The sequence below is a fragment of the Chiloscyllium plagiosum genome, unplaced genomic scaffold, assembly GCF_037043375.1.
Source record: "Chiloscyllium plagiosum isolate Xiang-an unplaced genomic scaffold, Cpla_swu_hap1 HiC_scaffold_1, whole genome shotgun sequence".
Classification (NCBI taxonomy): Eukaryota; Metazoa; Chordata; class Chondrichthyes; order Orectolobiformes; family Hemiscylliidae; genus Chiloscyllium; species Chiloscyllium plagiosum.
This window is the reverse complement of record NW_028270139.1, coordinates 169,079,568-169,137,077: the sequence shown is the minus strand read 5'-3', so window position 1 is coordinate 169,137,077 and position 57,510 is coordinate 169,079,568. Positions and strand designations below refer to the sequence as shown.

General features: G+C 46.5%; 2 protein-coding genes and 2 non-coding genes across 4 annotated transcripts; 3 read left to right on the top strand and 1 right to left on the bottom strand.

Moving 5' to 3' along the window:
* Nucleotides 1-17,316: 17,316 nt before the first annotated feature.
* On the top strand, nt 17,317-33,310 carry nop56 (NOP56 ribonucleoprotein homolog). The gene is made up of 11 exons (XM_043685786.2): nt 17,317-17,430; nt 19,052-19,166; nt 22,599-22,766; nt 23,010-23,208; nt 23,738-23,925; nt 25,330-25,481; nt 26,051-26,151; nt 27,840-27,988; nt 28,500-28,621; nt 32,370-32,534; nt 32,610-33,310. The coding sequence occupies exons 1-11, from the start codon at nt 17,326-17,328 to the stop codon at nt 32,817-32,819; spliced, it is 1,674 nt and encodes a 557-aa protein (XP_043541721.2). The 5' UTR covers nt 17,317-17,325; the 3' UTR covers nt 32,820-33,310.
* LOC122556057 (small nucleolar RNA SNORA51) lies at nt 23,450-23,590 on the top strand. Its single transcript, XR_006313452.1, has one exon. It is a non-coding gene; the product is annotated as a small nucleolar RNA SNORA51 (small nucleolar RNA).
* On the top strand, nt 28,881-28,955 carry LOC122556041 (small nucleolar RNA SNORD57). Its single transcript, XR_006313444.2, has one exon. It is a non-coding gene; the product is annotated as a small nucleolar RNA SNORD57 (small nucleolar RNA).
* Nucleotides 33,311-33,591: 281 nt separating the features above from the next.
* Nucleotides 33,592-57,140, bottom strand: idh3b (isocitrate dehydrogenase (NAD(+)) 3 non-catalytic subunit beta). Its single transcript, XM_087992252.1, has 8 exons — nt 57,079-57,140; nt 52,672-52,804; nt 52,414-52,547; nt 50,853-50,955; nt 50,161-50,307; nt 49,848-49,942; nt 49,162-49,222; nt 33,592-34,982 (listed from the first exon to the last, which is right to left on the bottom strand). The coding sequence occupies exons 1-8, from the start codon at nt 57,120-57,122 to the stop codon at nt 34,899-34,901; spliced, it is 801 nt and encodes a 266-aa protein (XP_087848378.1). The 5' UTR covers nt 57,123-57,140; the 3' UTR covers nt 33,592-34,898.
* Between the last annotated feature and the right edge of the window lie 370 nt (nt 57,141-57,510).

The window sequence follows — 57,510 nt, the reverse complement described above, 5'->3', positions numbered from 1 at the left end:
CGAATGGCTTACTCCTGTCCCAACAACACTTTTCACTGAATTTTGTAATACACATACACATGACAATAAATAAATAAATAAAGTCAAACATCCTTCATTCCTTGATTTTTGATGTTTGACAATTTTCAGCACACACTCTTATTCCTCTGTGATATTCTCTCCTGATTCCCACACCCCTGCCGAGTTTGTTGAATGTTACCCTGTTTAGCACCTGCTCAGCAATAATCTGCTCAGTGACACTCAGTTTGTATTCTGCCAGGGCCACTCAGCTCCTGAACTAAGCATTGGTCAAAACATAGTGCAGGGAAGTTCACATGTTAATTTAGTTATGATCAAGTAACCTAATATTGTGTTATCCTGTTTAATTATAAACAATGTACAATACCAATGTTATATTAGATTAGATTACTTACTGTGTGGAAACAGGCCCTTCGGCCCAACTAGTCCACACCGACCCTCTGAAAAGCAACCCACCCAGACCCATTCCCCTACACCTAACACCACGGGCAATTTAGCATGGCCAATTCACCTAACCTGCACATTTTTGGACTGTGGGAGGAAACCAGAGCACCCGGAGGAAACCCACGCAGACACAGGGAGAATGTGCAAACTCCACACAGACAGTTGCCTGAGGCGGGAACTGAACCCGGGTCTCTGGCGCTGTAAGGCACTGTGCTATTGTGCCACCCATAAACTGACTCTTTGACTGTATTTGCTAAGTAAAGCACAGTGCTTTAATTTAAGGGTTTGATTACAGAGCAAATGTTGTGAACCTGCTAGAGTTTAATAATCAGTAGCATCATACTCCCTTAAATCATGAAAAACATAGCAAAATGCAAAGTGGAAAATCTATCTTGGCCTCCTGTGGAGGTCACTAGTGTCACAGATGCCAATCTTCAGCCAATTTGATTCTCCACATGTAGTATCAGGCTGGAGGCATCGCATACTGCAAAGAAGAGTGCTAAAGGAACGAGCAATGCATGTGCAATATTGAATGAATTAATTTTGAACTTTGCTTTGGAATTATTTCACAGCTTTACTTTTCACTTTGTGGTTAAGTAGATATAGCAATGATTAGAAACAGAGATGAGGTAAGGTACGGAATTGTTGGCTGGTAGTGGCTGAGCGGTCTAAGGCGCTGGATCCAGGTTCCAGCCTTGAAAGAGGCGTGGGTTTGAATCCCCCCTGCGGCCAAGTGTGGCCAACCGGCCCTAATGCTGCAGCATGTTAAAATGGTGTGTTAAGCACCGTTGTATTTATGTTCAGAACAAAAAATTGGGTTTGCTCCCTGGAGAATTAACTGTGGCGTGAGACAGTGCAGAATTTCTCAAAGGGATCAGTATGGCGGCTTGGTGGCACAGTGGTTAGCAGTGCTGCCTCACAGCGCCAGAGACCTGGGTTCATTTCCTGCCTCAGGCAACTGTCTGTGTGGAGTTTGCACATTCTCTCTGTGTCTGCGTGGGTTTCCTCCCACAGTCCAAAAATGTGCAGATTAGGTCAATTGGCCATACTAAATTGTCCGTAGTGTTACATGTAGGGGAATGGATCTGGGTGGGTTGCTCTTCAGAGGGTTGGTGTGGACTTGTTGGGCTGAAGGGCCTGTTTCCACACTGTAAGTAATTAATCAAATTGTATCTACTGTCACATTCAGAGGAACTCTTCATAGATAGATTGACCAGAAAGTGCCTGTCTGGATTGTCTCTTCCTCTTTGTGTTATCCATACAGCTGAAGTGATAGCTATATTCAAATGGGTCATAGAGAGATCATTAAGCCCGTTGAGTGTATGCCACGTGTCTGCAGAGCAACTGAGTCAATCTCATTCCCTCGCTTTATCCCCTAAGTACTCTACATCAATTCTTCCAAGTGCCCATCCAATTTGAAACCTTTATCATTTTTCTTTCCACGAGCCTAGGAGGCAGTGGGTTCCATATTGGTCCCAATTGTTGTATTTATTTTAAACAAGCAGACTGCTTAACACCACCCGCTAACTCAGTAGAATACTGTGCATAACATAACCTTCCACTGACCAATCAGGATACCATTCATCTTTACAATCCCGCTACATTGCTTTACAATTTTCAATTTGTGCACAATAAACTAGTGGGAGCAGTTTTGCTGTCCTCTACCCAATTTCTAAACTTTTCAATCATTTATTTTAATCAACGTGGGCCCTCTTGAAGCCTCCACTGTTAACTTGCTGAATGAAGAACTCATTCACACCAGTTATTCTACCCATTTCACATACCCATCTATTAATGTTCACTCAGAGAAACCATCTGATCATAAATCAACAAACTGAATGAACTGGCCCAGATGTCAGGAGCTCCATGCCCCTCACTGTGATTTCAGGATCTGTGAAAATTATTCTTTAACTTCTGCAAAGTTTGTGCAAAGATTTGTAGCTCGGGTGCATGTTGTTGTGGTTGTGTTCGCCGAGCTGGGAATTTGTGTTGCAGACGTTTCGTCCCCTGTCTAGGTGACATCCTCAGTGCTCAGGAGCCTCCTGTGAAGCGCTTCTGTGATCTTTCCTCCGGCATTTGTAGTGGTTTGAATCTGCCGCTTCTGGTTGTCAGTTCCAGCTGTCCACTGCAGTGGTCGGTATATTGGGTCCAGGTCGATGTGCTTATTGATTGAATCTGTGGATGAGTGCCATGTCTCTAGGAATTCCCTGGCTGTTCTCTGTTTGGCTTGTCCTATAATAGTAGTGTTGTCCCAGTCGAATTCATGTTGTTTGTCATCTGCGTGGATAGCTGGTCATGTCGTTTCGTGGCTAGTTGGTGTTCATGGATGCGGATCGTTAGCTGTCTTCCTGTTTGTCCTATGTAGTGTTTTTTGCTTGGGATTTTATACACTACATTGGTTTTGCTCATGCTGGGTATCGGGTCCTTCGTTCTGGTGAGTTGTTGTCTGAGAGTGGCTGTTGGTTTGTGTACTGTTATGAGTCCTAGTGGTCGTAGTAGTCTGGCTGTCAGTTCGGAAATGCTCTTGATGTATGGTAGTGTGGCTAGTCCTTTGGGTTGTGGCATGTCCTCGTTCCGTTGTCTTTCCCTTAGGCATCTGTTGATGAAATTGCGCAGGTATCCATTTTTGGCGAATACATTGTATAGGTGTTCTTCTTCCTCTTTTTGCAGTTCTGGTGTGCTGCAGTGTGTTGTGGCCCTTTTGAATAGTGTCTTGATGCAACTTCTTTTGTGTGTGTTGGGGTGGTTGCTTTCGTAGTTCTGCAGGTCTGTGGGCCCCTGTTTGAATACATGTACCAACAGATTCAAAAACAGCTTCTTCCCTGCTGAATGGACCTCTCTAATATCAAACCTAATGGTAACCTTACTTTTGTGCACCTCCTGTGCAGTGTAGCCTTTATACCTCGCTCTGAATAAGCACCCTATGATCTCTATGTCCTTGTCCGCTATGATCTGCCTGTACTGCTCACAAAACGTATGTATATGTGACAACAATAAAACAAATCAAATCAAAGTCAGCAAAGGTGACTTTATTGTTCATTCAACAACCTGCTATCCCTGAGATTGTTCATAAAAATAACACCTTGTTATGGTGGAACTGCTCTTTATTTGTATGATATGGGAGCACATTGTCCTAATTATGGATAGCAGTCTCCGGGTTCTTTAATGTGTCCTGCTGGCAACCAGCATAAGGAGAAACAATTTATCCTACTGTTACAAAAAGGTCTGTGAGCCACACCTGATAGTGCAAAAACTTGATTTTATTTGTTGAGAGTGTTTTCAGCTCTGTAACTCTGTGTGAAGCACTGGTGCTGGCAGGTCTGTTACTGGAATAGGATATAATTGAAGTAATGAAGGAAAGTCACATAACAAGGTTCTGAATTCAGGTTGAATACAATGCTGACGGTGTGTTATGCCACTCTATTGTGTGCAGTTTTGGTCGCCATACTATAGGAAGGATGTGGAGGCACTGGAACGGGTGCAGAGGAGGTTTACCAGGATGTTGCCTGGTATGGAAGGAAGATCGTATGAGGAAAGACTGAGACACTTGGGGCTGTTTTCATTAGAGAAAAGAAGGTTTAGGGGTGACTTGATTGAGGTGTACAAGATGATTAGGGGGTTAGATAGGGTTGACAGTGTGAACCTTTTCCCGCGTATGGAGTCGGGTATTACAAGGGGGCATAGCTTTAAATTAAGGGGGGGTAGATATAGGACTGAAGTTAGGGGTAGGTTCTTCACTCAGCGAGTCGTAAGTTCATGGAATGCCCTGCCAGTAGCAGTGGTGGACTCTCCCTCTTTATGGGCATTTAAGCGGGCATTGGATAGGTATATGGAGGATAGTGGGTTAGTATAGGTTAGGTGGGCTTGGATCGGCGCAACATCGAGGGCCAAAGGGCCTGTACTGCGCTGTATTCTTCTATGTTCTATGTTCTAGTGAGAAGGTAAACCAAGATTTCCATTCACTTGCAGATGCTAAAGATAAAAGTAAATTGGTTGGGTACTTGAGTGAAAGAGCACAGCAGGTCAGGCAGCAACCAGCTTTTGCCCGAAATGTCGATTCTCCTGCTCCTCGGATGCTGCCTGACCTGCTGTGCTTATCCAGCACCGCTCTACTCTTGACTCTGATCTCCAGCATCTGCAGTACCCACTTTGGCCTACTTGAGTGAAAGGAACTTACAAGCCTACAATGATACAACGAGGGAACAGGTCTGACTGGATAGCTCAACAAAGAGTTAGTAGAGACTCAATGAACTGAACAGCCTCCTTATGAGCTGCAATGAATCTAACATTTCTTATCTGCATCAAATGTCCTCTCAATTTCCTTTGGTCCAAACAGAACAATAGCTTCTCTAACATAACCTGTACCTTTTTGATGTTCATTTCTGGGGCATAGGCATTACTGGCTGGCCAGCATTTATTGCCTATGCTTAGTTGTCCTTGAGAATGTAGTGGTGAGCAGCCTTCTTGAATGGCTGCAGTCCCACGTGCAATTGACAAACAATGCTGCAAGAAAGGGCATTGCAGAATTTTGACCCAGCAACACTGAAGGAACGGTAATGTATTTCCAAGTCAGGATGGTGAGTGGCTTGGAAGGGAACTTGCAGGTAGTGGTATTCCCTTGTATCTGCTGCCTTTGTCCTTCAAGAAGAAAGTGGTTGTGGGTTTGAAAGTTGCTATTTCAGGAGCTTGGTGAATTTCTGCAGTGCATCTTGTAGATAGAACAAACCGCTGCTATTGAGCATCAGTGGTGGAGAGAGTGGCCGTTTGTGGATATTTTTAGATTAGATTACTTACAGTGTGGAAACAGGCCCTTCGGCCCAACAAGTCCACACCGCCCCGCCGAAGCGCAACCCACCCATACCCCTACATTTACCCCTTACCTAACACTACGGGCAATTTAGCATGGCCAATTCACCTGACCTGCAAATCTTTGGACTGTAGGAGGAAACCAGAGCACCCGGAGGAAATCCACGCAGACACGGGGAGAACGTGCAAACTCCACACAGTCAGTCGCCTGAGGCGGGAATTGAACCCGGGTCTCTGGCGCTGTGAGGCAGCAGTGCTAACCACTGTGCCACCGTGCCACCCACAGTGATGTCAATCAAGCAGGCTTTGTCCTGGAATAGCATCAAGCTTCTTGAGTGTTGTCGGAGCTCCACTCCAAGGCAAATGGGGAGTATTCCATCACATTCCTGACTTGTGCCTTGTAGATGGTGAATAAGGTTTTGAGAGAGAGGAGGTTAGTTATTTGTTAGAAAAATCCATACACAGGATGTTGCCATTGAGCCACAAAGATGTTTTGCCTATCACACAAATCTGTTAGTTATTGTGTATGGTTAGAAACAATTGAGAAACTTTAAGATTCATTGAATGTTTTAATTTCACTGTGTTGAAAATACAGTGATAATGATGCTGATTTGGTTTGGCTTGCTATCCTTGTGCCATAACAAGCTTTTTTGTCATTTATGCAGAAGGACCCCCAAACCCTTCAGTTCTGCAGCTTTCTGCAGCTTTCTTATTCCATTTAAATGATATTCAACTTCCTGCCAAACTGCATAACCTCGTACAATCCTTTATCCGAATCCCTTGGGACCAGCTAGTTTTCAGAAGTTGGAATTTTTTGGATTTTGGAATAAGTGACCATTTAACAGTGAAATTAATAAAATCTTACCGAACAGCAGACAAACCCTGAGGTACTACAAGCCCTGAGACAGAATTGACGCCTGCCAGTGCTGGGTCATGCACCCACATCACATCTGAGTGATGTGGGTCGCATGGGTGTGGAGTTGGGTTGACTGTTTGCATGATAAACAACTTCATTAAGGAGAAAAATACTCCACGAGGAAACTTCAGATTTCAGAGCTTTTCGGATTTCGGATAAAGGATTGTGTACTTGCATTTTCCCATATTATATTCTATCTGCCAAGTCTTTTGCCTACCCACTTAACCTTCTCTATATCTCTCTGTAGACTCTTTATGTCATCCTCACCACTTACCTTCCCACACAGGACAGGTACAGAGAGCACATGGAAAGGCAATACTGAGCAAGTACTGCAGTGTCATTGATGCACCTTATTCTTGGCAAAGAAACCAAAACACACAGGTAATGGAACAAACTGAACAGCTTTCCCAAAAGCTGAAACAGCCAGAACAGATTGAACAGCTGGCTCCTAGACAGCAAATAGGTAAAACCAATGACTGCAGATGCTGGAAACCAGATTCTGGATTAGAGTGGTACTGGAAAAGCACAGCAGTTCAGGCAGCATCTGAGGAGCAGGAAAATCGACGTTTCGGGCAAAAGCCCTTCATCAGGAAAGCCTTCATCAGAAAACTGCTGTGCTTTTCCAGCACCACTCTAATCCAGATCCTAGATAGCAAATGCCTACGATTATAAGCAAAGTAAGTAATCAGGCTATTTTAAAGAGAGGGGAGTCTCCAATTCTGGCAGTCATCTCATCCTGGTCAAAATTGTCATACTCCTTACTCTGAAACATTCTCCCATACCCATGCCTGGCTTCTCCTCTGCCACTTCTCACAATCTCTCTTTTTGAAGTTTTGTCTTCACTTGCCATGCTTTTTCTCCCACTTTCTGCTGATGGCCTCTGAAACACTGGAACATACCAACGTTTCAACATTTTGTTTGGAATCACTTTCAAACACGGAATGTGGGAAAAAAAACACAAACCATTTACCATCAGTTGCTTATGCCTCAACCTCCGGAATTCTTTCCACTGTAGCTCACCACTTCAAATTCCGGATTTAACTCCTTAAACTCCTTAAAACCCACTGCTTTGGTCATGTTTTGACCATCTGCCCTAATATAATCTCATGTGGTTTAGTGCCATAATTGAATCAGTTAGTGCAATAGTGAATATGGTAATAGTGAATTAACCAATGGTAAGTGAATTCATGGTTATTGAGTTAGTTGGCGGTTAGTAGGTGTGGAAGAATTGACCAAAATTGATGCAAAACTGTGTAGAAGCCATGTTTGTCATAAAGCAATGTTTGCAGTCGGATTTCTAGCCTGTTAGTGCAGTCTGAGGCCTAACTGAGGAATTCTATTTTGATAAGCCTAACCTTGTAGCTGCAAGATGTCTCAGCTCCTCAGAGCCATTAGTTCTGTCCCAGAGAATGATGAATGGTTTCTCTCTGTCCCCTATCGGTCATTCTAGCCCAGCTGAACCAGCAGTATAAGGTAACATTCAGTTTTGTAGACATTAAGAAGTGTAGGTCTAGACAATGTATGGGAACCTTAACAACCCCTAGATTGCATAATTAATGGGCAGTGGGCTTGTATTTTACTATATAACTTGGAACATTCTATATTTCATTGGAATTGCATCGGGCTTTGTTCTGAATGAAGATGTAATTCCCCATGACCAAGGAATAAAGCTAGTTGATTGTTCAAGGTCTCCTCTCCTGACTATTTTGTTTTAAAAGATTTGTCATACGATTTATTTCCCCAAAAGTAGGTATTTCATGACTACCTGAATGCTACTTTAATTTCTCTGCCCAACATCCCCGCCCATTTGAACCTATCTCTGTCTGAATTTGACTGCACTCTGTGCTTTCAAAGCCAACTTTGACTTTGTAATAAAGCCTGCAGAGACGGGTGGTGATGTTGGTGACTGGCCTCTTCATTGCAGAGGTCATTCTCAGACCTCTCCTCGTATCTTTCCCAGAGCATTATGCCGCCATGGAAGATCAGGCTGTTGTGTCCACAACAGTCACTATACTCATTTCATCAGGTGATCTTCAGCCGACAGCCGCAAGCCGACAGCCTCCCACATCATAGCCCACCAATCGCACAAGGCCAACTTCTACCTCCTTCCCAAAATCCACAAACAGGACTGCCCATTGTTTCTGCCTGCTCCTGTCCCACAGAACTCTTCTCTTCCTACCATGACTAGGTTTTTGTCTCCTCTTGTCGAGTTCTTTCCCACTTACATTCAATATTCCTCTGAATATTCCTTTATGTCAGTTTCAGAATGGCTAGTCCACAGGCTCCAGCTCCTCCTCTTCACCATGGATATGCAATCCTTTTAGACATCCATCTCCCATCAGGATATTCTCTGCTTCTTCCTGAAAAAAGGCCTGAACTGTCCCCATTCACCACCATCCTCCTCTGGCTGACCGAGCTCTTCCTCACTCTGAATAACTTCTCCTTTAACTCCTCTCACTTTCTTCAGATCAAAGGCCATGGTACCTTCGTGAGACCCATTTATGCCTGTCACTTTGGTAAAAACAAGGACTGCAGATGCTGGAAACCAGAGTCTAGATTAGAGTGGTGCTGGAAAAGCACAGCAGTTCAGGCAGCATCCGAGGAGCAGGACAATCTACGTTTCGGGCAAAAGCTCTTCATCAGGAATAGAGGCAGAGTACATGAAGGGTGGAGAGATAAATGAGAGGAGGGTGGGGATGGAGAGAAAGTAGCATAGAGTACAATAGGTGAGTGGGGGTGGGGATGAAGGTGATAGGTCAGAAAGGAGAGTGGAGTGGATAGGTGGAAAGGAAGATAGGCAGGTAGGACAAGTCATGGGGACAGTGCTGTCCTGGAAGTTTGGAACTGGGGTGAGATGGGGGAAGGGGAAATGAGGAAACTGGCGGAGTCCACATTGATGACCTGGGGTTGAAGTGTTCCGAGGTGGAAGATGAGGTGTTCTTTGTCCAGGCGTCGGGTGGTGAGGGAACGGCGGTGAAGGAGACCCAGGACCTCCATGTCATTGGACGCTGCCTGAACTGCTGTGCTTTTCCAGCACCACTCTAATCTAGAATCATGCCTGTCACTTTGTTGGGTACGTGGAACATGCCTTACTCCAGTCCTACTCCAGCCCCGACCCACAACTTTTTCTCCAGTACATTGATGACATCAGTGCTGCTTCCCTCTATCATCCGGAACTGGAAAAATTTATTGATTTTGCTTCCAATTTCCACCCAGCTCTCACCTTCACCTGGTCCATCTCTAACTCCTCCCTCTTTTTTCTTGATATCTCTGATTCCATTTCTGGGGATCAGCTGGCCACCTTTACATATCCTTTACAAACCTATCAATGCCCACAGGTAACCAGACTTTAAATCGTATTGCCCCAGTTTCACAATCTCCATTGCATCCATTCAAATTACCACTTTCTACAATGGGACCTCGGAAATGTCCACCCTGGACAGGGAGAGCCTTTTTCCAAGTACAGGGATGGCCAACATGAGGGGACACAACTTTAAAGTGAGGGGAGATAGGTATAAGACAGATGTCAGAGGTAGTTTCTTTACTCAGAGAGTAGTAAGGGTATGGAATGCTTTGCCTGCAACGGTAGTAGATTCGCCAAGTTTAAGTGCATTTAAGTTGTCATTGGACAGGCATATGGACGTACATGGAATAGTGTAGGAGGGATGGGTTTCAGATTAGTATGACAGGGCGGCGCAACATCGAGGGCTGAAAGGCCTGTATTGCGCTGTAATGTTCTATGTTCCTCAACTGAGGATTCCCTGTGCAACTGACTGGGCCTCAGCTGTGTCTGACCCATGTTTCACACTTCTGCCCTCACCTTTTCTCTTCCCTCCCACAATGCCGTTTCTGCCACCTCCAGCGGATGCCATCTCCAGACACATATTCTCCTCCCCTCCCTTGTCAACATTCCACGGAGACATTCCCTCTGAGACACAATGGTCCACTCCTCCTCCACTCCTCACACTTCCCCAAACACCCACTGCTCCTTCTCCTGCAGTCGCAGAAGGTGCAACAGCTGCCCATTTACTACCCCCCTTCTCACTATTCAAGGCCAGAGACGCACCTTCCGGTTGAAGCAGCGATTTATGTAGACTTCATTCAATCTAGTATACTGTGTTCGCTGCTCACAATGTGATCTCCTTTACACTAGGGAGAAGTAACACGAACTGGGTGACCACGTCATGAATCACCTATGTTCTGTCTGCAAAGATGATCTTGACCTTTTGATTGCCTTCCACTTCAATAGATCAGTGTTCCATTGCTAATGTTTGTCTCGGGCCTGCTGCAGCTTCCCTGCGAATCTCAGTAGAAGCAAAAGAACAGCATCTCATTATCCTCTTAGAGACTCTGCTGCCTGCAGGATTCAATATTGAGCTCAATAGTTTCAGCACCTGAGCACCTTCTCCTATATCATTCCCCTACCTTTACACAGCCAATTCTGGGCGACACAGTGGTTAGTGCAGCCTTGCAATGCTAGGGACCTGGGTTTGATTCCACTCTTGAGTGGCTGTATGTACCTAGAGTTTGCACATTAGAACATAGAACATTACAGCGCAGTACAGGCCCTTCAGCCCTCAATGTTGCGTCAACCTGTGGAACCAATCTGAAGCCCATCTAACCTACACTACTCCATTTTCATCCATATACCTATCCAATGACCATTTAAATGCCCTTAAAGTTGGTGGGTCTACTACTGTTGCAGGTAGAGCATTCCACACCCTTATTACTCTCTGAGTAAAGGAACTATCTCTGACATCTGTCCTATATCTATCACCCCTCAATTTAAAGCTATGTCCCCTCATGCTAGCCATCACCATCCGAGGAAAAAGGCTCTCACTGTCCACCTTTTCTAACACTCTGATTATCTTGTATGTCTCAATTAAGTCACCTCTCAACCTTCTTCTCTCTAATGAAAACAACCTCAAGTCCCTCAGCCTTTCCTCATAAAGACCTTCCCTCCACACCAGGCAACATCCTAGTAAATCTCCTCTGAACCCTTTCCAAAGCTTCCAGATTCTTCCTATAATATGGTGGCCAGAACTGTATACAATACTTCAAATACGGCTGCACCAGAGTTTTGTACAGCTGCAGCATGACCTCGAGGTGCTGAGACTCAATCTCTCTACCAATAAAAGCTAATACATCATATGCCTTTATAACAACCCTATTAGGAGAAAGTGAGGTCTGCAGATGCTGGAGATCAGAGATGGAAATGTGTTGCTGGAAAAGCGCAGCAGGTCAGGCAGCATCTAGGGAACAGGAGAATCGACGTTTCGGGCATTAACCCTTCTTCGGGCATTAGCCATTCCTGAAGAAGGGCTAATGCCCGAAACGTCGATTCTCCTGTTCCCTAGATGCTGCCTGACCTGCTGCGCTTTTCCAGCAACACATTTCCATAACAACCCTATTAACCTGGGTAGCAACTTTCAGGCAACTATGTACATGGACACTGAGATCTCTCTGCTCATCTACACTACCAAGTTTCTTATCATTAGCTTTACTCTTTATTCCTGTTGCTCCTTCCGAATTGAATCATGTCACATTTTTCCACATTAAACTCCATTTGCCATATCTCAGCCCAGCTCTGTAGCTTATCTCTGTCCCTCTGTAACCTACAACATCCTTCAGCACTATCCACAACTCCACCGAGCTTACTGTCAGCCACAAATTTACTAACCCATCCTTCTATGCCCTCATCCAGGTCATTTATAAAAATGACAAACAGCAGTGGCCCCAAAACAGATCCTTGCAGTATACCACTAGTAACTGAGCTCCAGGATGAACATTTCCCATCAACCACCACCCTCTGTCTTCTTTCAGCTAGCTAATTTCTGATCTAAACCACTAAATCACCCTCAATCCCATGCATCTGTATTTTCTGCAATAGCCTACCATGGGAAACCTTATCAAATGCCTTACTGAAATCCATATACACCACAGCGACTGCTTTACCCTCATCCACCTGTTTGGTCACCTTCTCAAAGACCTACCCTTCACAAAACCATGTTGATTATCCCCAATCAATTTATTCCTTTCTAGATGATTATAAATCCTATCCCTTATACCCTTTTCTAACACTTTATCCACAACTGAAGTAAAGCTCACTGGTCTATAATTACCAGGGTTGTTTCTATTCCCCTTCTTGAACAAGGCGACATTTGCTATCCTCCAGTCTTCTGAGGAAATTGATGCTCTCCACGCTAAGTTCTGTTGATGTAGATGCATGAGTGTACTCCTCCTTTCTTTCTGAAGTCAACGATCAGCTCTTTAGTTTTGTGGATTAGCCATGGCAAATGCAGGGATAGGGTCTGGGTCAGATGTGCTTCAGAGAGTTAGTATGGATTCAATGGGCTGAATGACCTTCTTTCACATTGTAGGGATTCAAATAACCCATTTTCACCCACTAGTGGGCCCCATTAGCAGCTTTTTTTCTATCGCACAGACTCATTGTTGTGCATTGCTTTATCTGTCCCACACTGCTTTCTCTCTCTCTCTCTGGGCTTTAACTCTACCTATCGTCAAATACTTTCTATCCAGAATAGATGTGGGCATGCCAGTGCTAGACTAGAGCGACAAAGTTAAAAATCACACAACACCAGGTTATAGCCCAAAAGGTATATTTGGAACCACTAGCTTTCAGGGTGCTGCTCCCTAATCATGTGGCTGTAGGACAGGATCATAAGACACAAATTTATAGCAAAAGATTACAGTGTCATGCAACTGAAATTATATATTGAACAAACCTAGATTGCTATTAAGTCTTTCATCTTTTAGAATGGGTTGCAGCTTTCGGTTATTAATATGTAAATCTCAGAACTTCTTTTAAGTCACCTTCTTGAAATAACTTATGGTTTTATTTTACAAAGGCGACATCTCAGCTCAGACAATATATTAAAGATGTGATGGTAGAGTCTGTCTGTATCCTAATCTTGAGTCAGACTGGAATTTATAGAATATTATATGTATTGACTGCCTGCAGATTGTGTGCTTTTTGAGCAAAATAAAATGTATCTGCTAATATCATTCTGCAAATGGAAATTCACCCCGTGTGTGTGCATGCATGAGAGTGTGTGTGTGAGAGAGCACATGAGTGTGTGTTTTTGCGAGTGCGTGCTTAGTAAAGTGTGTGTGTGTGTGTGTGTGATGGGGCACACATCTGTTAGAGGGTGTGAGTGTATGAGAGAGAGCATGTGCATAAGAGAGGGTGTGTGTGTGTGTGAAAGAGAGAGTGTACAGTGTAATGGAGTCACCCGTAGTGTGACATGAACCCAAGGTCCCGGTTGAGGCCATCCTCATGGGTTCCAAACTTGGATAAGTTAGCCACGTTTGGAACCCATGATAACCTCAGCCGGGACTTTCACTCTCACACATACACATACACCCATTCTTACAAACTCACACACTCACGCAGACCCTCTCTCATACACACACTTTCTTGTACATACACATATAAACCCCCCCACACTCACACCCATGCACACACCCTCTCACAGGCTTATACTCCATCACAGTCTCACACACAGATTTAACCAAGCATGCACACGCAAACACATACTTTCTTATGGGCACTCACAGTCATGCACTCGCACTCACTCACATGCACACACACACACACCTTCTCTCTCTCTCTCTCTCATGGACATGCACACATATAATTCTATGGAGTGAATTTGCTTTTGCAGAATTATATTTGCAGATACATTCTACTTTGCTCAAAGGATGTGGTGCTGGAAAAGCACAGTCGGTCAGACAGCATCCGAGGAGCAGGAGAGTCAACGTTTCGCGCTTAAGTTCTTCATCAGGAATGAGGGCAGTCAATCCATGTAATATTTTATAAAATTCCTACTTTGGAAATAGAACCAGTCTAACTCAAGATTGGGATACAGAGAGACTCTAACCTCACACCTTTAATGCATTATCTGAGCTGAGACGTCATCGTTTTTTAATAAAACCTTAAGTTATCTCAAGAATGTCACTTGAAAGAAGTTCTGGGGTTTACATATTAATGAATCAAAAACCTGCAACCCATTCTGAAAGAAGAAGCACTTAACAGCAATCTAGGTTTGTTCAATATATTTCAGTTGCATGACACTTTTCATCCTTTGCTATAAACCCTGTGTCTTATGATCCTGCTGTACAGCTACATGATGAAGGAGCAGTGCTCCGAAAGCTGGTGTTCCCAAATAAACCTGTTGGACTATAACCTGGTGTTGTGTGATTTTTTTTAACTTTGTCCACAATAAATAGCAGCCTTTTCCTGGATACAATTTGTTTTGAAGGAGAGTCATATTGAACCTCAAACATTAACTCTGTTATCTCTCTCTCTACACATGCTGCCTGACCTGCTGAACTTCTGCACACTTGTTTTAATTCATAGACACCTATTGGTAAATAGTTAGTGTTTATCCATTGGTCAGTCAGTTGGTTTATGTTAGTTAGTGACTGAACAATAATTAGTCACTCAGATGCTACAACCGTTTACCTTTAAACAATTTTGGCGGGATCATGAGCAGAGACACCACGCAGTTATCCCTGAGCTAATTGGCTGCTCGGCAACGAATGGGGCCTGCGGAGTGGCTGGTAGACGGCCAATGGGGGCCCGAGCTGTCTGCGCAGTGACCAATGGGAGCCCGGGGTGACTGCGCCGCGGCCACTGGATTGGATGCGCGACAACCGGCGACACCGGATTGGCTGCAAGACAACCTATGGGAGCCCGGGTGGGGCTGCGCGGTGGCCAACTGGATTCGAGATCGGATGCGCAATGGCCAATGAGTGCGCGGGTCTACTGCGCCCTCGCTGATATAAGAGGCGGCGTCACGTGGCTGAGGGCCTCAGTCGGCGGCAGGACGGAGAGATGGTAAGGTGCGGGCGAGAGTGGCGCTTGAGGCGGCGGCGGCGGTGTGGGGGGGGGGAGAGAGCCGCGTGAGAGCCACTGGCCCCGGCCCCCCGGCCCCCCGGCCCCCCGGCCCCCGAATCCCAGCCCCGGAGCTGGATTCCCAGCCTCCTCCTCCTGGGTCCCCCCGGGGTCCTGGCCACATGGCGGGTAGGCCGCGGGTCCCCCTGAGGCTGAGCTGTGTGGAGGGAGTTTGCCCTCCCCCGGTTAAGAACAGATATAATGACACTGGAGACCGTCCAGGGAAGGTTCCAGCCGCCTAGCACCAGGTTTGCAGAGACGCCTGTTTGCAGGTTGGGCCTGTACTCACTGGAGTTTAAAAGAATGGGGGGTTCTTGGGGGAATTATACCAAGGGCTGCAGGTGCTGGAAATCTTAAATAAAAACAGATTTCTGGAGAGATTCACCAGGCCTGGTAACATCTGTGGAAGCAAGTGGCAGAGGGGACCTGAGGCAACACTTCAAATCCAATGGCTCTCCTTCAGATTAAATAACTTGATTGGGTCAATTCCCTTGTAGGGGAATCTGGGACCAAAGCTTATAATCCTATGAATAATTTAAGACTGAAGTGTGCACTTTCCTTTGTTAATCTTAAAATTCCTTGCTGTAGAATCTGAGTTATAAGAATAGAGTTGAGATATGAAATGAATTGGGGGGGGGGGATGTTATGGGGAAAATGAAGTTCCTGATTATCAGGAGCAAATTACTGCAGATGCTGGGATTGTACTCATTTCATTTTAAAAGAATGAGAAGTACAGTATTCTTAAGGGAGTTAAGCAGGACTCTGGATGCTGGCAATCTAGAAGGAAAAGATTGCTGGAGAAACCCAGCAGGCCTAGTAGCATCTGTGGAGCAAGTGAGACGGAAGTGCGGATGCTAGAAATCAAACAGCAGATTCAGAGGTCAGTGGGTCAGGAATCATCTAATGAGTCATTGATTTGCATCATTAGCTTGCTGAGAAAGTGAGGGCTGCAGATGCTGGAGATCAGAGCTAAAAATGTGTTGCTGGAAAGCGCAGCAGGTCAGGCAGCATCCAAGGAACAGGAGAATCGACATTTCGGGCATAAGGCGGAACACGCACACTGGGTGAATTTCCATTTGCAGAATGATTCGATGACGTAATTCTGCTTCTGTCTTAGTCTAAACCATGTTGTATATGTCTAAGTGTTGAATGGGGATAATGAAAAGTCAGTTTTACTCTATCTAGCCAGCATTTTTTTTCATTTGTCAAGGCATGAATGCAATAGCAAGCAGGTTATGATATAGCTATATACGTTGGGTCACAGCTAGAGTACTCTGTGATTCTAGTCGCTACATTACAGGAAGGATGTCATTGACTAGAGAAGCCACAAAAAGGATTCACTAGATTGTTGCTTGGGCTGGAGTGCTTCCGCCTGGTTTGTTTTTGCTTAAAGCTGAGAAGATTGAGGTGCTTCTGATTCAGATGTAGAAAGCCAGGAGGTCAGAGAGAGAAATTTTCCTCCTTAACGGGGTCAGTAATCAGGGGCTGGAGATATTGAGGGAATTTCTTGAATAACAATTTGACAAGCGTTGTTTCTGGCACTGCGTGGAAGGGTGTTGAAGATGGGAATGCTCAAGTGTTTTCAGTTAGATCAGTATAGTGTACAAGACTATGGGGCTGGTGCTGGAGGGTGGGATAAGTATGTGTTGGAAGGGTTCCGTTGGACGTTGGCAGCTTATTTGTAGATTTTGTTGAGGTGGGGAGAGGCAGTCATTTGCAAAAAATGGTCAAGGGAGATGATGCAAGAAGACGGGACGAATTGAAGAAACGTCAATGTAATGTGTCAATGGAAGTATGACTGAGATGGAATTATCCCCAAACTGCATTTAAAAATATGTAGGAACAAATGGATGGACTTGCATTGTTGAAGTCTTGAATTCAGAAGAATGTGAAGTATCTAATGGGGAAAGGAGAGATTGCCCGTTGAGATTATGTAGAGCTGTTTCTTGGAGGGATATGGGGACAGAATGGGTAGTGTGTTGAGGTGGGTAGAAAATTGGTTAGCAGACAGGAAACTAAGTGGGTCTTTTTCTGAATAGCAGGCAGTGATTATTGGGGTAATGTGCTATGAAATTGCCACACTCAACCTTACCTGTATAAAACTCACCTGGTAACTTAAAAAAACCTTAGTTAAAGCCATTGATTTGACAGTACCTCGGGGTTGCACCATCAATGCTTTGAGGCATTACAAAGAATTTGCTGTGGGTATTCTATGAACTGTCACATGTTCTCTTGTCAGGTTCTGTTACACATGTTGTTCGAGCATGCCGCTGGCTATGCATTGCTGGCGATTAAAGAAGTGGAGGAGGTCGGCTTGCTCCTTCCTCAGGTGAGCATGTGGGGACAGGTGCAATTTCCCTGTTTTGTGTGGTTATTTTTTTCAATTTGGTTAGTCGTAGTCATAGTAGATGGAAACAGACCCTTTAGTCCAGCCAATCCATGCTGACAGTAATTCCAAACCAAAGTAGTTCCACTTGCATGCACTTGGCCTATATCCCTCCGAATATTTGTTGTTCATGTACTTATCCAAATGTCTCTTAAACTTCCTCTGGAAGTCCATACTGCACGCAAAACAGTTAAAAAAAAAAAATTTAAAGTTGCGGCTTTTTCCTCTCACCTTAAAAATATGCCCCCCCCCCCCCCAACACCTGGACTCCAGAAGAATTATAACCTCAACATAACATTCCAACTTCTATCCTCAATGGTCTGAGCAATAAAGGCAAGTGTGCTACATGCTTGCTTAACTGCCCTGTCTATGTGATGCAAACTTACAAGAACTATGTACTTATCCCATAGGTCTCTGTTCTACAACTCTCCCCAAGGCCCAGCTTCTAATTGTATGAGTCATGGAGATGTACAGCATGGAAGCACCCTTCGGTCCAACCTGTCCATGCCGACCAGATATCCCAACCCAATCTTGTCCCACCTGCCAGCACCCAGCCCATATCCCTCCAAACCCTTCCTATTCATCTACCCATCCAAATGCCTCTTAAATGTTGCAATTGTACCAGCCTCCACCACATCCTCTGGTAGCTCATTCCATACACGTACCACCCTCTGCGTGAAAACGTTGCCCCATAGGTGTGTCTCATATCTTTCCTCTCTCACCCTAAACCTAGGCCCTCTAGTTCTGGACTCCCTGACCTGCCCTTGTTTATTTTTACCATAAAGCAATCCCTCATTTATCCAAATTAAAATCTTGTCAATCGGTCCATTGAGCCAATTGATCAAGTCCTCTTTGTAATCTTCGATGACCTCCTTTACTGTCCACTATACCACCAACATTAGTCTCATCGATAAACTAAATATCGATGAGACCAATGTCTTAATGTTGCTAAAGTCCAAACAGACAATGTCAGCTGCTTTGCCCTTAATCATTTTGATCGCTTGCTCAGAAAACTCAATCACTTTTGAGACACAATTCCCTTCGCACAAAATCTTGCTGACTATCCCCAGTCATTCTTTAAGTTCTTGCCAAATAGCCAGGTATGGTACCTGTGCAGCACTTGTTAATACAAGATTGTCAGTCCAGATTGTACCTGCTAGAGTCTGGGCCCTCAAATTTTCTCTCTTGCTACTGGAACTTCATGGCACCTTGCTTTTGAACAAAAATACTGGCAGTTTTGTACTGATCAAGTTTGAAGGAAACCATGTTTTTGGCTAATAGATGCTGGTTGGATGTTTAGTCTAGTAATACCTTGGCTCAGCAGGCCAAAACAATACAATTGCTGCCCACTGATCATCCGATAAATCTATCTGCTGTCTGTATTGATGGATGATTGAGAGCTGGTTAGTGTTTGGCGATCAGGTTGGCTGTGTGGGAGGGAGAGCAGCATTGTTCTCTGCTGTCGGCTTTCTTGATTGCATTCAGTAATGTTTGAGACAGCTCCCAGGCCAGGTTTGTAGCTGTCATGAGCTAATTGCTGAGCAACTGTCCCTTCCTATTTCAGGTGGTGGAGAGTATGCTGACCATCGGCAAATTCAACAGTATTGTTAAACTAGTGGCATTTTCACCATTTAAATCTGCCCAGAGTGCCCTTGAAAACATGAATGCTGTTTCTGAAGGTGAGTCTGGGAATTTCTGGTTTGGGTGGGATTCTAATGATGGCCATGTGATAACTTACCTAATTGAGTTGCTGTCTCTTCTATGGTCCATGTAGTGGCATTATATGTAAGTCAGTCCTGTGATGTACTGAGGGGGGAATCATCTCAATCCCTATTTCTTCATGGGAAGTGGGCATTGCTGATAAGGCCAGCATTTATAGCCTGCCCCTAGCTGCCCTTTAAGTTTCTACTCCTAACAAAAATGAGTATAACTAAGGCAACTAGTCTGGACAGTGCACTTGACTGTACCTGAGAATTGGGAGTTGGAGAGTAATGTTACAGGACTGTTGTGTAAAGTAGGAATGAGGGTAGTGTTGAGGTGGGTAGAAAATTGGTTAGCACACAGGAAACAAAGAATGAGTGGGTCATTTTCTGAATAGCAGGCAGTGGTTCTTGGGGTACTGCAAACATTGGTATTAGGACCTTAGCTGTTCACAACATCTGTGTGGAAGAGTGAGCTGTGAGTAGTGTGCAGAGATAGAGTGATTTCTCACAGGCTGAATGAGTGGTTGAGTGAAAATGAAAAAAAAAATTGTCCAATGTCTTGTATTGACCACATCTTGGTTAACTTTTTCTGTACCCTGTCCGCAGAATTCCAAATGTGCCCTAACTAACTGTGTGCTATTTTGAAGGTTTACCAAGTTGATTCCTGATCTTAGGAGAGATTGACTCAGGATTGCATATTAGATTAGATTCCCTACAGTGTGGAAGCAGGCCCTTTGGCCCAACAAGTCCACACCGACCCTCCGAAGAGAAACCCACCCAGACCAATTCCCCTACATTCACCCCTGACTAACGGACCTAACACTATGGGCAATTTAGCATGGCCAATTCACCTGACCTGCGCATCTTTGGAACCCACGCAGACAGGGGGAGAATGTGTAAACTCCACACAGTTACCCAAGGCTGCAATCGAACCTTAGTCCCTGGCACTCTGAGGCAGCAGTGCTAACCACTGAGCCACCGTGCCACCCTTGCTAGAGTTTAGAAGAATGCTGGAGTGATCTCAGCCTACAAGATTCTGACAGGGCAAGACATTCAATGCAGGGAGGATGTTCCTGATGCTGGGGGTGACCAGAACCAGGGGTAAACCTTTTAGAATTAGGCTATCCTTTATTGTCACATGTACTCAGGTGTGGGAGTATGGCAATACAGTGCAAAGTTTAAAATGTCACTACACATGGTGCCATCTGTACTTGGGTACAGGCCTTGAATTCCAAACGCAAAATCAAGGGGAAAAGTTACATTACTTGGTGATACTGTAAGTTAGAAAAATAAGAATAAAGTTAAAAAGAGAAACATCAGTCTCTCAGATCAGTGCTGGGGGCTTCCACACATGGTCTGTCCTGGCTTGCAAGCCCTGACTGTCTGCACTGTTCTGGAAACTGTCCCTGCATTGCTTGGGCCTTCAGTCCATTCTACCTGAGGAGAGAACATCAAAGAGGGGAAAAATAAGAAGGAGACAGGAAATAAGTAAAAGGAGCAGAGTAGGTCTGGTTGGAGCGACTTCCTCCACTGCCATCTTGCCTGGAAATTTAGGGCTGAGGTGAGAAATTTAGAGTCAGATGTACAACACAAACAGACCCTTTGGTCCAATCAAGTCCCAGTTGCCAGCATTTAGCCCATATCCCTCTAAACCCTTCCTATTCATACCAATCCAATTGTCTTTTAATTGTTGCAGTTGTACTGGCCTCTATCACTTCCACTGGCAGCTCATTCCATACACATCCCACCCTCTGCATTTCTCTTTTCCATGCCCCTCAGGATTTTATAAACCCCAATAAAGTCACCCCTCAGCCTCTGCTGTTCCAGGGAAAACAGCCCTTGCCTTCTATGTCGGAGCCACCTCGTGCTCCCACGAGGAAGTTGAGCAGTTCATCAGCTTCACCAACACATTCCACCCCGACTTTAAAATTCACCTGGGCCCTCTCTGACACCTACCTCCTGGACCTCTCCTCCAATGGTGACTGACTTGACAATGACTTTTTTTTTAAAAAAACCACCGACTCTCACAGCTACCTGGATTACACCTCTCCCACCCTACCTCCTGCAAAAATGCTGTCTCATATTCCCAATTCCTCCGCTGTATCTGCTCCCAGGAGGACCAGTTCCACCACAACACACCAGATGGCTTCCTTCTTTAAAGACTGTAATTTCCCTTCCCACGTGGTTGAAGATGCCCTCCAACGCATCTCGTCCACATCCCGCACCTCCGCCCTCAAACTCCACCCCTCCAACCGTAACAAGGACAGAACACTCCAGTCCTCACCTTCCACCCTACCAACCTCCGCATCATCCACCAACATTTCTGTCACCTTTAAACGGATCCCACCACCAGGGATATATTTCCCTCCTCACTCCTTTCCGCAAAGAGCGTTCCCTCCGTGACTACCTGGTTAGGTCCACCCTCTCCTGGCACCTTCCCCTACCACTGCAGGAATTGCAAAACCTGCGTCCACACCAGCTCCCTCACTCCATCCAATGCCCCAAAGGTATCTGCCACATCCATCAAAGTTTTACCTGAACATCCACCAATATCATTTATTGTATCCGTTGCTCCCGATGCGGTCTCCTCTACATTGGGGAGACTGGACACCCCCGAGCAGAGTGCTTTAAGGAATATTTCCGGGACACCCGCACCAATCAACCACACCGACCTGTGGCCCAACATTTCAACTCTCCCTCCTCCTCCACCGCCGCTCCCTCACCACCCAACGCCTGGAGGAAGAACGCCTCATCTTCTGCCTCGGAACACTTCAACCCCAGGGCATCAATGTGAACTTCAGTTTCCTCATTTCCCCTCCCCCCCACCTTTCCCCACTTCCAGCTCAGTACCATCCTCATGACCTGTCCCATCTGTCCATCTTCCTTCCCATCTATCCACTCCACCCTCCTCTCCGACCTATCACCTTCATTCACATGTTGTATTTGCTGCCTCTCACCCCCACCCTTCTCCCATTTATCTCTCCATCCTGGAGGATCCCTGCCTCCATTCCTGATGCAGGGCTTTTGCCCAAAATGTCAATTTTCCTGCTTCTTGGATGCTGCCTGACCAGCTGTGCTTTTCCAGCACCACTCTAATCTAGACTCCAGTGCTCCTATACTCCAATTCTCCACTGCAGTATGTGGTTAAATCTGAAACATTGGTAGGTGTAGCGTTTGTGGCTAAAGGGATATGGAGGGTGAGAACGGACAGGAGTAGGATGTTTGAGTTCAATCAACCATGGTCCTATTTAATGGTGAAACAGGCTCCAGGGATTGAATGGCCTACTCTCTGCTTTATGTCCTCTGACAGTTTAAGGGACTTGGAGAATTCTGTTGTGCAAGGTTGGTGTATCTGTCAACTGAGCCTGTTATGAAGTGAGTTAACTGAGCTGACTGGCTGTTTCCTAGGTATTGTACACGAGGATCTGAGGCTCCTGCTGGAGACAAACATGCCTGATTCCAGCAAGAAGAGGAAGGTGATCCTGGGGGTGGCAGATCCAAAACTCGCAGCAGCCATTCAGGAGGAGATGGGCATCCACTGTCAAACTGGAGAAGTGGTAGCAGAAATTCTCCGAGGTAAGGATGGGATTGGTGAAGGGACTGAGTCAGTGTTGAGCTAAAAGTAGGATTCTCACGGTGATTGGGTGTGGGTTACAGAGGATTCTGCTTGGAGTGTGGTCTGCCTACGCTGCTATTTGAGATTTCAGTATAACATCTCTCACATGTTCTTGCACCATATCCTTTCTTTCTAGAGTTCTGTTGTAAATGTCTATTTTTTTTTTGCTTCCTCCTGAAGGGGTGTTTTATTTTCTGTTTTAGGGGTGCGGCTTCACTTCCACTCCCTGGTGCAGGGTCTGTCTGCACCGTCTGCTGCGAAAGCCCAGCTGGGACTGGGCCACAGCTACTCTCGGGCCAAGGTGAAGTTTAATGTGAACCGTGTAGACAATATGATCATTCAGTCTATCAGCCTGTTGGACCAGCTGGACAAAGACATTAACACGTTCTCCATGAGAGTCAGGTAAGTGGACACCTGGATGGCTTGACCTTTTAACTAAAGGCATCAGTGTCCCCAAAGTTTGGTGCTGGCACTGTTGCTTTTTAGATACAAGATTGATCAGCACATTGGTATTATCAAAATGCCAAGAAATTATAGCTAATGTGGCGTAACATTGGTGTGCGGCTGGAGAAATTAAACATTATATGACAAATATTTTAAACTCTTCAGCGGCTCTTGGATTGGGCCATGTCTGTATCCTGCTAGCCTCCTTTGTCTTACCGCAGACAGTACTCTCTCTCTCTGTGCTGACTGTATAGAAACAGGAGGAAAAGTATAATTCCCTGCTACACCACAGCCATGCTTCTTCTGTGGCTCACGTTGTATTGTTGACAGGGAGACACCACCGAACCTGTTAACCAAGTCATTTAGAGAGGTTGTGAATTGATGACGAGGGCTTGACTTATTTGACCACCAGGTGACCTGTTAACTTTCCTGGGTTAAGAGCTGTATCTCAGTAGCACCTGTGACCTGTGTTCCTTTCTCTCCACAGAGAGTGGTATGGATACCACTTCCCAGAGCTCATCAAGATAGTTACAGACAATTATACTTACTGTCGACTGACCAAGTTAATTGGGAATCGTAAGGAGCTCTCTCAGGAGAGCCTGGAGGCCCTGGAGGAGATTGTAATGGACAGTGCCAAAGCCCAGGCCATCCTCGATGCAGCACGCAGCTCTATGGGTCAGTTATGCATTGTTGTGTTGAATGTCTGTTGCTTCCAGTACCGTCTACCTTTAGCGGTTGCTGGAGTCTTTCTTCAGTCTAATCCTGTGTGCATCCAAGGCAGTTCAGGCATCACCTTGCAGCTGTGTCACTATTAAGAGTTCAAATTGTGTCAGAATTGTGTAACATGCTGTGATGATCTCTCAAATCTGTCAATCCTCTGATTAAACTGTGAGGATGCTCCATGTTCTGAGCATGTTCACTCTGGCCTTGGACAGAATTGTGCTGGTGATATTCTGTGATGCGATTACACCCTAGTGCACTCTCCCACCTGCCCGGGGCTGTAAGTATAGGGCTGTAAACAAGAGCAAGTGTAAAACCCTTCTCCCTCAACTGTTCAGAAAAATGTGGTCATTGTCAGAGCTGTGAATGTATTTATTGAGAGTATAAATCATGGGTTAGGCTGCAACTTGCAGTTTGGGTCAGCTCATTGCCGAAAGGTGTAATTGTGCTGAAGAGGGTTACTGGGAGGTTAATCAACATGTTGCCAGAACTGGGCAGAGTACAGCTGAAAAATTATTACGCAGGCTGGGCTTGTGCTCCTTGGAACAAGGTCAGGGCAGGTGTGCATTTAAGGGCAATGTTCCTGGGTAGGGTGGTTGGCAGTTTTCCCACCCAGAATATAGAAAGGCTAATGGAGGCAGAAAGGTGTCCCTGATCTGTACCTCATGCCATCACCTGCAGGAATGTGGAAGGTGAGCTTAGGCTGGGTGGCCTGTTTCTTAGCTAGAACATACCGGATGGGCAGAGTGATCTCTGATCCTGTGAACTGTATGTTCCCACACTATTCCCATATTTCTTTGTGTTCATAGATACAAGAGTATAATCATGTCGTGACTTTTAACTCCACAAACTTGGCATGCACAACTATCAGAGCTGGCGAATTCTAATCCTCGTCTCAGTCCTGAATAGCTGGAATTGTATTCCCAGTCCGTCTTCTGGATTACTCTGCTCAGAAATCTGCTCTCAGAATTTACACTGAATCCTCTTGAGCATGTTATATTTTTACTCCTGATTCTTCAAGGCTCTTTTTTAAAAAAAGACACCTGCTCCATCCCTCCTTATAGGATGGTCCCTTCATCTAAGGAATGATGTTTAGTGAATCTTTTTGCACTCTGTCAAACAATGCTTCCCTAAGGAATATAAAGCAGTGCAGTTCTGTGGTGACCTCAGGAATGTTTATTACGTTATTTAATCTTCACTGTGAAGGGATTTTGGTTAACATGATTTACCTTCCTAATTGTATGTTTTACCTGCATGTTAACAACCTGTGATTTTGTGCAATGTTTTCATAGTGAGTACCCTGCCAGACTTGCTCAAATTTCCTATTGCCATCTAATTCTGCATCTCTCGCGGTGACAGGTATGGATATCTCCCCAATCGACCTCATTAACATTGAGAGCTTCTCTAACAGAGTGGTCTCTCTGGCTGAATACAGGATGACTCTACAGGAATACCTGCGCTGCAAGATGAGCCAGGTGGCACCCAATCTGGCGGTCCTCATTGGGGACGTGGTAAGTGGTCTCATGTTTTGCCCTATTCTGAAGATCTTGACAGCGGGTAACCACCCATCCTCATCCAGGTGCTATCTTTTCATCTTGCACCGTTTCTGTGCAAGGGCTTGCAGTGAAAGTTACAGTAGTGGGATTTGCACTTACTTTTGTTAATGTCTTCTATCCTTTGGAAAGTGTCTCGGTGTACCGCGTGCCTGCAGTATTAAATCTTGTCAATCATCTGATGAAACATTGAGGATGATCCATGTTCTGAGTGTGTTCACTCTGACCCTGGTCATGAGCCTGTTTGGATGGGATCAGTGAAGTCCATTGTCCCAGTTCTCCCTAGAGTTGGTATCAATGTGACCGCAGCTAATTCCTTAACCATTCGACTAGCTCCTGCATCACAGCACAATGCACTGCCCCCTCTAACCGGAATCCCTATTTTTCCTGTTTAGGTTAGCTTCTCTGACTATATGAAAGTATTTGTAGTCCTGGCATGGTTCTGTGATTGGGCTGATGGTGTTAGGCTCCAGGGGACTATTGTCGACATGTGGTAAATGTTAAGTTTGTTCTTGTTCCCTCTTTAGGTGGGTGCCCGTCTCATCTCCCGTGCAGGCAGTCTGACAAATCTGGCTAAGTACCCAGCCTCAACGGTGCAGATCTTGGGTGCAGAGAAAGCTTTGTTCAGGTATATCTGCTGGGTGGCTGTGGTGATGGCAGGTTACTGGATGGCTGTGTTTGATGTGCTGCCAACATGTTTTCAGGCAGTGTGAGATAACCAGCCCCAGCTCTGAGCAGCCCCCACTTTACTTCATGATGCTGCTACTAATGTCTAACCTTTTAAGGGGTGCAGTTTGGATTTGGATCCTTTGCATTAGGTATTTACTTGGTCTTTTATTGCCATCACTTTCATTTTAGTTTGTAACTGATTAACATGGCCAATGTTGCACCTGAACACTGGCACGTGCACTGTTAACCTCTTGTACATTTCAGGATGTGGAGGAGTTAGTGTTGGGCTGGGGTGGACAAAGTTAAAAATCTCTCCCCACCAGGTTATAGTCCAACAGGTTTTTTGGAACAATTAGCTTTTGGAGTACTGTTCCTTACCTGATGAAGGAGCATGAATAAGAACCTGGTGTTGTACGGTTTTTAACCGTGTCGCTGAGGCCAGCTTTTGTGGCCCACCTGAATTTGCCCTTGAGAAATTTGGGTGAGCCACCTCTGGAACTGCTGCAAGGATAATGTATGTTTCCAAGTTGAGTTTGTGAATGACTTGCAGGACGTGCTGCTGTTGGAGGAGGCTTGAATAATTACTGCAATGTTCCATGTTGTGCCTCTGGAGAGAGTGAATGTTAATGAAGCCTTTCCAGTCAGCCACTCAGCCCCTCTGGTCTGCTGCATAAGAACATATGGGTTAGGAGGTACAAGAAGCCCTTTGAGTATTCACTGTCTCCATTATAAAGATCACAGCTGATTGGAATTCCACATTCTTTCCTTGCCTCAACAAGAACTTGCCCCATTCCTATTCCTTAGGATTCAAAGCATAGGTTTCCATCGCTTTCAGGAAGAGTTCCACTGTTGGCGATCCTCTCCATTTGTCTGTCTGAAATGGCCTGCTTTTATTGATAAATGGTGCCTGACCTCGAGGCTCTCCCACAAGAAGAAACCCCCAGCCTGTCCACAGGCAAACTGTTGGGGCCAGTCAGGATCCTGTATGTTCAAACCAGCCAATAGTTCCTTTTTTATAAACTCCCAAAAGAAAGCCCAAGCCTGTCCAACTTTTATGTCAGTCCATCCACTCTGGGTGTTTTTTTTCAAAATAAGGTATTCAGTACTGTACAATATTCCTGGTTTGGTCTCATCAATGTCCCCTACAGGTGAAGCATAACTTCAACTTCCACATCCATTTTCCCATATTCTCCATTCACTTTTGAAGGATTAGCTCCTTTTCTGTCTATAGACAATCAAGTTTTCATTCCCTTCTGTTTTCTTGTTAATTTTAGCCATATGTTTTGGTGTTTATCAGTTTCAGTCCATGGTCTCCTGATTTGTGATTATATATTTTTCTTTAAAGCTCGATGACATGATACATACATAGTGTATCCACCCCTTGGATTTTTTTCTTACTGTCGTGTTTCTATTGTGTATTCCGCATGCTATTTCCTATATACCTTCCTCTTGTACTACATTTTCCTGAGTTATGAGCACTGGACCTCACAAACCAGTGGCCCATGAACCCACTTGAACAGCACCATGTGGGCCATGTTTGTTGATGGATAGGGTGAGCTGACCTAACTACCCTCTTGTCTGGTTCTGTGCAAATTGGGAGGGAATTATGTCCATCTAACTGCTGTTTCCTTCCCTGTCTGACTGCAGAGCTCTAAAAACCAGAGGAAACACTCCCAAGTACGGCCTCATCTTCCACTCGACATTCATCGGCCGAGCGGCTGCAAAAAACAAGGGCAGGATATCCCGTTACCTGGCCAACAAGTGTACAATAGCTTCAAGGATTGACTGCTTCTCAGGTGAGGTCTGCTCTGGGTTCACTGCGGTGTTGCTTCAGCCTTCAAGGTGACTGCAGTGATGTTTGAGAATTTTTCGTCAACCGCATTTCACTGCTGTGAATGTTGACAACGTTTCTCTGAGCAGAGCTAGCTAGATGGAGCCCTGTCTGCTGTTCCAGCTGTAAGGGTGTAAGGTACTGCTTCCTACTTGCATTGTTTGACAGCCCAGCAAAACTGCCAGCTTTTGTTGGTGTCGATATGTTTGGCAGGATAGGCTTGATGGGCTGCAGAACTGTGGTATGATTTTGTAAGTGATGTAGGTAAACCTGGTAATGATCCATCACATTGAGGTGGAGCTGAAGTTAGTAAACCCATTGGGAATCTTTGGGTGAGGGCATGTACTCCTGTCCAAGGCTGTTTGTGAGGCCTTGGTGTCTGCTCCCTGAGACTAGCTGGAGGTGAGCTAATGTATGAATAAAGCTGACTGTTCTCCTGTGGTACAATACATTGACTCTAAATTATTCTATTTCAGAAGTACCCACCAGTGTTTATGGGGGCAAGCTTAGAGACCAGGTTGAAGAGAGGTTGGCGTTCTACGAGACTGGTGAAGCTCCTCGCAAAAACTGTGACGTTATGAGGGAGGCTGTTACTGAGGTGGGTGTGAGGCATGAGATGGGGAGGGAGGGAATGAGGAGTAACAGCAAAACCTGACGGTGACATGGGATTTTCTTCCTTAACAGATGCTGTTGTCTCAGTTGAGGACAGCTCACAATTCCCTGGTTCCTTCTAATGATGCCAGTTTTTTTTTATTGATGTTCTGTGTATTAATGTGGTATCTTGGTTATGCATTCAGAATAGCATCACTGTGCTCCTTACTGAGTTCTGATGCAGTTGTCAGCTGGATGGGGCCTGTTGGAGATGATGCAAATTGTAATAAACTGACAGGTACTGTGGAGGGGAAAAAAAACTGATTTAATGAGGCTGATCCATGGGAATCCATCCAGTAAATGACAAAGAACAAAGAAAATTTATAGCCCAGGAACAAGCCCTTCAGCCCGCCAAGCCTGAGCCAATCCAAATCTACAGTCTAAACCTGTCAGTCAATTCCTCTGCTCCCCACCTACTCATGCATCTGTCCAGACACATCTACCGTGCCTGCCTCTACTAGCAACGCGTTCCAAACGCCCACCACATCTGTGTGAAGTACTTGCCGCGTGCATCCCCTTAAACTTTCCACCTCACCTTGAAAGCATGACCTCTCGTTATTGGAATCCTTCACCCTGGGAAAAAACCTGTCTCTATCTGTCTTGTCTATACCCTTCATGATCTTGTGAACCTCAATCCGGTCCCCCCTCCATCTCCTTTTTTCTATTGAAAATAAACCTAACCTACTCAACCTCTCTTCATAGCTAGCACCTTCCGCACCAGGCAACCTCCTCGTAAACCTTCTCTGCACCCTCTCCAAAGCGTCCACATCCTTTTGGTAATGTGGCACCCAGAACTGTACACAGTATTCTAAATGTTGCCGAACCAATGTCTTGTACAATTTTAACATGACTTGCCAGCTCTTCTCCTCTATACCCCGTCCAATGAAGGCAAGCCTACTATATGCCTTCTTAGAGAAAAGTGAGGACTGCAGGTGCTGGAGACCCGAGTTGAAAAATGTGGTGCTGGAAAAACACAGCAGGCCAAGCAGCATCTGAGGAGCAGGAGAATCGACGTTTCGGGCACAAGCTCTTCTTCAGGAAAAGGGCTTATGCCCGAAACGTCGATTTACCTGCTCCAAATGCCGCCTTGACCACTCTATCCATCTGTGCAAGAACCTTCAGGGTACAATGGACCTGCACTCCCAGATCTCTCAGACCATCAACTTTTCCCAAGGCACTTCCATTCATTGTATAATTCGCCCTAAAATTAGTCTTGCCTAAATGCATCACCTCACATTTGTCTGGATTGAAAGCCATCTGCCACTTTTCTTCCCAACTCTCCAGTCTATCTGTATCCTCCTGTATTCTCTGGCAGTCCCTTATGCTTTCTGCTACTCCACCAATCTTTGTGTCATCTGCAAACTTACTGATCATACTAACAGTGCCCTCTTCCAGATCATTTATGTATATCACAAACAACAGTGGCCCCAGCACTGATCTCTGTGGAACACCACTGGTCACCTTCCTCCATTTCAAGAAACTCCCTTCGATTACTACTCTCTCCTGTTGCTCAACTTGTTCTTGATTCACCGAGCTAGAACACCCTGCACACCATGTGACTTCACTTTCTCCATTAGTCTATAATGGGGAACCTTATCAAACGCCTTACTAAAGTCCATGTCTATGACATCAACAGCCCTTCCTTCATCTAACAACTTGGTCACTTCCTCGAAGATCTCCCCTGCACAAAGCCATGTTGCCTATCACTGATAACCTCATTCCTTTCCAAATATAAATAGATCCTATCTCTCCCGCAACTTCCCCACCACTGACGTCAGGCTCACTGGTATGTAGTTGCCTGGAATATCCCTACTGCCCTTGTACAGGGGGACAACATGAGCAACCCTCCAGTCCTCCGGCACCTCACCTGTATTTAAGGATGCCATAAAGATAACTGTCAGGGCCCCAGCTATTTCCTCTCTCGCCTCCCTCAGCAACCTGGGATATATCCCATCCGGTCCTGGGGATTTGTCCACCTTAATAACCTACTTGTGTCAATGTGGTCCAGACTAATCAAACTTCTATCTCTAATCTCAATATTCATCATGTTCCTCTCCTCAGTGAACACTGCACAGTAATCATTCAGAATCTCACCCATTCTCAGGTTCGGCACACAGCCTTCCTTCATTATCTTTTAGTGGACCAATCCTTTCTTTAGTTACCCGCTTGCTTCTTATATAAGAATAAAATGTTGTGGTTCTGTTCACCGAGCTGGGAATTTGTGTTGCAGACATTTCGTCCCCTGTCTAGGTGACATCCTCAGTGCTTGGGAGCCTCCTGTGAAGCACTTCTGTGATCTTTCCTCTGGCATTTATAGTGGTTTGACTCTGCCGCTTCCGGTTGTCAGTTCCAGCTGTCCGCTGTAGTGGTCGGTATATTGGGTCCAGGTCGATGTGCTTATTGATTGAATCTGTGGATGAGTGCCATGCCTCTAGGAATTCCCTGGCTGTTTTGTTTGGCTTGTCTTATAATATAGTAATGTTGTCCCAGTCGAACTCATGTTCCTTGTCATCTGAGTGTGTGGCTACTAAGGATAGCTGGTCGTGTCGTTTCGTGGCTAGTTGGTGTTCATGGATGCACATCATTAAAAGAAAAATCCCATGCAAAAAAAAATCCTATGCAAGGACTGCACAAAACACTACATAGGACAAACAGGAGGACAGCTAATGATGTGCATCCATGAACACCAACTAGCCACAAAACAACACGACCAGCTATCCTTAGCCACACACTCAGATGACAAGCAACATGAGTTCGACTGGGACAACATTACTATTATAAGACAAGCCAAACAAAACAGCCAGGGAATTCCTAGAGGCATGGCACTCATCCACAGATTCAATCAATAAGCACATCGACCTGGACCCAATATACCGACCACTGCAGTGGACAGCTGGAACTGACAACCAGAAGCGGCAGATTCAAACCACTACAAATGCCGGAGGAAAGATCACAGAAACGCTTCACAGGAGGCTCCCAAGCACTCAGGATGTCACCTAGACAGGGGACGAAACATCTGCAACACAAATTCCCAGCTCGGCGAACAGAACCACAACAACGAGCACCCGAGCTACAAATCTTCTCCCAAACTTTGAATAAGAATAAAATGCTTTGGGATTTTTCCTTAATTCTGCTTGCTAAAGCTATTTCATGACCCTTTTTAGCCCGCTTTGATTCCTTGTTTAATACTTGTCCTGCTCTTCCGATATTCCTCCAGGGCCCGTTCTGTTCTTATCTGCCTAGACCTTATGTATGCTTCCCTTTTCCTCTTGGCTAGTTGTACAATTTCTCCTGTCATCCACGGTTCACAAATCTTGCCCTTCCTATCCTTTGCCTTCAACGGGACATGCCTATCCTGCACTACCGTTAACCTATCTTTGAAAGCCTCCCACATCTCAAATGTGGACTTTCCTTCAAATAGCTGTGTTCAATCCACATTTCCCAGCACTTGCCTAATTTTGATATAATTGGCCACTCTCTTTATCTACCAATATTCTAAAACTTGTCACTGTTCCCAAAGCAATCCCCCACCTGTCCTGGCTTGTTCCCCAGTACCAAGTCCAATATGGTCCCTTCCCTCGTCGGGGGTGGCTGGCTCCAATCTCAACAGTGCAGGTAGAATGACTGGTATATGTTTGTAGCAGTTTCCCTTCACATATGAGGTAGCTCTTAATTTAAGCAACTTCTGATTCTAGGCCACTGAAGTGGCAGCAAAATTGAAGAGAAAGATGGAAAAGAAAGAGAAGAGGCGAAAGAAGAGGGAGAAGAGAAAGCTGGAGGCCTTGGCTGCTGCAGAAGAAGAGGAGGAGCAGGAGCAGGATGTGGAGCCGGCTGCCAAGAGAGCTAAAGCTGAGAATGAGGTGAGGGAAAATTATCTCTTCAGACTGAATGTCTCTGGGTAACTTTCCCACTCGCTAACACTCCTCTTTGTGCAGGAGAATGCAGACGTCGAGGTGGAGGTGAAGAAAAAGAAGAAGAAGAAGAAAACAGTCAATGAGGAGCTGACGCTTGACAATATGTCGAATGGTGTCCAGGAAACAGTCGTCCCGAAGAAGAGGAAGCAGCTGATGGCTGAGGAGGTAGAGGAGCCGGTGACCCCTGTGTCAGACAAGAAGAAGAAAAAGAAGAAAAACAAACCTGAGTAAGGCAGGGGGGTGCAAAACTATCTGAACCCGTCTGGCAACTAGTTAACATTGACTTATTTTTATATAAATATTTTATTTTGCTTGTTGAAGTTGTGTTCTGCCTGTTGTGCGTGAAGTGAGACCTGCCATACCAGGGTCTTGATGAGCTTGGATACTCCCTGTTCAATCCAAGATTCCTCCTGTTTGAGGCAGTGCCTTCAATTCAGTGGCTGTGTGCAGGTATTGCTACTTCATACAGCACAGCTTTACCAGGGACTGTGGTATCCATCATAAATGTCCTGATGGGATGGATTCAGTCCTGGCGTTGTGCTGGTCAGCACCAATAGAAAAGCCTCCCCTGTCGGCTGCAGTCAAACTGCCCTTGCTGGCCTCAGATTAAACATCCTCTAGCTGATCTGGTGGAGCAAGGAGTTGGTGAAACAGATTAAAGTTGGAAATTGTATGTGTATATGTATATATGTACAGTTATTAAATTTCAGTACTGCACACTGGATTTGTCATTATGATTTGTCGGCAAGTTACACCAGTCAGCATCTCATACTGAAGGAGAGGCTGTGGGCTTTGAAATTGCTTTTGCTTCAATGTGATGGGGGGTAATGGCCTTCTGCTCCATGAAATAAGATAAACAGGACATTCTGCCCATTTTCTCTACCTGCCTTTCATGTCACTGTCTGCTCACTGCATATTGAAAGGACTAGCAATCTTCACAATCATTCCTCCTGTCTTAAGTAGGAGACCCTATTGTTATAATTCTAGATGGTAAAAGAGCAAGTTGTTTCCCAAATGAAACTTACTTTATTTAGCTTGAAGTTGATTAAGGTAGTTACCTTAACATTTACACACAGTTGCAGATATTCTTTAACAACACAAATTTGCTACAGGAAAGGCTATACAAGACAGTTTAATGCATGCTACTATAGCAAAACAAAGTTTCACCCTCTGGTCTGTTCTTTTACTTTACACTCGATAATTTAACAAAACCTTTTGAGCTCTGATATGGATTTTTCACAATTCTAATGGCCTAAACATTTTCAGTTCTGGAAAACTTTCAATCTCAAGCTTGGAAGCTCCAAAGCTACACCTGCTTCCACTGGGGTGACTGGTTACCCTGAAGCCACATTGAGGTCTCTGCACATTAAACAGTCCAATCTTCCATCCATTCACCCTCCATCATTATCCTGTAGACACTTGATTGACGTCACAAGCTGCATCACAAATTTAGATCACTTCCAAATGCCCTTTACCCTCAGAGGTAACTACAATATATTTATCAATTTGGATTTTTAAATAGTTATGTACATGCCTTTCAATATACCTTGTTTTATAAACACTGCTTCTCTAGTTTGAGATTTCCCTGTAAGCTTAAGATTCCTCACTAGTTTAGAAGGTTATACATTGCTATCCTGTTGCCTTGTATTTTCTCAATGACTTCAAATTCCCTCTCCTGAATCTTAGTCCTTTTTTCAGTTTCAGTTGTGTGATTGAGGAAGTCAACAGACTGTCCATGTGAGTCTTTCTGTTCTGTACATTAAATAGTTTCCTTCCCCAGTAACAGATTTTTTTTTTGATACAGGGTGAATCTGAAAATGTTTCAGGCTTAGAAATTTGAAAGAATTGTGAAATAATTCATCCAGGTCCAGTTAAGGTGGAGGGATTTCAACTGCATTTCCAACTAAGGTGGTTTTTTTCCTTGTAGTTATCCTTTATCACTTGACAATTGTTTTCAATATCTGAACCCAACAGTGACAGAATTCCTAGAAGCATGGCATTCCAACAGGAACTATTATCAACAGAGTTAGACCCCATCTACAACCCCCTGAGAAAAACAGGAAATTGTCACCAACACAAACTCAAACATATAAATAGAAAGCAGGAATTATCAGCAGTGCTTCACCTGGAGGCCCACTGAAGATGTGAAGAAGTGTCTGGAAATGAACCTTCCAGCTCAGCGAGCAAACCTACACCCAGAGTGACAGTGGTGTCTTGTGCTTTTGTTGACATTTAACAAATTAATAATACAGGCTGATGGGCTAGCTGCTTATTGCCAGCTTTAGGGAGATCCTTCTCCAGTAAAGCAGCTCATGCTGCTGCATTAAGGTTAGCAATGACAGCTGCAGTGAACTCTGCTGAGGTTGAGTATCCACCCATATCAGGAGTTCGAATCTAAAGAGGGAAGAAAAAAACAATTATCAGGCTGGAGGTGTCTAGGAATTGGTATACCTGTACTGAGGTGTTACTGTGGAAGCTCACCAGGCCAACTATGGGCCAGTGCATCATCATGGTTAAGTAGATCGGCTGCCAAGTCTGTCAGCTCTCTGCATGTCTAACTTGCCTTTTACTATTTTTACATTTTGCCTATTCTCATGATCCAATGCTGTTTTGTCAGCTGCAACACTTGGGTCCAGTTTAATCCTAATGTACATCAGTTTGCATGCTTTTCTGCTTTTGCTATCTTGAGTCAGTGTCCTCTTGTTTTTGATCCTTTCACCAACAAAGTTATTTTTTCCAGTTTGCTTTGTCTAAGCTCATGATATGTCAAATCTCCTCAACCTTTCTTGGAGAAAGTCCCAGTTTCTCCAGTGTCCATGCAATTAGAACAATTTTGGGCTTTCTTCTGCTCGTCACCAATGAAGAATAATTTGCTGATGCAGTGATAGTTTATGAATACAGACCCTGTCATTTGTATATGGGGAATCCACATGTAAACTGGAGGAAGAACACTTCACCCTCAGCCATTTCAGAGATCTCGGGGACATCCATTAAACAACCCCACTGTAGCTGAACACTTTAACTCCCACTCCACTAAGTACATGCAGGTCTTTGGCCATCGGCAAACCCTAACCACCCAATGGTGCTGGAAGAGCACAGCAGTTCAGGCAGCATAGAGGAGCTTCAGCAAAATCCTGATGAAGGGCTTTTGCCCGAAACGTCGATTTTGCTGAAGCTCCTCGGATGCTGTCTGAACTGCTGTGCTCTTCCAGCACCATTGATCAAAGAATCTGGTTTCCAGCATCTGCAGTCATTGTTTTTACCTAACCACCCAATGCCTGTAGGAGAATGCATCACGTTCCAGCTGGGGACACTTCAACCACAAAGGATTAATCTCGATTTGATCAGTTTCCCCTCTCTACCCTACCCCCCCACTTTATCCCAGTCCCAACCTCCAACTTGGCACTGCCCTCTTGAATGGTCCTACCTTCCTATCTATCTGTTCCACTCTCACCTTCATCTACATATTCCAGCTACCTTCCTGCCAGCCTCACCCCTTCCCCATTTATCTCTCCGCCTCCGATGAAGGGCTTATGCCTGTAACGTTGTTCTGCTCCTTGCATGCTGCCTGACCGGCTGCTTTTCCAGCACCACATTCTTTGACTCTGATCTCCAGCATCTGCAGTCCTCATTATCTTAAAGCAGTCAGATCCAATTATGGATTCCTCCCCAAAGCCCATTTTGGAAAGCATGTCCCATGTGTGTGAAATCCTGTCAAAGGCCATGTCTTGGTCCAGCCTGCTGAGGCAGGCTTCCACCATCCCCCTCCCCAACCACCACATATATATACATACACAATTGCATCCTGCCTGGTACAGCACAGCTTTAGTTGGGATTGATCACTAATATTAGAGCACATCTCACCTAGTTGGCAGTAACCTTTGGCAGAATTCTGTTAACCTTCTGCTTGTAGTTGAGGGTGATACATTTCTTCATGGATTCCCCTATGCTACCTGCCAGAAGAATACTGTACACCTCCAGTAGGTCCTGGATTATCAAGTCCCACAGCTGACTACAACTTGTTCAGTAAACTGTCACTTCCAGGAACCTTATTCTTTTCTAAGGATTTGAGGGCCTTCGCTCATCCTGAGATAAGGGCTAGTCCAGTCTCTCCTGCATGCTGTTGTCTAAGACCTCCATGATAGAGTATTGTGAGGCTATGCTGTGTGGACACTCCCCCGCTGCTCACCTTCCACCCTACCAACCTTCGCACAAACCAAATCATCTGCTGACATTTCTGCCACCTCCAAAAAAAACCCTGTCACCAGGGATATATTTCCCTCCCCACCCCTTTTCGCCTTCCAGCAAAGACCGTTCCCTCCGTGACTACCTGGTCAGGTCCACGCCCTCCTACAACCTACCCTCCCAGCCTGGCACTTTCCCCTGCCACCGCAGGAACTGTAAAACCTGCGCCCTCACCTCTATAAAGGAGCCTTCCATATCCATCAAAGTTTTACCTGCACATCCACCAATATCATTTATTGGATCCGTTGCTCCGAATGCAGTCTCCTCTACAGTGGGGAGACTGGGCGCCTCCTAGCAGAGCGCTTTAGAGAACATCTCCGGGACACCCGCACAATCAACCATAACGCTCGATTCCCTTACCAATTAAGAAAACTGCCCAAGTTTATCCAGACTCTCTTCACCGCTGAAATGCTCCATTTCCTCTGTATGCCCTCAAGTGCAATCACATCCTTCCTATAGCGTGGGGACCAGACCTCGTGCCGTGAAGCCAATTTTGAATCCAACCTTCCAGGTTCCCCTGGATAGCACAAGCTTTAACCCTCCTCATCAGTTACCTTCAAGGAAGGACCAAGTGAAGAGATGGACAATTTAATCAAATTCCTTAGGCATGCTGCCTTCTGTTCACTGTCCCTGATCAAACCTTGCCTCTTTAAACGGAGATTAATTTTGTCCATGAATATTTTTGCCAAGAGATTCCCTACCATTGATGTTACTCACTGGTCTATATCTTCAGTCATCTAGCGGAACCACATTAGCTGTCTTCCAGTTCTCCGGTAACTTCTCTGTGGCTAAAGACGATTTAGAAATTTAGGTCTGGGCCCCATAACTTCCTCCCTCATCTCCCACAGCAGCCTGGGATATAACACCCAGACTATCAGGATCTGGTCATGTTTAAAACCCTCAAAGCCTACAATAACTCGTCACTTCAATCTGCTTAAGAACTTCACAGTCTATCTTTAGGATTGTGCTTGCATCCTCCTTCCCCAGAGTAAAATGGACATGTAGTGCTACCATTTAACATTCTACCAATCCCCTCTGGTTTCACATATACATATCCCCCTTGGTACCTGATGGGCCCGACTCTTTCCCCAGTTATTCTATTTCCCTTGATATATTCGTAAACTCACCTTCAGATTCTCTCTAACCTTGACCTCTAGTATTTTTCCATGTCCCCTCCTTCCAGAAGAAGCATTTCGTTCTCCAGCATTCTAACTGTCAGCATCTTATTCCCTTCGCTCTCCACCACCATCCACCAGTTTCATTTAAACTCTCAAAACCCTACTCCTGAAAGACATTTGCTCGATCCTGTTCATTTGCATTCAGTGTATTCTGTTCTGAACCTGTCCCAATGCCCCAAGAACCGGAAGACTCAGCCCCATGCTATTTCTTCTCCTGCTTTTGCAGGACACTGAAGCTAAGAGATGAGGACCTCTGCAAACCTCTTTTTTCACATCCTCCCAAGCTCCTGAAAATCTGACCAAAGGACCTTGATGTCTGTTCTCTCTTCTGTTGAGTCTCCCCCATAAGCTCTATCTCACTCCTCTACCCCCCTCACGATCTTACACTCTGCTGCTCTTGGCTATTTCTCGGACGACAGGTCTGCCCCTTAATAACATCTCCAGTTCACACTGTGAATTGTATCATTTCCTCATCTTAGAACATGAGGGGCAAGAGGAGGCCATTCAGCCCCTCTAGTATGCTCCACCACTCAATACAATCCTGGCTGATACCACTTTGGCCTCACTCTCCTGCTCACTCCCCATAACCCTTCAACTCATTACTAAGCAAAGATCTAACTCCTGCTTAAATGTACTCAATGTCCTGGCACTCTGGAGTTGTGAAGTCCACAGATTCATGACCCTTTGTGAGAGTGGCTCAGTAGTTACCACTGCTGTCTCACAGCACCAGGGACCCGGGTTCAATTCCAGCCTCTGGTGACTGTGTGGAGTTTGCACATTCTCCCCGTGTCTGCGTGGGTTTCCGCCGGGTGTTCCGGTTTCCTCCCACAATCCAAAAGATGTGCAGATCAGGTGAATTGGCCATGCTAAATTGCCCGTAGTGTTAGGTCAATTAGTCAGAGGGAAATGGGCCTGGGTGGGTTACTCTTCGGAGGGTCGGTGTGGACTGGTTCGGCTGAAGGGCCTGTTTCCACACTGTAAGGAATCTACTCTAATCTCATCTAAGTGATTTCTCCTTATCTGTTACACATCTGCTTTATCCTAAACCTGTGGTCTCTTGTTCTAGATTGCACTGTGAGGAAACATCCTCTCTACATCTACAGTGTCAATCCCCTTTAGCATCTTATACACCTCAATTAGATCGCCTCTCACTCATCTAAACTCCAGAATTGCTCAATCACTCTGTAAGACCCTCTGCTCTGAAATCAATCGAGGGATTCCAATCTCTATTCTATCTGAACAGAACCCCTTTGTATTCTCACTGAAAGAATCCTTTAATGTCACCCATCCTCTTCAGACCTATCGTCAGTGAAAACATAATCAGGATAAATTTCTCATATTGTTGTCAAGGCTTGGTTATAGCTGCTCTACGTTCACTGGCAGACCACGGAACACTAACTGTGTGTGAACCCGTTTTGGATTTCTCCTAAGCCTGTTACAGCTACAGTGATACAGGCCAAGTTTCAAATCAGCCACCAGACACATTTCAACAGCCACCCAACTCCCTGCTCACCCTCTGTCGGGTGAATAACAATCAAAGCCAGCCCTCCTTCCTTTCACAGAACATAGAAAAGTACAGCACAGAACAGGCCCTATGGCCCACGATGTTGTGCTGAGATTTAGTCCTAATGTAAAATATAATGATTTAACTTACACAGCCCTCAATTCACTACTCTCCATGTCCATGTCCCCAATGACTCTGCTTCCACCACCACAGCTGGCAACGCATTCCATGCATTCACAACTCTCTGCGTAAAGAACCCACCTCTGATATCTCCTTTATACCTTTCTCCTAATATCTTCAAACTATGACTCCTCGTACCAGTCAATCCTGCCCTGGGGAAAAGTCTCTGGGTAATCCAAGATGGCGGACAGGAAAAAATTCTGGCTGTAACAGCTGCTCCTTTTTTTGAGGTATTTTAGGTACTGGAGGTGATTTCCTCAAATTCCAGAAGCAGCAATTACTGTTTTATATGCTGTTGCACTGTTTTGGAATTTTGGGGGGGAAAAAAAGTCAAAACAACAGCAGTTTTAACAGGGAGAAGACCAGATAAAAGAAGCACATGGTGATATCATTGCAGGAGAGAGAGAGAGAGAGAGAACCTGCACAGTTACTGCCTTTGCTGTTTTATTCATGTATCACTGGACATCGGAGTGCATCTGGGAAAATTAACAAACAGTGAAATTCACAACTAATCTTGGAGGAACTATTGGACAAAGTTCACAGCACAGAATTAGATAAGTTAATCGTAGTTTTAAATGTGGCCTACAGAGAATCTGCAGTAGGGAGTGGAGTGGGTTCTTTCTTGATTATATGTTTTTGGAGATATGTCTGATTAACTAAAATATAAGCCATAACTATTAATTTAACCGGGGGCAGTGTTTGTAGCAGAATAAGACTGTGTTATTTTCTGGATCTGTAGATTGTGAAGGAGCAAAAATGGCCTTTGCAGCGATATGTACTTCTTGTCAGGTGTGAGAGTTTAAAGAGAGTTTAAGGGTTACTGTGGATTATATCTGCCATACATGTGAATCTTATCAGATCGAATGGATCGGTTGGACAGACAGTTAGAAGCAATTAGGAATTTGCAACAGTATGTGATGGATGGCAGTTATAGGAAGGGGGGAAAGTCTCAGATACAGTCACAAAGATGAGTTAACTCCAGGAAAAGTAAGAGAGGTAGGCAACTAATGCAGGGGTCTTCTGTGAACAGGTATGCTGTTTTGGAAAATGTAGGTGGTGATGGACTCAGGGGAACATAGCACAAAAAGCCAAGTTTCTGGCATTGAAACTAGCTCGAATGCGAGGGGTACATCGGGTTCCAAGAGATTAATTGTGTTAGGGGATTCTGTAGTCAGCGGTACAGACAGATGTTTCTGTGGCCAGCAGAGAAAAAGCAGAATGGTGTGTTGTTTCCCTGGTGCCAGGATCAAGGATGTCTCAGAGAGGGTGCAGAATGTTCTCACAGGGGAGAGGGGCCAGCAAGAGGTCATTGTCCACATCGGAACCAACGACATTGGAAGAGAAAAGGTTGAGATTCTGAAGGGAGATTACAGAGAGTTAGGCAGGAATTTAAAAAGGATGTCCTCAAGAGTAGTAATATCTGGATTACTCCTGGTGCTACGAGCTAGTGAGGGCAGGAATAGGAGGATAGAGCAGATGAATGCATGGCTGAGGAGCTGGTGTATGGGGGAAGGATTCACATTTTTGGATCATTAGAATCTTTTGGGGTAGAAGTGACCTGTACAAGAAGGGTGGATTGCACCTAAATTGGAAGGGGACTAATATACTGGCAGGGAGATTGGCTAGAGCTGCTCGGGAGAATTTAAACGAGTAAAGGTCAGGGGGTGGGACCCACGGAGATAGTGAGGAAAGAGATCAGTATGAGACTGGTACAGTTGAGAACAGAAGCAAGTCTTACAGTCAGGGCGGGCTGGACTAATAAACAAGGTAGGACTAATAAATTAAACTGCATTTATTTCAATGCAAGGGGCCTAACAGGGAAGGCAGATGAACTCAGGGCATGGTTAGGAACATGGTTATCATAGCAATTATAGAAACATGGCTCAGGGATGGTTCCAGGATACAAATGCTACAGGAAGGATAGAAAGGGAGGCAAGAGAGGAGGGAGAGTGGCATATTTGATAAGGGATAGCATTACAGCTGTACTGAGGGAGGATATTCCTGGAAATACATCCAGGGAAGTTATTTGGCTGGAACTGAGAAATAAGAAAGGGATGATAACCTTATTAGGATTATATTATAGACCCCCCAATAGTCAGAGGGAAACTGAGAAACAAATTGTAAGGAGATCTCAGTTATCTGTAAGAGTGATAGGGTTGTTATGGTAGGGGATTTTAACTTACCAAACATAGACTGGGACTGCCATAGTTTAAGGGTTTTGATGGAGAGAAATTTGTTAAGTGTGTGCAAGACAATTTTCTGATTCAGTATGTGGACATACCTACTAGAGAAGGTGCAAAACTTGACCTACTCTTGGGAAATAAGACAGGGCAGGTGACTGAGGTGTCAGTGAGGGAGCACTTTGGGACCAGCGACCATAATTCTATTAGATTTAAAATAGTGATGGAAAAGGATAGACCAGATCTCAAAGTTGAAGTTCTAAATTGGAGAAAGGCCAATTTTGACGGTATTAGGCGAGAACTTTCAAAAGCTGATTGGGGGCAGATGTTCGCAGGTAAAGGGACGGCTGGAAAATGGGAAGCGTTCAGAAATGAGATAACAAGAATCCAGAGAAAGTATAGGGTGAAAGGAAAGGCTGGATGACTAAAGAAATTGAGGGTTTGGTTAAGAAACAAAAAAGAAGATATAGACAGGATAGATCGAGTGAATCCTTAGAAGAGTACAAAGGAAGTAGGGGTATATTTAAAGAGGGAAATCAGGAGGGCAAAGCGGGGACATGAGATAGCTTTGGCAAATAGAATTGAGGAGAATCCAAAGGGATTTTACAAATATATTAAGGACAAAAGGGTAACTAGGGAGAGAATAGGGCCCCTCAAAGATCAAGAAGGCGGCCTTTGTGTAGAGCCACAGAAAATGGGGGAGATATTAAATGAGTATTTTGCATCCGTAATTTCCTGTGGAAAAGGATATGGAAGATATAGACTGTAGGGAAATAGATGGTGACACCTTGCAAAATGTCCAGATTACAGAGGAGGAAGTGCTGGATGTCTTGAAACAGGTAACAGTGGATAAATCCCCAGGACCTGATCAGGTGTACCCTAGAACTCTGTGGGAAGCTAGAGAAGTGATTGCTGGGCCTCTTGCTGAGATATTTGTATCATCGATAGTTACAGGTGAGGTGCCGGAAGACTAGAGGTTGGCAAACGTGGTGCCACTGCTTAAGAAGGGCGGTAAGGACAAGCCAGGGAACTATAGACAGGACAGGATGTACATGTATTTGGGAAGGCAAGGGCTGATTCGGGATAGTCAACATGACTTTGTGCGTGGGAAATCATGTCTCACAAGCTTGAGTTTTTTGAGGAACTAACAAAGAGGATTAATGAGGCAGAGCAGATGCGATCTATATGGACTTCAGTAAGGCATTCGACAAGGTTTCCCATGGGAGACTGATTAGCAAGGTTAGATCTCATGGAATACAGGGAGAACTAGCCATTCGGATGCAGAACTGGCTCAAAGGTAGAAGACAGAGGGTGGTGGTGGAGGGTAGTTTTCAGACTGGAGGCCTGTGACCAGTGGAGTGCCACAAGGATCGGTGCTGGGCCCTCTACTTTTTGTCATTTATGATTTTTTTTGTCATAAATGATTTGGATGCGAGCATAAGAGGTACAGTTAGTAAGTTCGCAAATGACACCTAATTTGGAGGTGTAGTGGACAACGAAGAGGGTTACCTCAGATTACAACAGGATCTTGATCAGATGGGCCAATGGGCTGAAAAGTGGCAGATGGAGTTTAATTCAGATAAATGCGAGATGTTGCATTTTGGGAAAGCAAACCTTAGCAGGACTTATACACTTAGTGGTACACTCCTAGGGAGCGTTGCTGAACAAAGAGACCTTGGAGTGCAGGTTCATAGTTCCTTGAAAGTGGAGCCCCAGGTATATAGGATAGTGAAGAAGGTGTTTGGTATGCTTTCCTTTATTGGTCAGAGTATTGAGTACAGGAGTTGGGAGGTCATGTTGCAGCTGTACAGGACATTGGATAGGCCACTGTTGGAATATTGTGTGCAATTCTGGTCACTTCCTATCGGAAAGATGTTATGAAACTTGAAAGGGTTCGGAGAAGATTTACAAGGATGTTGTCAGGGTTGGAGGATTTGAGCTATAGGGAGAGGCTGAACAGGCTGGGGCTGTTTTCCCTGGAGCGTCAGAGGCTGAGGGGTGACCTTATAAAGGTTTACAAAATTATGAGGGGCATGGATAGGGTAAATAGGCAAAGTCTTTTCCTGGGGTCAGGGAGTCCAGAACTAGAGGGCATAGGTTTAGGGTGAGAGGGGAAAGATATAAAAGAGACCTAAGGGGCAACGTTTTCACGCAGAGGGTGGTACATGTATGGAATGAGCTGCCAGAGGAAGTGGTGGAGGCTGGTACAATTTCAACATCTAAGAGGCATTTTGATAGCTATATGAATAGGAAAGATTTGGAGGAATATGGGCCGGGTGCTGGCAGGTGGGACTAGATTGGGTTGGGATATCTGGTCGGTATGGACGGGTTAGACCAAAGGGTCTGTTTCCATGCTGTACATCTCTATGACTCTGGTTATTGACTATCTATTCCTCTCATTACCTTGTACACCTCGATCAGGCCTCCTCTCTTCCTCCTTCTCTCCAGAGAGAAAAGTCCAAACTTATTCAACCTTTCTTCATAAGGCAAGCCCTCTAGTCCAGGCAGCATCCTGGTAAACCCTCTCCAAAGCCTCTGTATCTTTCCTATAGTAGGATGACCAGAATTGGACACAATATTCCAAGTGTGGTCTCACCAGGGACTAGTAGAGCTGGAGCAAAACCTCGCGGCTCAAACTCAATACCCCGGTTAATGAAAGCAAAAACAGCATATGCTTTCTTAACAACTCTATCCACTTGGGTGGCTACTTTGAGAGATCTATGTACTTGCACACCCAGATCCCTCTGTTCCTCCACACTGCCAAGAATCCTGTCTTTAATCCTATATTCAGCATTCGAGTACGACCTTCCAAAATGCATCACTTTGCATTTATCCAGGTTGAACTCCATCTGCCATTTCTCAGCCCAGCTCTGCATCCTGTCTATGTCGCACTGCAGTCTGCAATAGCCCTCTGTACTATCAATGACATCTCCAACCTTTGTATCATCTGCAAATTTATTAACCCACCCCTCAACCTCCTCGTCCAAGTCATTTATAAAAACTACAAAGAGCAGAGGCCCAAGAACTGAGCCCTGCGGGACCCCACTCAACACTGACCTCCAGGCAGAATACCTTCCATCTACAACCAGTCTCTGCCTTCTGTCAGCCAGCCAGTTCTGAATCCAGATAGCCAAATCTCCCTGTATCCCATACTTCCTGACTTTATCAATGAGCCTGCCATGGGGAACCATTTCAAATGCCTTGCTAAAGTCCATATACACCACATCCACTGCTCGATCTTCGTCGACCTGACTTGTCACCTCCTTAAAGAACTCAATAAGATTTGTGAGGCATGACCTGCCCCTCACAAAGCCATGCTGACTGCCTTTCATCACACTATGCTTTGCCAAATAGTCACAAATCCTATCCCTCAGAATTCTTTCCACAACTTTGCTGACCACAGACATGAGACTGACTGGTCTGTAATTGCCAGGGATTTCCCTATTCCCCTTCTTGAAAAGTGGAACAACATTCGCCTCCTTCCAATCCTCCGGTACGACTCCCGTGGAGAGTCAAGAAGCAAAGATCTTTGCCAGCGGCTTAGCAACCTCCTTTCTCGCTTCCTGGGGTAGCCTGGGATAAATCTGGTCTGGCCCTGGGGACTTATCAATCTTAATGTTTTCCAAAATTTCTAGCACACCAACTTCATCAATCTTGATCTGGTCAAGACTGTATCCCAGCTCCTTAAAGTTCTCTTTCACAACAAGTTCCCTGTCCTTCAAGAAAACTGAAGCAAAATACTCATTTCAGGCTTCCCCTATCTGCTCAGACTCCACTTTCAAGTTCCCTACGCTATCCCTGATCGGCCCTACCTTCTCCCTGATCATTCTCTTATTCCTCACGTTTGAGTAAAATGCCTTTGAGTTCTCCCTAATCCTCTTGCCAAGCCTTTTTCGTGCCCCCTCCTGGCTCTCCTCAGCCCATTTCTGAGCTCCTTTCTAGTCAGCCTGTAACCCTCTAAAGCTGTGCTAGATCCTTGCTTCTCTCACCTGACATAAGCTGCCTTCTTCCTTTTGACAAGAAGCTCCTCTGTTCTCGTCATCCAAGGCTCCTTAATCTTATCCCTTCTTACCTGTCTCAGAGGAGCAAATTCGTGCATCACTTGCAACAACTGCTCCTTAAACAGTCTCCACGTGTCTGCTGTGCCCTTTCCATGGAACAATTGCTCTCAGGCTGTAATTCCCAACTCCTGTCTGATAGCGTCATAATTTCCTTTTCCCCAATTAAATATCTTCCCTCGGTACCTGCTCCTTTCACTCTCCAAGGCTATGCTAAATGTGAGGCAGTTGTGGTCACTGTCACCAAAGTGTTCTCCCACCGCGAGATCTGACACCTGTCCTGGCTCATTGCCGAGCACCAAATCCAAAATGGCCTCTCCCCTTGTCGGTCTGTCTCCGTACTGAGTAAGGAAACCCTCTTGAACACACCTGACAAAAACAGCTCCATCCAAACCATCTGCACTTAGGAGGTTCCAGTCGATATTGGGAAAGTTGAAATCACCCATAACAACAACCCTGCTACTTTTGCATTTTTCCAGAATCTGCCCACCCATGTGATCTTCAATCTCCCTACTGCTATTAGGGAGTGTGTAGAAAACCCCCAGTGCGGTGACTGCTCCCTTGCTGTTCCTAACTCCCACCCATACTGACTCAGTAGACAAACCTTCCTCAACAACCTTCGTTTCTGTAGCTGTGATGCACTCTCTGATTAGCAATGCAACACCCCCTCCTCTTTTTCCACCTTCCCTGTCCTCTGTCCTTTTTAACCCTGGAGCATCTAGCAACCATTCTTGCCCGTGAAACCCACGTCTCCGTTATGGCCACAACGTCATAGCCCCAAGTACTGATCCATGCTCTAAGTTCATCACTCTTATTTCAGACACTCCTTGCATTAAAGCAGACACACTTTAACGAATCCCTTTGTTACATCACAAGAAACCTCCCCGATAGTTTAACTACATCCTGTCATTGCCCCATTTACAACTGACCCCCTCTCAGATATGTGGCTCTAATTCCAACCCTCTGCCAAACTAGTTTAAACCCTCCCGAACCACACAAACAAAACTCCCACCCCGGACATGTGTGCCCCTCCAGTTCAGGTGCAACCCGTCCTTCTTGTACAGGTCCCACCTTCCCCAGAGGGTATCCCAATGGTCTAGGTATCTGAAGCCCTCCCTCCTGCACCAGCCTCACAGCCACGTGTTAAGCTGCATTCGCTGACTGTTCCTCACCTCACTATCTCGTGACACTGGCAGCAAACCTGAGGTCACTGCTCTACTCGTCCTGCTCTTCAGCTTCCAACCTAACTCTCTGTAGTCACTTTTCAGATCCTCAATCCCTTTCCTGGCTGTATCATTGGTGCCAATATGCACCACGATTTCTGGCTGCTCACCCTCCCCCTTCAGAATCATGTAAACCCAATCGGCGACATCCCGGACCCTGGCACCGGGGAGGCAACGTACCTTCTGGGAGTCCCATTCCTGACCACAAAATCTCCTGTCAGTCTGTCTAACTACTGAGTCCCCTACCACTAGCGCTTTTCTATTTTCCCCCTTCCCTTCTGAGCCACAATGCGAGGCTCAGTGCCAGAGACCTGACAACTATGGCTTTCCTCTGGTAGGCCATCCCCACCAGCAGCATCCAAAATGGTATACTTATTACTGAGGGGAACGGCCACAGGGGATCCCTGCTCTGACCGTCGGTTCCCTTTCCTCCCCCTGACAGTAACCCAGCTGTCCTTATCCTGTGTCTGGGGAGTGACCACCTCCCTGTAACTCCTCTCAATTTCCCCCTCAGCCTCCCGAATGATACGAAGTTCATCCAGCTCCAGTTCCCTAACTCGGTTTTTGAGGAGCTGGAGTTGGATGCACTTCCCAGTGAGGAATGTGAAGTGTCTCTCACCTGCCACATTCTGCAGGTTCATTAACGACACAAAGACCTGAGACACTGCCCTTCCCTTTTGCAGTCAGTGATTGGCTGATAGATTGCACCATTAGCGTTTCATTGGCCAGAGATCACTTTGGCCCACTCTGGGTTTGGGGAAGAAGCACATGCAGCAGGTGAATACATGGGAAACACAGGACTGCAGATGTAGAGTTGACAAAGTGCTGGAATGTTTTATTTTGGACTGAAACAATTCTCTCAAAAGCAGGATTTTACACGAGTACCCTCCCTGGGGAGGGGGAGCTGGGGTTATGACCCTGTAAATGGCCTGCTGCTGAGTGATGCTCTTAGTTAATCCAGTGTCAATGATTCAGAAGCTCAAAGTCTCAGACTCTCTGGGAGTCAGTCAGCTGATTTGTACATGGCATCTGCTTCCATCATGATTCTCATTAGTTCACACATCGTTTCTCCATCTTGGGATGAGACAAACATCTTAAAAAAAACAGATAAATCCCAACAAAACAAAAGGAAAAGGAGGTAATCTCTAAATCAGGAATAACAGAGAGCAAGAGGGAATGGTGTAGTTATTACTGAACCTGGATATTATGTAAAGCCTCCAATACCGCCCTGTAACTGCTCGCTAAAGCCAGGCAACTGGTCAACAAACACAGAGCATGGATATCAGAGGATGAAACATTAAACACAAAAACTCTGGAGCAGGTCACTGCTTTACATCGAGACGGAGCCATCACTGAGGCTCTGCCAACTCCATCCAGCCAGAAGTGTGGAAATAACCTGGCACTTCAATCCTCAAGGGGAGAAAGAGGACTGGAGGGCCCACTGGGAGTCCCGAGGGGGTCCAATCCAACGGCAGCATCATGTCCAAACTCCCAGCAGGGAGGCGTGGAGCAGGCTAGCGGAGACGAGCAGGGTGCAGGTTATCGATGACACTCTTCAGGAAATCGCTGGTGGTGGAATAACCGCCCATATCTCGGGTCCGAACCTAATGTGGGGCGGGGCCAGGGCAAGGCAGGGCCGGGGCGGGAGAAATCAAAAGGAGAAAATGAAAGTAAAAGCACAAAACAAACTTAAATCAAATCAATAAATGTGGATAAATCAAACAAAAAACAGGGGATAAAGAATGGTGCACAGCCTCCCCTCCCAAAGACCCGTTTTCCTGAACATAAACCTACCAGAAAATCCCAACATCCCCATCATCGCCCCACCTCAAAATCCACAATGATGTTGAACTCAAACCCCACACAGTACTTCCCCAACACATCCAGCTGCTACACAAACCCCAGCCCCGTCATAATACCAACCCACCCACCCCCTCCCTCTCACACTTAACCCAACCTTCCTCCTCCCCCAGCCAACCACCCAGCAGTCAATCTCCTCACATACCTTGCCCAGTTTGATGACTTTCCTCACAGCCTCAGAGATCAGGTTGGAGTGAAATTCTAGGCTGTAGTGGAATCAGAGAGTTCAGCCTCGCATCGCTCACAGTTTTCAAACATTTAACAAAATAATGACAGCGAGCACTTCAGGATGGCGACACTACAACCGAGCCACACTAACAGTTGCGGGGCGGGGCGGGGCGGGGCGGGGGGGGGAGAGCACGCGAGAGAGAGAGAGAGAGCATGAGTGAGTGAGAAAGGTTAGGGGGCAGCATGAAGTGCCCTTGGTCCAACCATCCTTACCCATAAGGTCACAGACTCACTGCTTTCACATGGTAAGGTCACAGCTCCCTCACCCCCCTCAACAAATAAAGAAGATTTGGGTGATAGGTGGCAGCTATTATTTGCCAGTTTGCAGCACTTTGTTTGGTCTAGGTGGGAGAGGGTGCAGGTTGGGAAGGTGCTGTTGAAGGATCTTTGGTGAATTTCTGCAGTACACACACTGCTCACACTGAGTATCTGTGGGAACGTGATTACAGATACAGCAAACAGCCTCCCTTCTGACCTTGTGAAGGTGGGGGGAGAGGGGGAGGAGGAGAGAGGAAGAGGATGGGAGGGAGGGAGATGATGTCCCAGGTCTTCAATAGGTGACAGAGGGAGGGGCAGCAAGATAGAGGGAGCTCTGGAACTTACTTCAGGTGCCTCAGCATATTGGCGGAGCTCAGCAACATGGCAGTGGGATTAGCAATGTTCCTACCCATCGCCTGGGAGAACGGGTGGCGGGCTCCCTGAAATCAAACAACAAAGTGAAAGGTTGTGGTCCCACAGTCCGAAAGGAGACAGAGCGAGCCAGCAGCTCGGGGAGAGGGTAAGTACAGCGAGGGACCCAGAAACCTCGAGTGCCTCATGGCTTCTGGAGTTGTTTCCCCCAAAGCCCCACCGTCCCCCCCCTCCCCACCAGTGCTGCTGCCCCAACTGAATGAAGAAACACAAACCATTCCTTTACCGTTTCGAAAACTGCGTACTCAGCACTGAAGCTCTCTCCTGGGACTACCCCAGCTCCTCCAACCAGACCTGCTGCCAGGTTATCAATGATGTTTCCGTAGAGATTCGGCATAACCAGAACATCGTACTGATAGGGATTGGACACCAGCTGTGGGGACAGAGAGTAGACAGTTGGTGCTGGTCTGTCAAGGTAAGGCTCAGAGCTAAGCGCATGCGAATGTGGCTGATAACAGGATGTATAGGACAGTCAGCTCTGCCTCCCCTCTCCCCAGGCCAGAACCCCAGAACTCCAGTCACAGGCTAACAGCCCCAAATGGTCTCAGGCCACAGGGATCCCGACCCCACCCATCTCCCCTGTGACCCCGATCACATGTGCCTCCCCACATGACCTCCATCCCCACACGTCCCTGTGACCCTGACACCCCCGCTCTCCATTACCCCGAATCCCCATGACCCCGACCCCTCCGTGCCCCTGACCCCCCCCGTGCCTAGACCCGCCTGACCCTGACCCCTCCATGCCCCTGACACCCCCATGTCCCTGAGCCCCAGACCCACCTGATCCCCACGTCCCTGACCCTCCCATGTCCTCCTAACCCCCGACCTCCCCAATGCCCCCCCCAGTGCCCCGTACTCGTGAACACCCCCCATGCCTCTGACCCTCCCCCCCCTCCTCGGTGGGCCAGCCCCAGTTACCTGCATGCAGCAGTTGTCGATAATGACAGAATCGTATTTGATGTTGGGATAGAGCTCAGCCATTTCCTTACAGCACTGCAGGAACAGGCCATCTCCCAGCTTCCTGCCAATAACAACGGCAACACCGTCACCAGGGAAACAGCTCCCAGCCAATTACACACCGTGAGGGAGGGAGGGTAGGAAGGAAGGGGTGACAGACAGAGTGAGTGGTAGGGAGGGGGTGATGGAGAGGGCGAGCGGGAGGGAGAGGATGATAGAGCCAGTGGGACGAAGGAGATGATAGAGTGTGAGTGGAAGGGAGGGGCTTGACTGAGAGAGCGAGTGGCTGATAGAGAGAGCTAGTGGGGTGGAGGGGGGTGATGAAGAGGAAGGGGGGGGGAGGAGAGGAGGTAGGCGAGGAAGGGGGCAACAGTGAGAGAGGGTGAGAGAGGGTGAGGGAGAGGGGGCGACAGTGGGAGAGGATGGGGGGGGGAGAGAGAGGGTGACAGTGAGAGAGAGCGAGCGAGGGGGTGCCAGTGAGAGGGGGCGCCAGTGAGAGAGGGTGGCGGGGGAGAGAGAGAGAGGGTGACAGCAAGTGAGGGCGAGGGAGGGGATGCCATAGAGAGGGGGTGAGGGAGGGGGCGCCAGTGAGAGAGGGTGGGGGGGGAGAGAGAGGGTGACAGAGAGAGGGCGAGGGAGGGGGTGCCAGTGAGAGGGGGCGGGGGGCGCGAGGGAGGGGGGGGCGCGAGGGAGGGGGGGGCGAGGGAGGGGGGGGTCGAGGGGGGGGGGGGGCGAGGGAGGGGGGGGGCGAGGGAGGGGGGGGGGCGAGGGAGGGGGGGGGCGAGGGAGGGGGGGGGGGCGAGGGAGGGGGGGGGGCGAGGGAGGGGGGGGGGCGAGGGAGGGGGGGGCCGAGGGAGGGGGGGGGCCGAGGGAGGCGGGAGCCGAGGGAGGCGGGAGTACGAGGGAGGGGGGGGGCGAGGGAGCGGGGGGGGGCGAGGGAGCGGGGGGGACGAGGGAGGGAGGGGGGGGGCGAGGGAGGGGGGGGGGCGAGGGAGGGGGGGGGCGAGGGAGGGGGGGGCGAGGGAGGGGGGCGAGGGAGGGGGGGGCGCGAGGGAGGGGGGGGGCGCGAGGGAGGGGGGGGCGAGGGAGGGGGGGGCGAGGGAGGGGGGGGCGAGGGAGGGGGGGGCGAGGGAGGGGGGGGGCGAGGGAGGGGGGGGCGAGGGAGGGGGGGGCGAGGGAGGGGGGGGCGAGGGAGGGGGGGCGAGGGAGGGGGGGGGCGAGGGAGGGGGGGGCGAGGGAGGGGGGGGCGAGGGAGGGGGAGGCGGGGGGGCGAGGGTGGGGCGCGAGGGAGGGGGGGGCGAGGGAGGGAGGGCGAGGGGTGGGACGAGGGAGGGGGGCACGGGAGGGGGGGCACGGGAGGGGGGGCACGGGAGGGGGGGCACGGGAGGGGGGGCACGGGAGGGGGGGGGCACGGGAGGGGGGGGGGCACGGGAGGGGGGGGCACGGGGGGCGAGGGAGAGTGGGTGACGGTGAGGGAGGGGGTGACGGTGAGGGAGGGTGAGCTGTGGTCATTAACACTCACATGATGTTGGCCTTATGCACTGCGGTGACCTTCGAGCGACCTTTCTTTGTGGCGTAATCAAAGGCGAATTTGGCGATCCGGCGGGATTTCTCCCTGGTGATGATCTTCAGACACTCGATGACCCCCTGAGCACTCTAACTCCGAAAGAAAAGGGAGAGTGAGGATAGGAGCCGGAGTATGAGGCAGGGACTGGGATGTAGTGATGGGTAAGTGAGGCAGTGAGAGGAGCCAGGGAGTCAGTACTAAAAGCCTCTTTACCTCATATTCCAGTGAGCTGTACTCGCCCTCCGTCTGCTCACGGATGATCACCAGGTCTAAGTTGTTATGCCGTGTCGAGTAACCCGGTAAGCTGTTAACATGGACCACGTTTGCAAACAAATCAAGTTTCTTTCTGGGGACAAACAGGGACAGAATCAGGCTGAAGGGTTGAACGGTCTCTTCTCCAAGCCCAGCATGTGAGCAGCACCAAGCAAACAGCCACTGACTATCACCTTTGTCAGAATGTCCTCCCTAGCCTGCCCCGACTCACCTCTTCAGTCTGTAACCCCAGTCAGACAGCATAGCCAGACACAGAGAGAAGGTCCACAACACTGTCGATGGGTCAGAGCAGAGGCTGCAGTTCAGGTTCAGCCAGGAAGGTGACTGAGTGGCTGCAGCATGCGCTGTAAGGTAGCTCACCGTCCACCTCAATACCAACAACACAGGCAGAAAGAGGGACTAACTCCTACCGGCAGGTTTTAGGGAGCTAGGGCAGGTATTAACAAGCAGATCCTCCAAAGTAGTACTCAGGATTAATCCAGAGCCACATATTACAGTGCTGACCAGAAAAGCAACAGTAAAAGCAAGCAGGTGAAGGTGTGACTGGCCAGGTGGTGAAGCAGGGTCTGAGATTCCTGCAACATTGGAACCAGCTCTAGCAGAGGCCGGACGCTTACAGCTTGGAGAGGTTACAACCAGACAGAGCAGACACCAAACAGCAACTAAAATCAACACGGAAACTTGTGCAGAAACTCAGCAGGTCTGGCAGTATCTGTGCTGAGAGAAACAGTTAACACTGAGACCAATATGACACATGTTGGAAAACATTAAGATTGATAAGCCCCCGGGGCCAGACCAGATTTATCCCAGGCTGCTCCGGGAAGTGAGAAAGGAGGTTGCTAAGCCGCTGGCGATGATATTTGCCTCCTCACTCTCCACGGGAGTCGTACCAGAGGATTGGAAGGAGGCGAATGTTGTTCCTCTTTTCAAGAAGGGGAATAGGGAAATCCCTGGCAATTACAGACCAGTCAGTCTTATGTCCGTGGTCAGCTACGTTTTGGAAAGAATTATGAGGGATAGGATTTGTGACTATTTGGCAAAGCATAGTGTGATTAAAGGCAGTCAGCATGGCTTTGTGAGGGGCAGGTCATGCCTCACAAATCTTATTGAGTTCTTTGAGGAGGTGTCAAGACAGATCAACGAAGGTCGAGCAGCGGATGTGGTGTATATGGACTTCAGCAAGGCATTTGATAAGGTTCCCCATGGTAGGCTCATTCATAAAGTCAGGAAGTATGGGATACAGAGAGATTTGGCTATCTGGATTCAGAATTGGCTGGCTGACAGAAGGCAGAGTGTGGTTGTAGATGGAAAGTATTCTGCCTGGAGGTCAGTGGTTGGTGGGGTCCCGCAGGGCTCTGTTCTTGGGCCTCTGTTCTTTGTAGTTTTTATAAATGACTTGGATGAGGAGGTTGAGGGGTGGGTTAGTAAATTTGCAGATGACACAAAGGTTGGAGGTGTTGTCAATAGTATAGAGGGTGACTGCAGGCTGCAGCATGACATAGACAGGATGCAGAGCTGGGCTGAGAAATGGCAGATGGAGTTCAACCTGGATAAATGCAAAGTGATGCATTTTGGAAGGTCGTACTCGAATGCTGAATATAGGATTAAAGACAGGATTCTTGGCAGTGTAGAGGAACAGAGGGATCTACAGAGGGAGCATAGATCCCTCAAAGTTGCCATCCAAGTGGATAGGGTTGTTAAGAAAGCATATGCTGTTTTGGCTTTCATTAACAGGGGGATCGAGTTTAAGAGCCGTGAGGTTTTGCTACAGCTCTACAAGTCCCTGGTGAGACCACACTTGGGATATTGTGTCCAGTTCTGGTCTCCCCACTATAGGAAAGATACAGAGGCTTTGGAGAGGGTGCAAAGTAGGTTTACCAGGAAGCTGCCTGGACTGGAGGGCCTGCCTTATGAAGAAAGGTTAAATAAGCTCGGACTTTTCTCTCTGGAAGGAGGAAGAGAGGTGACCTGATCGAGGTGTACAAGGTAATGAGAGGCATGGACAGAGTCGATAGCCAGAGACTCTTCCCCAGGGCAGAATTGACTAGTACGAGGGGTCATCGTTTTAAGATATTAGGGAAAAGGTATACAGGAGACAGAGGAAGGTTCTTTATGCAGAGAATTGAGAATTTATGGAATGCGTTGCCAGCTGTGGTGGTGGAAGCAGAGTCATTGGGGACATTTAAGCGACTGCTGGACATGCACATGGAGAGCAGTGAGTCGAGGGCTGCGTAGGTTAAGTTATTATATTTTACATTAGGATGAAGTCTCGACACAACATCGTGGGCCTAAGGGCCTGTTCTGTGCTGTACTTTTCTGTGTTCTACCTGCTCAAACCTGAAGGGATTTGGAGAATGATGGTTTAATTCACTGCCACATCTCTCCAGCTGGTATGTGCACTTTGAAAACATTCAGTTCCTCTCCCCAATAGGATTCCAGTTTGAATCTTTCAAGCCTGTTATTTCTATTTTCCTCCTGGTGCTTAACCATAAGGCATTTAACCAAACTCCCTTTCACAGCATGGGGTTGCTGTCAATACAGCTCACCTACTTTCTATTATTTTATTATTCACACTTGCCACTTTTCTGTATCATCAACGCTCCCTTTGTGTATTTACTCTGCACACCCTCACTGCTTGTTCCCACGTACCTCCTTCCCCTTTCATCAATTACGTAAAAAAGACAACTTTTAGTTCCAGTGAAGAGTCATCGTACTTGAAATGTTAACTGTTTTCCCTCCAGTGATGCTGCTGAACCTATTTCATTTATCATGCATGTCTCATTTGATTTCACATCCCCTGTGTCTGCATTACTTCACTTGTATCTCATTGACAACTTCTTCAGCTTGAAAGTGTGTTTTCCACAGAGAATACAGGCAGCTGTAGAGTTTGGCGAGAGCTTAAACTATAGTTTGGTTGTTGGTAAAGATCATTAAAAAAGGTATGGGGAATATTATCTCCAAATGGAGCTATCTGGACCATGCTGGAATTCTGCAAACAAAGTATTTTTCCATGAAATTACAAGAAAATGATTGTTTCATGTTGGAAGCTTCCACCAGGGGACCACAGTGCAGCAAAACTGTTCCTGACATTTCCCAATGGGCAGCAGGGGTTGCATTTTCCATTGAACTGCACGGGTGATTTACACAAATGTGGGGCTTATTTAAGTATTGTTGTGTGGACACACAACTTAAAGAGACACCAAACCACGTGCGAGAACCTTCCAGTTACATCCCAGTTGGAGTATTGCTGATGCGTGGAGCTACAGGTAAAGTTGGGTCCATTTTCATGTAAGTGATCTATTGGCAGAGAGGTTGTGTGAAATATAGGAAGGCAGAAACCAGAGAGGGAGAAATATTAGGGAGGCTAAATGGATAAATTACCAGACCCAGATGAAATGTATCCCAAATCTATGGAAGGAGCTCTGAACATGATTTGCCAATCCTCTCTGGCTATGGGTGCAGTGTTGGCAGCTGACATTGTCCGCAGGACCACGTAATTACAGGCCATGCAGCGTAACCTCAATCGTGGGCAAACTGGAGGAAAACGGCTGACAGACAGGAAACATCTTACTAATAAAATGGCAGGGATTTAAGGGAACTTTGTGCCTGACTAATTTGAGTGAAATTGTGAAGGGAGGGAGGGTTGATTAGGACAATTTGATGTAATTTTCACAGGCTTTAACAAAATTCTTGTCAAGAACCCACACTTCAGACTGGTCACTGAAGTAAAAACTGATGGGATAAAGTAAGTAGCGATTTGAATCTAAAAAGGTCTCAGAGGCAGACTGTATCGACTGGATCCCTGTATTTCTGTAACATTCACTGTGATTTACTCACTTCTAACACACACTTGGAATAACATCAACTCATAACCTGTCAGTGGTGGGGGCATTAGAATCATACACTTAACATAACTGGGAAAACATTTAGAAGGGGACTGAGGCAAAATATTCCACCGAGGGCTGCTGGGAGTCTGGAACTCACTACTTGAAAGGGTGAGAGAGGGAGAATCTCTCAACACATTTAACAAACACTTGGATATTCATTTAAACTGCCAAACCCTACAGAGCTACGGATCTAGAGCTGGAAAGTACAATAATGCTTTTTGTTTTGACTAGTATGGACATGGTGAGCTGAATCATCTTCTTTAATGATGTAACTTTGGGTTTTTTTTAAAAACAATATAATTTTTTTCAATAATTCTGCTTATCTCTCTCTCCGCCTCCTCAGCCCATCTAACCCACTTTAATTCTCTGTTAGATCTCTCAAACAAGGGTCATAGAGGAAGTGACAGCAGATTTAGAGAAAGCACATTCTCAATTCTGAAGAGGACAGCTCAGCTCCTACCTCAGCTTCATCTCATAGGATGACAATTCGCCCTTGTATTCCATTGGAGTGTAGATCTTCCCTGTGAAGAGAGAGAGAGAGAGAGAGAGAGAACACAAGCGTGATTAGAAAAGGGGTGAGAGAGGAAAGCAGCAGAAAGTTCAGTCGGAATGCTCTTTGGAGAGTTGGTGCTGACTTACTGGGCTGCAAGGTCTCTTTCTACGCAGTGGGGATTCTATGATTGGAGTTTAGAAAAACAAGAGATGATGGTATTGAAGACAGCGTAAACAGTCAGGTTTCCCCTCGTAAGAGAGCTGAGATTAGTTTCAGAATAAGTGCTCTCCCATTTAAAACGAGTACTTGGAGGAATCAGTTTTCTCAGGTAGTCATCAATCTATAGAATTCGCTTCCACCGAGAGTGATGGGACTGGACCATTGAGTATTTTTAAGGCT

Bases quoted from the DNA above. Each gene is read 5' to 3' on its own strand.
- nop56 (XM_043685786.2), top strand. From the start codon at position 17,326: ATGTTCTCTTGTCAGGTTCTGTTACACATGTTGTTCGAGCATGCCGCT. The intron at 27,989-28,499 runs GTGAGGTCTGCT...ATTCTATTTCAG, and splicing joins AAGGATTGACTGCTTCTCAG to AAGTACCCACCAGTGTTTAT. The intron at 32,535-32,609 runs GTGAGGGAAAAT...CTCTTTGTGCAG, and splicing joins GAGCTAAAGCTGAGAATGAG to GAGAATGCAGACGTCGAGGT.
- idh3b (XM_087992252.1), bottom strand. From the start codon at position 57,122: ATGGAATACAAGGGCGAATTGTCATCCTATGAGATGAAGCTGAG. The intron at 49,943-50,160 runs GTAAAGGAATGG...GTTTGATTTCAG, and splicing joins AGTACGCAGTTTTCGAAACG to GGAGCCCGCCACCCGTTCTC. The intron at 49,223-49,847 runs GTAAGTTCCAGA...ATTCCACTACAG, and splicing joins AATATGCTGAGGCACCTGAA to CCTAGAATTTCACTCCAACC.